General features: G+C 40.1%; 1 protein-coding gene across 1 annotated transcript; it reads right to left on the minus strand.

Annotated features, from left to right (window-relative positions):
- Positions 1 to 24983: 24983 nt before the first annotated feature.
- On the minus strand, positions 24984 to 54297 carry 140up (RPII140-upstream gene protein). Its single transcript, XM_067147709.2, has 2 exons — positions 53140 to 54297; positions 24984 to 26901 (listed from the first exon to the last, which is right to left on the minus strand). Exon 1 carries the CDS (start codon positions 54058 to 54060, stop codon positions 53242 to 53244), a length of 819 nt encoding a protein of 272 aa, XP_067003810.2. The 5' UTR covers positions 54061 to 54297; the 3' UTR covers positions 24984 to 26901; positions 53140 to 53241.
- Between the last annotated feature and the right edge of the window lie 15549 nt (positions 54298 to 69846).

Below are 69846 nucleotides of genomic sequence, written 5' to 3' on the forward strand. Positions count from 1 at the left end.
AGATAGAAGTGTATATAAAGACTGTAAACCTGTACATATTGTATAAGGACAGACTTTTCTCAAGATTCAATATTCCCTTTTGCTTCAAAATAAATTTCAGTTATTTGTGTAAATATTATAAAGTGAAGCAAATAAAAGTTGTGATTTGTAAATTTCAACCTTGGTTACAACAATCCCGGCATTCGCCTGGAGGAGAAGTGGGAAACCACGGAAAACCACTTCCAGGATGGCTGAGGTGGGAATCGAACCCACCTCTACTCAGTTGACCTCCCGAGGCTGAGTGGACCCCGTTCCAGCCCTCGTACCACTTTTCAAATTTCGTGGCAGAGCCGGGAATCGAACCCGGGCCTCCGGGGGTGGCAGCTAATCACGCTAACCACTACACCACAGAGGCGGACAGCCTTGTCAGTTCTCTTCGAAATTTCACTGGAGCCTGCTCAAACTGTAAGGAAAATGTTTAATTCGGGTGACATATTTTCGAGATATCTGACCTGATTGTCAAATTGTTGGCGTATTTTCTTAAGGGCTTAAGTGCATACAAATCAGATGGAAATTCTTCAAAATCTCCTCCAGTAATTGTTCTTTGAACAATGGTAGTTTCGACTTGAAAGCTCGAAATCTGTCCCACTTAGTACAATCAACCCCCTTTTTGACCCTACAAAGAAATATTTGAATTACTCAATTGTTTCGTAATGTCGGCTAAAATAGCAAGGTCAGCAGCCCAGCGCGTGCGTTCTTATATCACCACAGCGGTAGCGACAGAGAGTAGTGGAGCGAGCAAGTGGCAGTGCGGCTTGGGTCACGTAGCTGTCAGCTTGCATTCGGGAGATAATGGGTTCGAACCCCACTGTCGGCAGCTCTGAAGATGGTTTTCAGCAGTTTCCCTTTTTCACGCCAGTAAAATGCTGTGGCTGTGACTTAATTGAGGCCACGGTCTTTTCCTTCCCACTCCTGGCGCTTTTCTATCACATCATCGCCATAAGACCTGTCTATGTCGGTGCGACATAAAGCAGATTGTAAAATAGAAGAATCAAAATAGATTAGTTGGGGGTCAACAGAGAGCAGACACGGAGTGGCATCAGGGCTCCTTAACCCTCAAACACGGAGTTGAAATGGCCTGACTTAAGCAACCGGTACAAGCCGCACGAAGCTATGCTTCCTCTTCCGAGCGATGTCAGCTGTCTTGATCTATGGCCATGGCATATTGAGAAAGGGCAGCGTATAAAGTTGTACATTATCATGATCCAAGTAAAATCACCAGAATAAAAACATTACATTTATTTTGCTTTTAATTCCTTGGATTCCTTTCCATAGGCTTCAACAAACAGCGCAGAATTCATGGTGGCTCTGGCACTCATAGTATGTGAGGTGGGCCAACTGTTCCTCTACTGCCAGTTTGGGAGTGATCTACTACAAGAGGTGAGGTCATTTACATTTCATTAATTTGCATTTTTACAGGTCCTGATGTAACCGTTCATGACATCGTCATATGTATATAGAGACATCCTGCATAGAGAATCTGCCGTTTTCCGCGCAGTTCTACGTTAAATAGCCGCCAAACGAGGATATTCTTGACGGTTCTGGGACTCGAGCCGCCCGCCGTAGAGTCACGCGTCCCTCTTCTCGTTGCGCTCAATTGGGAAAAAGAGGGAGTACGAGCGCTTGTAAGTGGAGTTCGCTCTTTCTCTGAGCGAGAAAACTGGAACGAGAAAGATGTCACATGACTGAGAAGTGAGGTCACGAAACAGCCTGAAAGTAGTCGTCTCAACATGTGAGACAATATAACCCCATGTATTCCCCTAAATATCTAGTGGTACTAATGCTTAGCTTTCAACTGTTTCGATGATATTAACATTATTAACTCGGAAATACTTGATGGATGACTTCGTGTTATGACTTCGATGAATGAGGAGATTTTATGCGGATTTATCATGCCGAGAACCATTCTACATAATAAGAATAATAGGAAGTACGCAGATAGTTGATGGCATGAAGAGAGTGAAACCAGATGCCCGACTCTGACAGGACCGGGAAAACTAAAAAATCCCAGGAGTCAGGCTCCACCTACTGAGAACTGATACTGACGCTTTGAGTCCCGAAGGACTCGAAACGAAAATTGATCAGTGGAAAGAAGGATGTACAGGCTTTAATTTGATATCAAATTCAACGTTTAAATATACCTTCCACCGGACCGCTGTTTGACAAGAGGGCGTGGTCTGACCCCCCCTCCAAAAAATAAGGCTTCTCACTATAAAGGCGAGTGGCAAGAAGGCAGTATACGCAGTATATCCAGTGCATTCGGTCTAATCAGCAGACTCGGTTTTTAGTAAACATTCAGTTTCAATATTCAGTGTTTCACATCGTGAATGTTCTTATTGAACAGTGTTGTGTAGTGGTAAATGACAACACATAGTGAGTGACAGTGCGCTGAGTACCAAATATTCGTTACGTCTTTAATTCGGTTTTTCTATGACTCGTATGTGATAAAAAAATTGACTTCGATTATGTGTCAGAGCGGCACGGGGTTGTCAAAAAAAGAGGTGGTCGATTGAAGTGAATTATTACGTGTGCAGTTATGAAATTTATCTGAATGAGTGTGGTGGATTATGCGAAATTATACGAATTATATAAAAATGAGGTTAAATGAAGGAAGTAATTAAATACAAGAATAGTTCAATAGCAGTGTTACAGTAAGGCTTGAACCTGCAATAACAGTGAGCGGCTTATTATCTATCATTTTACTAGATCGGACGTCACTTTCCGTATTCTCTCAAACGCAGTGAGTTTTATATCGTATCAATGACTAGTGAAATGGAGTGGGTCGAATAATGACCAGTACAAAATATATATTTTAATACCTAACATTCATATGCTGTGATGGTGACCGGCTAGTGTGTGATGCTCCGAGATTAAATTACTTGTGGAGAACTGGAGTATGCAAATGAAAGTATCGATATCGGGCTAGGATACTTGAGTTTATAAGTATCCTTAGTCATAACAGAGTTATAATGCATGACACAATTAGTGCATTTATGACAAGTTAGTTCTTCCTCGTTTGCACATTTGACCTCGAAGAGCTTCGGGTTTGAAGAGGGCCTGTGAGTAGTCCGCTGTACAGTCACTCCAACGCAGCAGAGATACTCGGGAGCTTCCGGCGCCAGACGAGGATTCAACCAACATGTAGGTGAACCGACATAAGACGACTTTGGGGGCCATCGCAAGTGAAGACGTCATGATGGCAGCTTAAATCCCTGGCTGTACTCCCTGAGGAAAGCTGATTGCAGATATCTGAGCGCTAAGATATTTTTTGAACTTATTTGCAAGACAGTTAGGTCACATTCCCATAAATAAGTAGTTTGCATGTAAATACGTTGAATATTATTTGAACATGACGGCGTTTCAGAGGGATTATAATTTTTGTAAGATTTTTCTCTGAGATTTTCTTCGTGGTGTTGAACCACTAATTTCATTCATTATGGGAAAATATTGCATGATAGTCATAAGACCCTAGCATAATTTATAGGTGACGTGACGTAATGTAAAGGGATAAAATTTCGTAGTATTATCCATTCGTCTTGAAGTTACAATTAAATGCTATGGTTCATCATAAGAGTTTCCCATTATTCTTTTTTATTGCACGTCACCTACTGGTAGAAACTCCTCCTGTCTAGACTTAAGACTGCAAACTCCACGACAACAAAGGTCAACTGTGGGGGTTTAAGTGTATTATGTAGATCGCGATTAGCCGTGATTTTTTCTCCCTCTTGAAGGTTAGGATCTTCTATTTAAAAATGCATGCTCTCGGGATATGAGGAATGAGAAGACGGAACCTGATATGTAAGTTCGTACTTTTGAGAGTGTAGTGGTGTTAAATATATGAGTTCCCCTGCTGAATATGTACAATTAGGGCGATGTAGAATGTCGCCTTGAGAATAAGATAATTGGGGCCAATTGTAGGCTGGTATAATGTTAATGAGTCGAAGAAAGAGATCGTCTTTGTGATGATATGAATGTTTAAGAATAGCAGGTAAAGTATGAGGCTTTGCTTTGCGGGGAAGGAAAAAAAAAAAGGAATGAACAGGCCGACCCGTCTGACAGTTTTATGAGGGAACGGTCAAGGGAAGCTCTAGCGAAGTTTGTTCGCCACTTTGTGAGGGGAGACACATTTGGTTCGCTCTTACAAGGGCTGCACCCGGGTAGAAATAGCCACACGAAATTATTAGTGTGTTCCATAAATTTCGAAGTTGCTTGAAATCATCTAAGAAAAGACTACCTGAGCTAGGTAATCTGCCACCTGGGCGACAGTCCTAAATGCAGATTAATGATGAGTAAGGTTACATGTGTGTAAGCTATGTCCATGGGCTCCGGCAGAATTACCTGCAGAGAGGTGCACTTCCAGGCAGGCTGGCAGCAGCGGAGATGGAGGGTTCCGAAGAAATTGTTACAATTTGACCAACCAATCAATCAATCAATCAATCAATCAATCAATCAATCAATCAATCAATCAATCAATCTCCACTGATCTTCATTTAGGGCTGTATCTCAGCTGCCAGATTTCCTATCAAATTTTTCCCTAGTCTTTTTTTAATTATTTCAAAGAACTTGTAAATATATTGAAATCCCGCTTGGTAAATTATTCCAACCCCTAACTCCTCTTTCTATAAACGAATATTTGCCCCAGTTTGTAATCTTGAATTTCAACTTTATTTTCGTATTATGATCCTTCTTACATTTAAAAGCTCCATTCAAGCTTATTCGTCTACTAATGTCATTCCTAGCCATCTCTCCACTGACGGTTCGAAACATACCGCTTAGTCAAGCAGCTCGTCTCCTTACTCCTAAGTCTTCCCAACCCGAAGTCGACAACATTTTCGTAACACTACTCTTTTGTTGGAAATCGCCCAGAACGAATCGTGCTGTTTTCCTTGAAATCCTTTTCCAGTTCTGGAACCAAGTAATCCTGGTGAGTTTCCAATTCACTGGAACCTTACTCTATATGGGGTTTTTCCAGAAATGTATTCGCCCTCTTCATTGGAGCCTTACTACAACCTTTAAATAACTTCATAACCATACGAAGGGATCTGTAACCTTCATGTACAACCTCCTTAGTGTGATGATCTCAATGAAGATTTTTCCTTAGGGTGCAGATGGTCTGAAAGAATGTCCACACAACGTGCACCTCTCAGCGCTCCCTGCAGCCGGACAGTGGGGTCTAATTGCGACCATGAGAACACCGCCCAGGTCAGAACTGAGCCACCTCCCGCCTTGACACAACCTTGTTGACACGCAGGATATATACAGTAGCTTGATGGGGCATAAGCCACGCTCTCCCGCGCCTTTCAGCTCGATACAACTGGAACCGGGATTCATCGGACCATACCACACGCCTCCACTACTCCATGAACCATCGCCGATATTCGCGGGCACATGCACGTCGTTGAGCTCTGTGTCGAGGTGTCAGCAAAGGACACGAGTTAGTCGTCATCTATTGAAGCCTATGCCGTGCAGTTGCCTCCTTCGAGTCTTGCTAGAAATGGCTTTCTGACTCCCAGCATTCAACTGGACGGTGTTCTGACTCACAGTAGCCCGTCGAGCGCCGAGTATCTTTCTGCGGAGGCTACGTGATGTCCGTTCGTTGAACACCTGTAGTCTTCCCGTGCGGCGGTTTACGCGGGTGGTACTCACTGTATGTATAATTGTCGTTGCTGAACACACTAGCCATTGTCGATATATCGACAGCAACTGCAGTGCTCCTGGACCAAATATGAGGCCCTTAGAATACCAGAGGCGCATGCGCCAAAGTGTGCTTGTTTGGTTTTTTATTGAAACATGTAGTATGAAGCGTACTATTTCATGCCCGCTAAGTGGCAATGATCGATACGGTTTGGATATGAACGAACTTGCCATTTGACTACAGCCTGACCGGCCGGGCTACAGTTGAATCTCGAGAATAGCAAAGGCGTATGAGCCAGCCTGCCGACTGGGGCCCGGTACCTGTCGAGCTCAGTCTGTTGCGAGTGAAGACAGTTGTAACATGCAATCTGGTGGCTTGTAGCTCTCGGAGTAAGGTTTATTGAGTGCATGTAGTGTTGTATATTTAAAGTAGTGATACCATTCAACAAACATTCAGTGTATTTAACGTAATGATGTACGTCTACCAAATACAGTGAGTGATACAGACCGTGATTCTACGTCTCATCCTAGAAAACGCTGCGTGCAGAAAAAAACAATGGGAAATGAATGTGGCAAAGAAGGGGACAAAATACTAGTAAAGAATACGTAAGTGTGAAATCAAACAATGTTGTAAAGGCCAAAAAAGTAGGGTCTGCTTGTCGGTGTGGTTGATTTGAGAAACTGGGTCAAGATAAATTTGATGAAATATTTCAAACATTTTGGGACAAAGGAGATTACAACCTACAGAATAGTTATTTAAATAAACTAATGACAAGTATGGATGTAAAAATATCACGTGTAAAAGATAGGCCGTTTCGTAGATTGTAAACAGTACTGTACAGTAAAGTGATGCGTGGAAATAAGAATTACGTTTGCGCAATTGACTTTTCGTAATATACATGGTGTGAGTGAAAAGCGACTGCGTACTGCTCGTGACAAGGTTACAAAAACTGAAACCTTTAATGTAGATCATCGTGGGCATCAGGAAAAGACAAGAAGAATACTTGATTCAGATTGAGAAAAAGTAAAGGCTCAAATTGACAGTTTCCCTGCCTTATTCAGCCACTACAGCAGAGCTAAAAGTCCCCACAGGAAATACTTAGCCTCTGATGTAAATATATCCAAAATGTCAGAGGCTGGATTGTTGAAAACCGTCCTGAAGATCTTCCATTTTCTGCGTTATTTTACCGACAAATCTTTAAAACAGAATTTAATCTTGGATTTTCTCCTCCTATGTCTGACACCTGCAACTACTGTGACAACAAACCAAAGCGACAACTAGAGACAATACATCGATTCCGAAGAAATAACAGAATTAAAACAAGAAATCAGTTTGCATGAACACAGAGCTAAGATGCCACAAACACTATTAAAACAAACGGCTGATAACAAGGATCCAAAATTTGCTGCTGTTGCCATGACATGCAACAGGCGCTTCCGACACCCAAAATATATTCTGGAATCCAATTTTACAAGAGAAAATTATGGCCTTATAATTTTGGTATCCACAATATAAAGGACTGAACAGCTTCAATGTATCTTTGGGATGAAAGTACTGGGAAACGAGGCTCTGTTGAAATGGCAAGTTGCCTCATGCACCATATTGAATGTAGAATACCACCAGAAGTGAAGACATTTTTTTCAGCTTTAATTGTAGTGGGGAGAATACAAAAATGAACCTGGTTTTCACCTGTCTCAGATACATCCATGCAGACAGTTTCTCAAATATTGAGTACGTTTTGATGATTCCCGGCCATTATCTTCCTTGTGATCGTGATTTTGGGAATATAAAATTGTATCTTACGACAAAATAAGTGTTTACTGGGATTCAGTCCAGAAAATAAGAATTTGCAGAAAGAATAACCCTTTTGATGTCATTATAGTAACGAGCGACTAGTTTAAACATGTAGGAATTTTGCAACAGCACATAACCAAGTGGCAAGTTTCGGACGCCAAGTTTTCAGAGGGAAGAGATTTTGTTTCCTCCAGCAACTACAAAATGGAATTTGGCATTAAATCTACTTAAAGTGGAGAACCTTATCAAGTGAGTCTGCAAAAAGGACGTGTGAAGGGCTACGATCATCATTTCAATCTTTCGACAGTCAGTCTACCGAATAAGTACCGGTACACTAAACCTGTAGTTATTTCACCAGAAAAACTTGCAGATCTTCGCTCACTTCTTCCGTACATTCCCTCGCATCATCATATATACTTAACAAGTATATTTACTGATCAAGAAAACATGAATCACACACCAGAGGGAGAAGAAGAGGCAGCAGTGGTTGATGACACTTTACTGACATATGCATGGTTCCTCACAGCACAACCCAACCTGGAATTAGTTTATTCATTATGGTTTATTGTGTATTCTTTATTAGTGTATTAATGATTAATATTAGAATAATTCTTGAAAAATGTTATTATTTGCATTAATCATTAATATTAGAACAATTCTTGCCAAATGTTAACGTTACAGGAAAACAGCTTTGGCTACCACACGCATGAATGCATACCTTATTTAAATAACATTATCGATGAAGTTAGTGTTCAGAAACCTTGAATATCTTTCGAATAGCGTTTTACAATAATACTTTACACTATGAATACGTTATGTTCACATCTGAACACTTCGTAATGTCTTTATTGATTCTTTTAATAAGGCACAGTGCATTGTTCTCCAAAACTAGCTTTTGGCACATACACCCCTTAGTAAACGTTAATCGCATTTCTTTCAAAACTGCCTTTTGGCGCATGCGCCTTTGTTATTCTGTGGGCCTCATAAGCCTATTTCTTTGCGTTTGGAAACGAGGCATACTAACGCAAGGGGGCTCCTTAGACGGTTAGTGCTCAGGAACATGCAGCGAGCGGCCGTCCGGTTGTTGTCTCTTGGAATTCTGACGTAACTTACCTGCAGGCAATAATACCCCTGTAAAAATCAGTTGTTAGATACCCCATTCATCACTAATGCATGCGGGGTACTTACAAGTAGGAAGTACGGCGCTGGAAAGTCACCTGGTATAGATAATAAATAGAATAATAAAAAGTGTATGATTTGATATAATTTGATGATGTTCTTTCAAGAATGACATACGTCAATACATTTTAATTAAATTGTTTCTTTTTCACGTATATCTGTTATTCTATTATTTTCTATTTTGGCCATCTAAAGACCACCGTGCATTCATCTTAATCCTTCTTTTCTTGACTTCCAAAAGTTCTTCAACCTTTTATCTGTTGTGTGTTTTCTTTTTCAGATATTTTCTAAATCTTATTTATTCATAAATTAGTTTCGTCAGACTGAACAACCTAACAGTTATAAAATTGTCCGAGCACTTGAAAGAAGGCTGGACGTAAGTTGACAAACATTCGGGTCGACCGTCGTCATGCACAGCTCCCTAAATGATCGTAAAGGTGTGTAAAGTCAAACCTGAAGACAGAAGGAAAGATATGAGGCGCAAACATTCTGACATGTACTGCAGACCAACGGGGACTGGTTACTGATTCATGACAATGCGTCCACAACCCCCCACCCCCCACCCCTCTACTGGGACGAGCTTTCAGAGAGAAAACAATATGACCACCGTTCTGCAACCCGCGCTATTCACTTGCTCTAGCACTGCCACTTCTACTTCTTCCTTAAAATGAAATACGGTTGAAAGGTCGGCATTCTGACTCCAATAAAGATTCAAGTGGAATCGCAGGAGGTGCTGAATACACTGAAGCCAGAAAACTTAAGTCAGTGCTACTAAACAACGAAAAAAGTCCCTGGAATTGCTGTATTCAAGCCCTGGATGAGGACTTTAAGGTGATTGGGGCTATTAGGTAGTAACGTCAGTATTCATGTTTTAATTACCAAATTCTGGGTAGCATCTCATATATTTTGTCAATGACTCGCGATTTACATAGCAGCAACCGACAGTGGAATTCCACAATCGTCCGGTGTACGTAAATAGGAATGTGGATGATATTGTTTTAACTCTTAAGAAACAAAGGTTCATTGAGAACTTACGGAAGTTCTTCTACTCACAAGGGGGCATTCCCTACTCGTCACCACCGATTTTGCTGAAATTTATAGAACATGCAGGGCTTGGCTAGAAATGAAAGTACCCACAGTGAGAAATCCAGATGACCAAGCGTATAGAAAATAAAAATGTTGACGCGGCTCTCGCACCGTATAAGCCACTTACGTTAGTGCTCACGCCGAGCAGTACTTGGCGAAGCGATAACAGCTTGGACTAGTAATTCGATGGTCGTGAGTTCGACTCCTCGTGTGGAGAATATTTTCTCAATTTTTACATTATTCATTTCTTCTTTCTTCGTTTCGGCCTGCTGTGGACCACGTTATTTCAACCGTTTGCATCCTTGAGCTTTAATTCTTCCCCAGTACTCACGCATTCTCGTTCTGTGAGCCTCCTTTCTTTCATCAGTCCACTTCTTGCCTGTTTTCAACTTTGGCCTTTCTTGGAACCTCTTGTATCCCTGGAGCTTTTTCTGGAGAGGAGCACGTTTCTGGATGTCTTCGAGTGTGATTCCTATTTCCTGAAGGTCTTTTTCAACTTCGATAAACCAGGGTCCCTTGGTTTTCTTATTAAGAAAGTAGGAAAATATCCTATTGGTCTGTCTCTGTGTGCTCATGCGTGCCATATGGCCATAAAAATTAATCCTCCTTTTCCGAATCGTGTCCGTTATCCTCTCCATATGCTGGTACAGATCGCTGGTGTGTCGTCTCCTGTACTTACCATGTTCTTTGATTGGTCCAAGAATCTTTCTCAGGATTTTTCTTTCTTTAGCTTCTAGCTTCTCCATCAGACCTCTTCTGTTCATTGCAAGGCATTCTGCTGCGTACAGTGCTTCCGGGCGTACAACCGAACAATAATGCCTAAGCTTGGCGTTGATGGACACTGATCTTTTGTTGTAGACATTCCTAGTCAGCTGATATGCCATCTCCATCTTGTTGATTCTGTACATGATTGCTTCTTTCTCAGAGTTGTTAGGTACTATCCACTCACCTAAGTACTTAAACTTTTCCACCTGCTTGATTTTTCCCTGTTCCACAATGAGCTCTCTGGGAGCTGGCTTGATGTTGGTTATAAACTCTGTTTTTTGGAAAGAGATTTGAAGGCCAGCTTTTGCTGCTTGGATTCTCAGTTGGTTAATTTGTTTTTCAGCAGTATCTAGGGAATCAGAAAAGATCGCTAGGTCATCTGCAAAAGCTAGGCAGTCTATGATAAGATCATCTTTCTTATATCCTATTCTAAGGCCATTCTCAACCTCTTCCTTGCACATCTCTTTGCGCCATTCCCGAATGATTTTCTCCAGAACGCAGTTGAAGAGAAGAGGTGATAGTCCATCCCCTTGCCTAACACCAGTCTTGATTTCGAAGACGTGTGAAATTTCTCCCCTGAATTTCACCCTGGACGTAGTGCTGGTTAAGGTCTGTTGAATGATAGCTCTCGTTTTGTTGTCTAAGCCCATTTCCTTCAGAATGCGGAGGAGAGTGTGTCGATCTATGGAGTCATAGGCTTTTTGGAAGTCAACAAAAGTAACTACAAAATTCCTATTCCTGGATTTTAGGTACGACAGGACGGACTTAAGGTTCATGATCTGCTCTGCACAAGATCGTCCTTTTCTAAAGCCTCCTTGGTATTCACCCAACTGTGAATCAAGTTGCTCTTCTGCCCGAGTTTGAAGGGCTTTGGAAAGAATTTTGTATGTTACTGAGAGAAGGGAGATGCCGCGGTAGTTGTTTACATCTGTTTTCTCACCTTTCTTATGTAGGGGATGAATCAGGGCTGCTCTCCAATCATTTGGGATCCTTTCTGTTTCCCAGATCTCGCAAATGATCTCAGTTTATCGATCGCCTTTTCACTTGCAGACTTCCAGAGTTCAGCAATTATCGCATCTTCTCCAGGTGCTTTGTTGTTCTTTAATGATGTAATTATCTGTTTGATTTCCTCTTTTGTGGGGGGAGAAGAGTCTGGGTTGGGATGTCTGGATTCTTCAAAGGTGAATTCTGATTCTGGTTCTTCGCAGTTAAGAAGAGATTCAAAATATTTAGCCAAGATTTGGCAGTTATCCTTGTCGTTGTAGGCAACCTTTCCATTGTGATCTCGGAAATGTAGACTTGGTGGGGTGTACTTCGTGAGGTTGCGTTTGAAGGTTCTATAGAAATCCCTAGTATTATTCTTATTAAAGTCCTGCTCGATCTGTGTCAGTTGGATTTTGTCAAATGCGCGCTTTACTTGGCGGATCACTTTCGCTGCATGTTTCCTAGCCTTCAGAAAGTCTTCATATCTTTCTGGATTCTTCAGGGAATTCCATCTTTGCCAAGCGATTTGTCTTTGTGTTATGGCTTCATCACATTCTTGAGTCCACCACGGATGCTTCTTTGGTTTCTTTAGCAATACTGTCTCCTCAGCCGTTTCAACAATGGCATTTTTCAGTTGTTCCCAATTTTCTGTGTTCAAAGACTGAAGTTTCTGGGTGAATTCTTCGCTAGTTTTCAGCTTTTCTGTATCAAATTTGCTAGTTTTCTTTATCTTAACTCTCTTGGTGTTTCTTGGATGAAGCTTAATTTTGATCTTGGATAGATAGTGGTCTGAGTCAAGGTTAGCACTTCTCAGGACTTTAACATTTTGGATCTCTTGTGTTGCTTTTCGTGCAATGGCAACATGATCTATTTGAAATTCTCCCAAGTGAGGATTTGGTGATATCCATGTCTTTTGTTTTCTCGGTAGATGTTTGAAGGCTGTTGACTTAAGAACAAGATTGAATGCCTTACAAAGCTCTATAAGCCTTTCCCCATTTCGGTTGGTTCGTTTGTGGGCTGGATAGTTTCCAACGATGTTTTGGAATTTTCTTTCTTTGCCAATCTGGGCATTGAAGTCTCCAAGCAAAATGATTGTGTGTTTGTCAGGAATTTTTGATATAACATCTTCTAGGTCCTCCCAGAATTTGTCTGTTCCTTCTGGGTCTTTCTTGTTTGCCTGGTTGATTGGCGCATGTACGTTCACAAGCGTGTGTACGTTGTTCATACTCCGAAAGCTAAGCATCGAGACCCTGCTGTTAGGAGAGCTGAAGTCAGTGACTGAATCAATAATTTTCCTGCTGACAATAAATCCTGTACCAAGGTGTGGAACAGTTTTCATCACACGTTTGCCAGTTTTCCCTTTGAAGATTCTATAACCTTGTGATTCAAACGCATGTTCATCAGTAAACCTTGACTCTTGAATTGCTGTAATTAGGATTTCATGATGGGAGAGGACATCCGTAAGATGTTTGAGTTTACCAACTTTCAAGAGGGAGTTGGCATTGAAGGTAGCAAAAAAATTTCGGTGTTTGTGGCTGATTTTGTTCCTAGGAGTCTCCGATACCTCCTTGCATGTAGGTGCAGGCTCCCCAGAATCCGAAGGCCTGCTTACGTCACTCAAGGCGACGGTGGATTGGTTACCACCTGGGGTACAATTTCCTGTTGAATTTTCCTCCATGCTTTGCAGTTGAAAACTTGTAGTTTGGGGTCGGTGTAGTTTTACATCGACCAAGTTACTTCCAAGGTTGTAAGCCTTGGAGAGAGCCTGGTGTTCGACTCGGGATGGCATTTCCTCCATACCCCATGCTTCGGTTCTCCCGCCGGTACTCGGGTGGCTGATTGCAGTGGTTTCCCACTGGGCGATGGGGGCGCCACGTCCCTACGCCAAACATTTATTTTAATTTATTTTATTTATTTATATGCAAAAGGCATATAGGACGTCATTTTTTAATGAACGCACAATTGTAGCAAATTTGGAGTTGCGAACTCTCCCGATGTGTTCAAACAGAAATTATTCTTTCTTTCGCCTTTATTGGCTATCTCCCCTCCTTGGGGAATGTGCCATAAACGTAAATAGTCGTTTCGCTGTAGGTTTCGTTTCCACCTGACAAGTAAAGGTTGCTCCTGCCGACTGTACACAAACAATAGATTCTTGGCGCAGGTAGAAAAAAGTCTAGACAATGAAATCCCAATTTTTTACCTTTTCAATGCCTTTTGCGTATAAATAAATAAAATGAATTATTCACTTTTTTGCTTACTTGGAAAATGAATAATATAAAAGTTGACAGAAAAACCATTCTCCACACAGAGAGTCGAACCCACGACCATCGAATTACCAGTCCAAGCTCTTACCGCTACGCCAACAACTGCTCGGCGTGCGCACTAACGTAAGTGGCTTATACGGTGCGAGAGTCGCATCAACATTTTTATTTTTATTTTCTATACACTTGGCCATCTGGAGTTCCGACTTCGGGTACTTTCATTTCTAGCCAAACCCTGCATGTTCTGTAAATTTGGGCGAAATCGGTGGTGACGAGTATGGAACGCCCCCTTGTCAGTTGATGATTAAATTACCGTACGAATTGCTATTAAACACGTAGCTGGTTCTGTTAGTTGGCGTAATGTGTAAGCGTTATACCTATGCCTTTAAAATCTTAGTTAGGACAGTGGTAGAGAGAAAAAGATTTTCCATTATGCATTACCGCTGTTATGAACAGGTAGGCCTATAGTGCACAGAGGAGGAAGATTCAGAGAAAAGCAAAATGTGAACAATCCCTAACCACTGCCAGGTCTAATAGGGACCATTCCCTAACAGAAACGTGCCCGAAATATTCTGCCTCTACGACAGCGAAACAAAGTAGCACGAGCTCTTTCTTCGACCTCAGCACTCTACGTGTCTATCACTTACCTCTCCATAATCCGACGAGAGCACTTCGGTTGAAATTTCCTGACATTTCAATGTATTCGTGGTTCACTCAAAGCGCGTTTCAAATGTTTAACCAGTGCACAGTAATTTCATAGAGGTTGGACGAATCCAGGTATAGTACAAGAGTGAGCCGCTAGATCATGCGTTCATGTGTTTCTTCCTTTACCAATTTGCTAAAGAAGAATTACATTACATTACATTAAAAATACCAACTGGAAGTTTTTGGACACCGAATGATTTGTTCCGAAGTTGGCTAAATCAGTATATAATGGAGCATTAGTCACAAAAGCTAATAAATTCAAACATTCTGGAATACCTAATACCACAACAGCTGACCAAGCGAGGTTGAGGTGAAAGACTGGTATGTGTGTAATCTCACGAGCTGTGGGCTTCAGAAAGTAAGAAAATAATCTGTTCTTAGTTCTGATCATCATACTTGTATTTTTCAGAGTTTGGAGATACACCAGGCGGCCTATTTGAGTGACTGGCAAGAGAGCACTAACCTCAGTCTGAGGAAGAGTCTCCAAATAGTCATCATGCGAGCTCAGAAGCCATCAACAATCTCGGCCTTATCATTCGCAACAATTTCCCTTGACATGTTCAATAAGGTGAGACAAACATCAACCGATACTTTTATCGACCATATGTTGCCAAACTACTGTAAATACAGACATTCGTACATAAGTGATGTGCAATGCATTGCTACCTTGACTGGTTGGACACCTGCCTTTTTCAAGATGATTTAAACAGTCGTACAGGGCGTAACAATATGGTAGGTCGAACTTTCAGGACGCATTCCTCATACGTAGAAGAAAATATGTTTATTCCATATTAGAACTCATTTTCCATAACTCTACATAGTATATTAATCATGGGAAACACACAGGAACAGAACGTACCAGCATACCACACGAAACCTCTTCCTTACATGAAATGTTAAAAATGACCTCCGCTAGGATAACCCGTCGTCGAAGCGACACATCCGCGCATCCGGGATTCGATGCGACCCTCTGAACAGAAGGCCTCAACGCTGACCATTCAAGGACCGAACAATGATTTCATCTGCACATTAGCAAAAAAATATTGAGAAAATGACGGTCTTCACCTGACGTCCAGGAGTTTTAAGGGGGGTATAATGAATTTTGTGTCAAAAATCATTTTTTTTTTTGGAAACGCGTTATTTGTAATCTGCATGGTGTAATTTACATTGTGTACAAATTTTATAGTTATCGGAGGCATGTAAGTTTATTAAAACATATTTCATATTTGCATTTTTCATATTTTAATTTGGTAACCAAATGTTAAAATGCATTTTTCTCTAATATACAATTTTTGTAGAATCTGAAGCCTTTTCTCAAAAACTATAAATCGCAGAGCTATGAATTTTTAAGGAGTTGTTCATTACACATTGTGGAATATATGCAACTATAATTGTAATCATTACTTATTTAATTTTTTACTTATAGGGTTTTATGTGATGAAAAATGTCTTATTTCTGCAACATTAAGTTCAAGATTTTTTAAGTAAAAACCTAATATGCATATGTAATTTATTTTCGTTCACTATTCATATTGCAGTGATAGCTTCATACAGTAAAAATTTCAAAGTGATTGTATCATTAGAATTCCTGTTATGGCTTTCATGCAAAAAGGGCATAACTGTAAAATGTCTTATATTTATGTATATGCCTTACATCTAGGTCTCTAATTATAAGTATTCATTTATTACAGTTATCTATCTACACAGATAACTTTAACTAAAAAACTATGGTTGTAATGATTTTTTAAGGAAAAGCTTGCATTTTCGATTACATCCCCCCCTTAATATTTTGTATCATTTTCCTTCCAATTTTAGCTCCATCTTTCTCGTAGAACAAGGTCCATCCAAGCGAACACGGCAGAACATTGATCAACCATATGCATTAGCAAATATGTTTTTCTATTAGTAGCTTCTGAATTCTTTGAAAATGTATATTTTGAAGTCCTGGTGCCATTGCATGTTCTAAACATAACAGCGTATTTCAGCATGTCAGTTCCACTTGCACAGGTAGAAAATCAACTTGGTCTTCGTTCTCTGGAAACAAGGAGAAACATCCAAGACGTTTTCTCCGGCCTCGTTTACTGTGCGAAATTGCTAGAGAATGTTCACTTCCGCTGTTCATCTGGTTTAAGGTCAAGAGATTCATAATTCCAATATAACTCTTCAGTAGGAGGTATTTAAACGCCAGCTATGAAGCGAATGACACACTTGAACGTATTCCGAGACTAGGGAACAGGATGTCGCCGACATAGACACTTGTTGTGGAAAGTCCTGCGTCTTTCAAACACAAGCTACTGAGCCTCCAGAGAGACTACCTTCCTAGGAAAAGTCATCTTCCTCCTTTTATATTATGTTTAAAATAATATCTTCTTTTCATTTTATAGATATTACCGTTATTTATGTTCATTGTTAATGCAGTTCTTGTTCTGTGTATCTAAAACGTTGTCAATAATTTGGCAGTTCTTGTTCTGTGTATCTAAAACTGTCAATAATTTGAATGTCAATGTGTAAAATGGATTTTCCAGTCTGAATAAATAAAAAATAAAAGTTGATATCAGGATAATTTCAATAATCACGAACAAAATCTGTTTTACATTTGATTAGAACATACCTTCCCAGCAGAAAAAATCCGTTACGGTATTTTCAAGCAGACAACTTTGACGAAAGGGAGAGATGGAATTTTCCTGCAATCTCTTCACCACATTTGAAGCATGTCTTGTGAGGAGTCTGTTCAGTTAATGTGTTACTTTTTCTTAGTACGGTAGTCTAGATATCATTTTTAAGTGTTCCTTTTGCTGAAAATTACTAAAAGAATAGCAGCGAAATATATATTTTACAATTCTGCTTTACATCCCACCGACACAGAGAGGTTTTATGGCGACGACGGGATAGAAAAGCGCTAGGAGTGTGAAAGAAGCTGCCGTGGCCTTAATTAAGGTACAGCCCCAGCATTTGCCTGGTGTGAAAGTTGGAAACCACGGAAAACCACCTTCAGTGCTGTCGGCAGTGGGGTTCGAACTCACTACCTCCCAAATGGAAGCTCACAACTATACGATCCTAACCACACGGCCAACTCCCTCGGTAAAATATATTTATTAAAAGAGTGGGTGACTAGTAGTAGTGGCTATTCAACAGTCGGTGTGTGTCTCTTATTTATGTTCATTGTTAAATAACAGTTTTTGTTCTATGTATCTAAAACTTTGCCAATAATTTGTATGTCAATTAAATGTGCAAAATGGATTTTTCCGTGCGAATAAAGTAAAAATAAAGTTGAATTTTAACAATCACGAATACCGTCAAATTTTGTTCAAAGGAGTGAAATGTGAAAATAAATATTAACTTTATCAATATTCAAGAACGACTGTACATTTTATAGAAAAGGAAGGGAAAAGGCACTGTTCGCAACAAAAACTTACACACTTCAAGCCCAAGTCCTTCGTTACTACATCTTATCCAACATTACTAAGACTTAAGTGTACAACTACAATGCACGCAATAAAATACATAATCCACATCTACGATAATTTATGGGGAAAATTTGCTTAAATCAAAAGATCACTAGCGAATTAACTCTTGGAATAAAATTACACGATATTTCGTTCATTTATTGCTCATATTTTCCACATTTGAAGCATGCCTAGTGCATAAATATCCCGGCCATAGTTATTAGTACATATTGTCAGAATACCAATGTTTTACATGTGTAACATTTAGAATTAGTTTTCTAAAGGTTACCCTGAAATAGTCACCCTCATTGCACATAACGATCAATGTATGTTCTTCAAACAGACTTCTAGCTATTGGTCCGTGATCATGTTAAGTACATGTACTATAGAGATGTTGTGAGGACAGATGTCCAGTTGTACTGCCTCTTGAAACAATAATCCCCTACGTCGGCATTGTACGACGACATGAAAACCGAATTAACTTCTCTCCCCACTTCACAAATCTAACTAGTGGTATATACATCCGCTGGCTTCGAGCCCACGATCTTGAGATCATATTTTCAACAATTTTATTTACGTCGCACCGACACAGATTGTCTTAGGGCGACGATGGGATGGGAAGGAAGCGGCCGTGGCCTTAATAAAGGTACAGCCCCAGAAGTTGCCTGGTGTGAAAATGGGAAGCCACGGAAAATAATATTCAGAGCTGCCGATAGTGGGGTTCGAACCCACTATCTCCCAGATGCAAGTTGACAGCTGCGCACCCCTAACCGCACTACGACTATTTCACTCGGCCCAATAACTGAAAGCATGGCTGAAGTATAATGCAGTCGTGAAAGCTACGAATGTTCAATCAATGCATGTTGCCGTTGTTGTTGTTGTTATTATTATTATTGTTATTATTATTATTATTATTATTATTATTATTATTATGTTTCTTCCCACAGATTCTAAGGATGTCGTACTCTTTCTTCACTCTGCTAAGTCAACTACATGAAGAAGATCCTGGATCAGAGGCAATGAAACTAGATGTCTTATAAACAGTGGATGCTCTTGAAGTGCTGTATTACATTATGACTGATAGTTCTAGGTTTAAACTCAAAAAGTGTCGATCTGTAGGCCTACCACATTATCACATTTAGACCAAGGCTAGAATGCCAGAATTCAGAATATTATCCTGCAGTGATTCTTACCCTACTCGTTTTTCACTGCACACCATTAAAATGTTACAACTTTCAGAACACACACAATATCACAGGTTATTTACACCAATTTATCAGCATAGGCAGTCAAGGTTATGACTAAACATGGCTTTACACCAACAACATTTAGAATTTAACTGACTGGAAACAACTGGGAGATCCAGGTAGAAACATTTCCAACAAACTGATCTTATTTCTATCTATTAAAATAAAGAAAATGAATAAACAATAATAAATAAACAACATATGAATTAATGAATGAATGAATGAATGAAAGATATAATATGAAAATTAATGTATAAATTAACACTGTATCGATGAATGAATAAACAAACTATAATGAATGCCATTGCTGGCGAGACCTAGAGTTTACAGTGCACTATGTCTTCTGGTACGGGCTAGAGGAAATTTGTTACTTTCATTGATCTGCCTTGGTCTTATCCTGAGGTATCCTGACTGAGGTATGAGCGATGCCAGCAACGTCATTCCTTATGCTGCCAGTCCCTGCTATGAATGGTGTGGAAAATGCTCATAGAGTCGGTTGGTGCATGCACTTCGGTGGGTTTGGCAGACTGATTATGTAATAGCAACTTCCGGCTCAGTGAGGAAAGCAACGGGAAACTACCTCACTCCTCATTTCCCTAGTATGCCTCTTCAGTGATGCCTAGTCTGTCTATGATGGCTAATGGTGGAGCTGTTGAGGATCCAACCAGCCTTTGGGCTGAGGACTGAACATATATACAATGAATGGGTGAATGGACAAATGATACCTAATTAATGAATGAACAAACTATAAATGACTGAATGGATTAACAATATCTAATGAGTGAACAAACAATATATAAATGGATAAATTAACAAAAGACATATAAATGTTCCTTTCATATACCTACTCTAGCTAAATGCTCAGAATATCTGTATGTACTTTTTGGTAGGCATATAACAGCATATCCATCAGCAACTAGTAATCAACAGCCAACGGCTGATATGTTGTTATTCATATTAATACCAAACAGTGTTTTTCTCGGTACATTGCTCCTACTGTAAATATGTTAATATTAATTGTTAGTAATTATAATTTAATTATAAATCAGGTACCTGTATTAACCTTGAGGTGGTACAGTGACGAATGATGCCTTCTATGAAAGGCAAAACATGTCTCACATTCATATGGTAATAATGAAAAAGTCCTAATTGTTTAAAATTTTAATGTATTCAATAGGTGATATTATTAATAAACTACAGTAATTAGCATCCTACAGTACACTATCTTCAATACAGATCCATAATGATATTTATCACTTGCAAAGACTTCCACCTTTCAATGCATGCAATATTTGTGTTATTAAAAGAGAACAATTATATGACATGTTTTATCTCTTAGTTTTGAGCCATCTTAAGCTTAGAAGACAAGAACACACAAAATGGCAAAAGACACATTGTTTAAAACACAGATAATGGGTATGTTATAAAGTTTTAAAACATTATACGTCACAGTTGTCTCCTTTCTTCTTTGTGAAAAATACTGTGTCTTTATAATGTTATTCTATCTCACTGGTTGTTTGTTCTTTAAATTAATAATTATATAAAACTCTGCACTGAGCCATGTGTGTATGTAATTTTATAGTTTCCCCAGCTACAATTTCATCTTTTGCTATACTAGAGAGAGGCAGGCCATCAAGATGAATGTTGGGGTACAGATAGCACCAGTTTGCAGCAAACAAAACAAAATAGAATACCTTGAGGAAGAATAACAGAAAAGAAAGAAACTTGTCTAACTACTGTAGAATCACAAATATACGAGGGCTGTACATTAAGTAGCGGCAATATTAATAGAAATCAATATTCAATGAACTAACAAGAACAATATTGCATTGCATTCCTTCAATGTAGTCACCCGCAAAGTCTGTTACCTTCTGCCAAATGTCAGGAATCCGCTGAGGACCGTTCGCAAGGCGTTCTCTGTTGATGACAGCGATGGAGGGGCCTACTGCTCAGAGTACAGATGCCACATCAGGAAGTCAGCGGCCTCGGAGGGGTTCCTTCAACTTGGGAAACAGGTCGAAGTCACAAGGACTAGTGTCTGGTGAATACAGAAGGTGTTCAAAGATCTCCCAGTGCCATCGTTGCAATAAGAGCTTGACACTGTGTGACATGACAACGTGCGTTGTCGTGCAATATGACAGGTCGATCATCTCGCAATAAACGCGAACTTTTGCGCTACATAGCCGGACGCAGATGTTGCTCCAGAAATCGGCAATGGTAGTCACTGCTGACGGTTTGTCCCTCAGGCACAGCGTGCATAAGAATTACACCCTCTTAGTCGTATGCCACAATCAGCATAAGCTTCACCCAATCAGGTTCCTGTTGAAATTTCTGTGGAAGTGGTAATAATAATAATTCGTGTGGATATTTCTAGCCGAGTGCAGCCCTTGTAAGGCAGACCCTCCGATGAGGGCGAGCGGCATCTGCCATGTGTAGGTAAATGCGTGTTATTGTGATGGAGGATAGTGTTATGTGTGGTGTGTGAGTTGCAGGGATGTTGGGGACAGGACAAACACCCAGCCCCCGAGCCACTGGAATTAACCAATGGAGGATAAAATCCCCGACCCGGCCGGGAATCGAACCCGGGACCCTCTGAACCGAAGGTCAGTACGCTGACCATTCAGCCAACGAGTCGGACTGTGGAAGCGGTGAACCTGGGTCACGCCATTCATTTGATTGACACTTTAATTCAGGCTTGTAGGCTCGAGTCTCACCAATGGCGACAATACACTGCAGAAATGCATCTCCTTCTTTGCAATATCTGTCCGAGTAGAAGTCAGCCAGTGAATGCTGAACCCAACGGGATGCATTTTTCCTCATGTTAAGACATTTTGTCAGAACGTACCACACCGTTTAATGACTGATACCAACCTCAACAGATAATTCCCAGACAATCCATCGATGGTCTATGGAAATGTCAATTGGATCTTGAGGAATGGACGGCCGACCTGTATGGTGCGAATATGCAGTCTCATTCCGACCCACACAAAATGCCTTGACCTATCACTCAACCGTCTCATACAGTAATGCATTCTCACCACAGGCTTCACAAAATCCTCAAAAACATTACGATGCATTTTTTCCACGGGCAATGTCACTTTAGAGCGGTGAAATCCACACTCTTCATTTCAACGCCACACTGCAACAACACTCCCAACTGGATGCTAGTCAAATTCACACTATATATCAACCTGACTGCTCCCATATCCTATTTGTGCATGATGAATCTCCTGCGAGTGTCTGGACTACATTGCCACTACTTTATTTACAGCCCTCATATCTATCTCCCACTCCATTTATCCCTACGTTGGACCTCCTTATCCCATTTCTCCAAGATGTTCTTTCCAACATGATGTCAAGGATTAGGTTATCTGACTTTAGATCTTTCCCAATAGTTCACTGAGTTCGGGGGCGCCGTCATGTTCTTATGATTTGTTGTGTGGAGCATATCTTTAGGCTCCCTACCACTGCAGTAAGGTTTCATGAAGTTTTTCCTGAGATTAGCCTTCCTCAAAATATGCACGAAGTTCGTCCTTAAAAGGGCCTTTTCTACTAACATATCCATCTTAGCTCAACTTCAATTCTCCAACATGTATCTTTCTTGCTTGTTGCTTTTGCAGTGGCCCCGGCATTCCGAGCCATATGTCGATACACGTCTAACTCTAGTCCTGTGTATTTTTTTCCTTTTAATCTTGATGTGCATTTTACAATCACGTGACATTCCTGTCAGTGTTCCCTGCATTAGCACCTCATATTTACAAAATTTGTTAAGGAAATGAGACGCGAATTCAGACCACAACCGGAGAGAGCTTAACGGTCAAACCTACTGGAGACAGATAAATTCAGAATCTTGGTCCAGCACTCTCAGATAAAGCAAAAAATCGATGCTGATGCAACGAATCATAAAAAAAATCAGTGGCTAAAGAGGAATGTTATATGACTGCAAAATTTCTATAAAAATTACAGAGTAAAAAAAATTGCAGGACTACAATCAGAACCTTCAATGACACAGAATCATACATGTAAATTAAAAACATACGTTTTGCTTGATCATAAAGGAAACCATGTAACTATCTTCTAAGAAATGGGAAAATACTGTAATTCATACATTCAGTGCGGTCTTCAACCACAAGTTCTCAAGGAAGAGGTATTACTTCAAACTTATGCTTAAATGGCAATGTGCTTTACTCCTAGTTTTGGTGGAATGACAGAACAAACATTCTGCTAAAATAATAAGCATATTTTAACATGCGCAGTGGAATGTCGAAAATCATGGGCCCCAAATCATTAGAGCGATCTGTGAACGTAAAATGTAACAATCATCAAGCAAAAGAAAAATTTGAAATAACAATTATTTTTTGCTGCAAGACACTTGCAGGATACCATTCCTGACCAGCAAAACAACAGAAATTGGTTGTTTGGTTGTTTTTTTCCCCTGAAGTTTTAGATTTGCTTGCTTTCTTAATGTAAACTCCAACTGGGACGTTGCCCCATTTCTAGGTTAAATGCTTGGCCCAAATGATAGATAGGTTTTTGAAAGAAGTTAACAAGATAAATATTCCTCCAAGAAGGCATTAAAGCATACAAAATTAATTTAGACAAGAAAGTGAACAAGTAAATGATTTAACAACGTTATATTGACGTAAGTACGAAGACAAATAAGCAAGTGTATAATATTGCTGCCAAGCTAACCTATTTCCAACATGAAATGTCTTTACCAAGTAAAAAGGTTACAATCTGCTTTACGTTGCGCCGACACACGTCTTATGGCAAAGATGGGACAGGAAAGGGCTACGAGCGAGAAGGAAGCAGCCGTGGCCTTAATTAAGTACAGCCTCAGCATTTGCCTGGTGTGAAAATAGGAAACCATGGAAAACCATTTTCAGGGCTGCTGACAGTAGGGTTCGAACCCACTATTTCCCAAATACTGGATAATGGCCACACTTACGTGACTGTAGCTATCGAGCTCGTTACCAATTAACAGTTTATAACAAATTTATAAAGATTATCAACATAATAATAAAAAGAAATATAAGTTTTAGATACAATAAAAGCAATCCAAGGAATCTAACCTACAGTATGCAGATAAACACCTAACGTGTATACAAAGATAGTGAAACAATGTGGGTAAGGAAGGAATGTAGGAGTCCAAGAGACATGATTAGAAAATTTTAATTACTCGATGCACCAGACTAGTTCACACACGCGAAAGTTCCCATATAACATGATTATTATAAGTGTTCAGGGATATATAACGAAATAGAATTACTGTCCATTTACCCGTAGCAAGACAGCATTAAAAAAATGTTTGATTATGGCCACACCAGATGATCAACTCCCCCAACTCCCGTCAGTCAACCGAAGAAAAGATTGATGAAAAGTGAAAGTTACACGTAATGCTTCTCGATTATCTCTCACCTGAAAAGAAGGTAGAATTTCATGGACCAGAGAGCCAGCTCTGTCCAGCAAATGGTAGTGTGCTCGTGCATCCTGCCGAGGATGGCCAGAGCAGCTGCTTCGAGAAGCTACGGAATATTAATTAGAAGAAACTGACGAAATGGGGACAGGGGTCAGTTGATTGGCCAAGATGACAGCCAGCAGAAGTCAACCGGTAAAGGTAGGGGATGTACATAGACATAGAGGTAAGTGTATAATATGTGTACATCACAGCACAACCGGCACGCACCACACAGCAATGTATACTAATACATTAAAATGAATATTTCAATTAACTTCATCAAAGTCTGTGTATGAAACAATTTTAGTAAATTTTGCAACCAAACTACATGAAAAGGAGACTCAAGGAATGAGAAAACATTACACCTACACCAACCAATAACCTCTCTTTTTTAGTGCATTTTTATTTTCACAAACATAAAACAATCCACAAATTCATTTCATAGGAACAAATGCAACAGATCATTCACATACATTTAAAATGGGTGACACGATGACTATACTTCTACAAGGAAGTATCCCACAAGTTCTCAGTAAAATTTCTGGAAAACAATCTCCTCGCAATACATTTTTATTTACATTCAAGTAATATAATTTTTATTTTTATTTTTTTCGTTAGAGAGGGGACATACACTTGTTCATCTTGAACAGTTTCCAGCCTTTGGTGTGAAAAGCTCATAGGAGTTAAGAGTGCGGATTGCGATAAGAATAAAATCAACAGTGGATCTCATATTTGTGGCAAGACAACTGCTGCAGAAATTATATGAAAATGGAAAGAATGTGGTGATGGTATTTTTAGATATAGGGAAAGCATATGACAGTGTATACAGAGTTCTGGTTTAGAAAGCACTCAGAACAAGAGGAGTGAGAAAGGAAATAATTGGGAGGGTTAAGTGCACATGAGAGAAGTAAGAACTGTACGATGGTCAGAGGAGAGAAAACGGCATGATTCAGGATAGAATGACAGACCAATTCTTTAAATGTGTACGAGGATCTATATGGAGCAGAGAAATGCCACAGAGGTGCGAACAGATTTTACCTGTGTTCCCATACTGTTTGTCTGTCTGTCTGTCCAACCCTTGTCCCATTTCTCTATGGGGTCGAGTATGAGGTGAGATGAATCTGTTGTAGCGGGTTTTTATGACCGGATGCCCTTCCTTACGTCAACCCCATCAAAGGAGTTAATGAGATGAAGTGAATAACATGATATATGATAGTAGGAAGGTGAAACCCGGTGCCGGTACATAGCAGACAGATGAATCACCATCAACAGTGTCATATGCTCTCACTCCATATGAGCTGTGCGGAGAGGTTTGGAATTTAATCCGGCTTTTGGCACATAATATAGTGATTATAAATTGTATACCACCACCTCCCCCTACCCTGCCGGCTAACATTCTGATTGTGAACATTTTCTGACCAACGGAATTCGAACCGGGTAACCACGGTGTCAGATAGTTTAGACTTCAACGCCTTAACAATCATGGCCACCAAGCAGGCTCACTAATGTTCCCATACTAAGTTCTAATAATAATGTGAGGCCTCCAGAGAGGTCTGGTGCAGGTCTTTCAAGACGACACCTTATATAACATACGTAAAAAATATTTTATTTTACTACCACCTATTCAATACAATTCAAAATGTTTAACGTATGAATTAAAACATTGTTAAAATATAAGTTGAGACATGTTTCGCCCCTTCTAATGGAGCATCCTCAGTCAATATCAAAACCTCAATTTTACCAGGTACCTGGTTTAAAAAATTTAAGTTAAGGAGAGTGTAGTAAAGGTCAGAGGACTTGCATCGAAAGAGACACAAGAGACCACAATGTGAACAGATAGAAGAGAGCAGAAAGGCTTACGTTCCCAACAGATCCTGTAATCTGCTCAAGATGATGACAGTGATCCTCCCCTCTAACTGAAGAGATATTTTATAACAGCCAGAGTTTAAAAATAAATGAATTTAAGGTGAAATAAGCTTCGGACAAAAGTCAGAAATTACAATGAGTTTTGTCTCGCACAAGAGAGCCTTTTGAACTTATTAATGCTGAATAAATTGCTATGAATCTGTTCATTTCTGTACTACATAAACAAAATCACCTCAGAAGACGTCTGCCATGGAAACCGCAAACATGTCTTGCTAACAACCAGATAATATACAAAATTAAACCAAGGTCCATGCATCACACATCAGCACTACCATATAAAACATGATGCAAAATTCATACAGCAAATGTTAAATCTTCATTGGTAAAAAATGAACAAGCCCTGCTTCCACTGCACTCCATACAGCATGGACACATTTCTGAAACAGAAAAATATACTTGTGCCATTCTATCCATTGACCCAGAAAGATATTAAAAAATATAATTATAAATATAAATTTTAACATTGTGAAACTTGAAATGTTGGCAAAAATCATTATCAAGGGGCGAAAAACACGATGAATAAGAATCAAATAAGTTACCATTCATCATATTTGGTGAGAATATACATCTTCATTATAGACTGTTGTGCCTTTCAGCGTTGTCTGCAAGCCTCTGTGATTTTACTGAACTCCACCACAATCTTCTACTTGTAATTTGCTCAGTGGGATCATTTAGGTCTATACCTCTTATCTTTAAATCATGATAAACAGAGTTTAACCATTGTTATCTTGGTCTCCCTCTACTTCTCTTACCCTCCATGACTGAGTCCATTATTCTCCCAAGTAACCTAACTTCCTCCATTCACCTCATATGACCCTGCCACCGAAGCCGGTTTCTGCATACAGCTCCATCAATAGAGACTATTCCTACCTGAGCCTTATCTTCTCATTCCAAATAACCTCTTGCAATTGTACCCACCTTTTTGTACCTACTAGTGCTAGTTGCTTTACGTCGCACCGACACAGATAGGTCTTATGACGATGATGGGACAGGGAAGGGCTAGGAGTGGGAAGGAAGCGGCCGTGGCTTTAATTAAGGTACAGCCCCAGCATTTGCCTGGTGTGAAAATGGGAAACCACGGAAAACCATTTTCAGGGCTGCCGACAGTGGGGTTCGAACCTACTATCTCCCAAATACTGGATACTGGCTGCACTTAAGTGACTGCAGCTATCGAGCTTGGTCCTTTTTGTACCAGCAATTATTCTCACTACTTTCATGTATGTTACTAACCTATGAATAAGATGTACTGAGTCAACCCAACATTCACTTCCATAAAGCAAAGTTGGTCTGAAAACAGACCAATGAAAAGATAGTTTCATACGGGAGCTGACTTTCTTCTTACAGAATATTCTTGACTGCAACTATGAGCTCACTGCTTTAGCTTTGCAGAACCCAGATTCAATCTCACTTGCTATATTACCATCCTGGGAGAACACACATCCTAAATACTTGACAAGATTTACCTAATCCAGTTTTGTATTCCCAACCTGACATTCAATTCTTTTAGGTTTCTTAACCTACTGATATCACATTAGTCTTGGAAAGGCTAATTTTCATATCATACTCATTACACCTATTTTCAAGTTCCAAGATATTAGACTGCAGGCTTTCAGCACAGTTTGCCATTAAGACCAAATTGTCTTTTTTTTTTTTGCTAGGGGCTTTACGTCTCACCGACACAGATAGGTCTTATGGCGACGATGGGATGGGAAAGGCCTAGGAGTGGGAAGGAAGCGGCCGTGGCCTTAATTAAGGTACAGCCCCAGCATTTGCCTGGTGTGAAAATGGGAAACCACGGAAAACCATTTTCAGGGCTGCCGATAGTGGGATTCGAACCTACTATCCCCCGGATACAAGCTCACAGCCGCGCGCCTCTACGCGCACGGCCAACTCGCCCGGTAAGACCAAATTGTCAGCACAGGCCAAACTGCTTACTACATTTCCACCCAACCAAATCCCTCCTTGCCACATTATACATTTCAAGGGATGATCCCTGTAAACTATGAACAACAAAAGTGAACCATGAACCAAGAACTCATTCTATCATCATTCTCACTACAGCCCATTTGTCAACATAAATACCTTTGATTGCTTTTCCCCCCAGTACGACTAACATTCTTTTCCTCGGTACTCTGTCATATGCCTGCTCTAGATCTACGCATTAACATAAATGTCGATTCCTCTCGCAGCATTTTTTCAATTACCTGGTGCATACTGAAGATCTGACCTGACAGCCCCTCTGTGGTCTGAAATCCCCCACTGGTTTTTATCCAACTTATTCTCAACCATTGATCGCACCCTCCCTTCTAAAATGCCAGTGGACACCTTACCTGGTATACTGATCTATGAAATAACCTCGATAGTTGTTGTAATCCTCCCTGTTCCACTGCTTATAGATAGGTGCAATAACTGCTTTTGTCCGTTCAGAATCTATCTTACTCATTCCATGCTAATCTTATTATTCTATGCAGCCATTTTATCCCTGGCTTGTCACTATATTTCACCATTTCAGGTCTAATTTCATCTATTCCTGCTGCTTTATGACAATGGAGTTTATTTACCATCCTTTCCATGTCCTTAAGCATAAATTCACCTACACCATTGTCCTCCTCTCCTTGAGCCTAGTTGTTTGTGATGTCACCAGAAAGATTACCTTTATGTAAAGGAGATCTGCAAAATATTCCTTTTACCTGTCCAGTGATTCCCTGGGGTCTATTATAATTCCACCTGATTTACCCAAAACACTGTTCATTTCCTTTTTGCTTCTCTTTCTTCATTACTGTCCCGAAAGGACAGTTGACACTTGACCTAGCCTTTCCAGGTTATTACCAAAATCGCCCCACAACTTCTTCTTGAAATCAACAATTACTTGCTTCGCTTTGTTTCTTTCATCTACATACAATTCCATGTCTGCATCAGTCCTTGTTTGGAATCATTTCTGATACACCTTTTTACATACACAAACTGCCCTCACTTCACCATTCCACCATGATATTCACTTTTTCCATCTTTACGCATACTTGTTCCTAGGCATTCCCTTGCTGTTTTTACTACAGCATCCCTGTATGGCACCCATTCGCTTTCTGCATTCTGAACCTACTTACTGTCTACTGTTTGGAACTTTTCACTACTCATATCCATGTACTTCTGTCTAATTTCCCTCGTCCTTCAGATTTTCTACCTTCATTCATCTGCAGACAGATTTCACTTTCTCTATGCTAGGCCTAGAGATACATAGTTTACTACAGATCATATAGTGGTCTGGATTATAAAAAATAATACCTGGAATACCTGCACATTTCTAACAGATTTCCTGAATTCAAAGACAAATATAGTCTATTATGGTTCTGGTGCATCTACTCTCCCATTGGCAGCGGTGAATAGCCTTATTATTGAAGAATGTATTCGTAACTGCTAATCCCATACTAGTACAGAAGTCCAATAAACGCAGTCCTGTTAGCTTCCATATCTTCCCCACATTTACCCATCACCTTTTCGTATCCTTCAGTTCTATTCCTAACTCTTGCATTAAAATCGCCCATTAGTGCTATCCTATCCTTGCTGTTTACCCTGACAATGATTTCACTCAATACTTCATAAAATTTGCCCAACTTCATCTGCACCCTCACATGGAGAATACTGAGACAATTCTTTTCCTAATTCCTCCAACAGCCCAATCTACCCACATCATTCGCTCATTCACGTACCTAACTGAAACTATGTTGCCTGCAATATTATTCCTGATGAAGTGTCCTACCGTATACTCTGCCCTTCCCTTTTTCACACCCGTTAAGTATATTTTATAATCTCTTATCTCTTCCTAGTTATCTCCTCATTAAATCCTAACACATCCAGAGGCACCCTCTTTGCTGACTCAGCCAGTTCTGTTGGGTCGATGCATAAATATGTGCGGTATTCTTTTGGGTTGGCAACAATAAGGCGTCACAGGATTGCTTATCGTAAATCCGTTGTTTTACCTGAGTTTGGAGTTTGTGTGTTGTGAAACACCAGTTTTCTTGATTGTGAACATTTTATTTCTATACAAAACCTGCGCCATTTCTCACGTTGTTCGACGAGGATTCTCATGAAGCAGCTCATTCAATTTCTCATCACCGGTGACTATGTTTGAAGGGAATGCTTCGTGCCTATCACACGCCAACCAGTCCCGGGCAAGCATTGACGAACAGATGTTTACTCTATTTTTGTTTTGAATGTGATCAGTCAACTATTGTACACTATTTGCATTTGATGGTTAAGGTACAGGTATGTGGGTACCACATGTGCTAAGTGACAGTAACACAAATCTTTTTGCTAGTGGCTTTACGTCCCACCGACACAGACAGGTCTTATGGCAATGATGGGATAGGAAAGGCCTAGGAAGTGGAAGGAAGCGGCCGTGGCCTTAATTAAGGTACAGCTTGATGTGAAAATGGGAACCATGGAAAACCATCTTCAGGGCTGCCGATAGTGGGATTCAAACCCACTATTTCCCGGATGCAAGCTCACAGCTGCGCGCCCCTAACCGCATGGCTAACTTGCCCGGTGTAAAACAAATCAATGAGTAAACCTATGTTTACAAGATATTAGAATCATCCATATTGACGGTTTTCACTTTACTATCGAATAGGAGGACAAATTAAATTTTCCTTTCTAAAGTGTAAACATCTGTTCGCGATCCACGTTCTGGAAGACCTTCAGATTTTGACGAAAAATTGTGCCCGTATGTCAACATGAAGAAGAAGAAGAAGAAGAGTGGCTCAGCCAATCAAAATAAGCAACTTCCCGTACCAAGGATAGTGCCCATCCACAGAAAATCATGTTGTGTGTGTGGTGAACAAGGATGGCATTCACCATGAACTTCTTCCGAAAAATGTAACGATTACATCTGCTGTGTATAGTGACCAGCTAAGACGGCTTACCGCTGCTACTGACAACAAAAGACAAAGACAACAACCAGTCTTATTACTGCATGATAACGTCCGTCCGCATACAGCGCAATTGACCAAAGGTGTGATTGCTGAACTTCGCTGGGAACCTTTTCCTCATCCTCCGTATTGCTCTGACTTTGCCCCCTCAGATTCCCATCTTTTCCGCTCTCTTTCTAACCACTTTCCGGGGCAAGTGTTTCCTGACGAAACTTCTCTTGACCAATGACTAACAGATTTCTTCCAATCAAAACCAAAACAGTTCTACAGGCGAGGCATTCAACTGCTACCTGAACCTTGGCAGAAGGTCATAGAGAGTGGAGGTGAATACATCACTGAGTGATTGAGAGTTACAGTAAAATAAAATAAAATACAAAATATAAGAACCGCACAAACTTATGCATCGACCCAATACTTTCTTTCTTACTTACATAAGGCTCATTTATATGAAGTCCCCCATCAAATTCCATTCTGAGGCTTGTCAAATGAAAATGGGACTCCATTACTCCCATAGGTCCGAGGCTTGCTTAAAACGTGAGTACAGAAACGAAATAAAGCTACTGATTTTGTTGGCTACTTGAATGAACGGTTTATACCTTGGGCTTTGGTTCAGAGGGCCCTGGGTCCAATTTCCAGCTGGCTGAGGATTTTAGCCACGTCCAGTTAATTCCTATAGCTCAGGGATTTGTGTTAGTGAAAACTGACCTTTCCAAGACTAAAATGATGCCAGTAGGTAAAAAACCTAAGAGAACTGAATGTAGGTTGGGAATACAAAGCTGGAACAAGTAGATAATTTTAACCTTCCGTCGGCCACAACTGATCTGACAGGCACAGGCTGTAGTCATTGGACGCTACCGCTCCAATGCACAGACCTACAATTCTCATCCTCTGACTAGCCTCGCTCCTTGCCACATTTTCGTTAGTCATGTGACAGGCAGTCTGTGTTTGCTCGTTCCATAAGCCAGAAGTGTTTATTCTGTAACTGTTCCCATTGCGATTGGTGTTTCAAAGGGATGCAAACAATTACTCAATTTCCCATGTAAGCATGTAGATAGTGCAATATAAGCCTAGTGCCTCACAGGCACATTGCGACTACTTACGTCCCAATTTCTCTTTATTTTAGATTTTAGATTTACCATCCATTATGGCTAGTAGGAAGGAACATTTTAACTTAGAGCAGAAGATGTGGAGGATGTCCAACGACTGTTGCTGGATGAAGATGATGATGCATTACACAAGAATTTTGAAGACGAAAGTGACACAAACAGTGACGATCTTCTGGAATCAAGAGATGGTGACACGGAAACAGAACAAGAAGATGACAACGGTGATGCTGATGAACAAGGAGCATTAGAGGCCAGTGCTAAATATTATGAAGGGAAAGACAAGACAAAATGGTGTACGGTGCCACCATCCCAACGGGTCTGCGCCAGGAAGCATAATCTCGTACGACATCTATCTGGAGTTATAGGATGAGAAAGGCAAGCTAAATCACTGCTTGACTCCTGGCAGTGTTTATTTATGGAGGAAATAATAGACACTACTGTAACTTTCACAAATCAATACATGGACTATGTGAAACAAAATTTTACTCGCGAAAGGGATGCTTAGCTTACAGACCAGATAGAGATAAAAGCATTCTTTGGCCTGTTGTACTTGGCAGGATCTTACAGAGGGAATAGGCAGAGCCCTGAAGATCTCTGGGGCAGTGATGGAGATGGTATAGAGAAGTTTGAACTGATAACGAGTCTCAGGAGATTTAAGTTCTTGATTCGTTGTTTAAGATTTGACAACTGCCAATCCTGTGGAGAAAGAAAGGAACATGATCGACTAGCGCCTGTGCAAAATATTTTTACGCGGTTTGTGGAGGATTGCATGAAATGATATAACTTGGGTGAAAATGTAACTTTAGATGAAAAGTTGGAATGTTTCCGAGGTAAATATTCTTTCCGGAAATATATATCCAATAAGTATGGGATAACGATTTATGCATTCGTCGACGCAAAAATGTATTATATTTACAACTTAGAAATATATGCTGGTAGGCAGCCTGACGGGCCTTTCGGTGTTAGCGACAAACCTACAGATGTTGTGAAAAGGCTCACTGAACCAATTAATGGATCTGGTCACAATATCACTGCTGATAATTGGTTCACCAGTGTACCTCTGGTTGAAGATTTGAAGCAAAACAAGTTGTTTATGTGGGAACAGTAAAATGAGGTAAGAGAGAGCTGCCGCCTGAATTTACTTCCTTGAGAGGAAGAGAATATTCCAGCCTCTTTGGATTTCAAGATTCTACTACTTTGGTATCATATGTTCCAAAGACGCAGAACTGTTTTACTGATATCAATTCTACACAGTGACTCTGAAAGAGACCCAGAAACAAAGGAAAAACGCAAGCCTTGTATCAATATACTTTATAACCAGAAAAAGGGAGGTGTTGATACAGCTGACAAAATGTGTGCCTCATTCAATGTAGCCAGAAACACTCGTCACTGGCCTATGGTGATACTGTATGCCATTCTTAACATAGCAAGCATCAACTCCCAGATTGTTCCTCAGCAATCTGTTTACAGTATGCAGATTTTGTTTGCAGTGGGTGCTACTTCTGTGAGTGTTAAGACACTAAAGTGAAGTGAACTTATGCTAGAAAAGGTTGAAACATGGATTCTGGTGTATTTTACATTTAAACTGATAAATAAGTAGTGAATGTCGTAAGATAAACTCTAAAGAATGTCACACAGTTTACATCAAAACTTTTTGACAAGACAGATTTTTTAATATACGGTAATTTTTATTCATTTATTATTATGGTGCCGATGTGTATTTTCCTATGTTCAATCCAGAAAACATTTTTATTTCACGTGTTGTCACCATGTGTAGTATCACATAAATGCTAGTGCTCTCTAATTACTGCCCACTTAAACGACACGGATTTTATTGTGTGTCGAAAATATTAGCGTTCTTGTAGAATACTTACTGATGAATATATGACCTGTCTAGCCCTGTTTATGATATTTCCCATGTTTGTTGTTATTGCTGAGACCTATGAACATAGTTTCCGTCAACATAAGATTTGCTCTGCGTTAAAATTTTAAATACTGCAAAGATACCTAAAATTTTGAATAAAATAGTTGGTTATAAAATGCGGCTTATTTTGGGATCAGACTTTCGCGAAACCATTTTTAACCATTTCAAACACACCTATATAACGTAAGGAGTACTTCACAGCTGCCCACTTGAACTTCCAGAAACTTACACATGGGGGGATCTCTCAGACTTATTGCGACCTGTCTTGAAACTTTATATATTGCGACCGATGGAAGGTTAAGTATTTAGGATACTCTCTCCCAGGATGGTAGTATAGTGAGTGAATTTAAATCAAGGTGCAGCAAAGCTAATGCAGTGAGTTTACAGTTGCGATCAACAGTATTTTGTAAAAAAGATCAGCTCCCAGAAGAAACTATCTTTAGTACGGTCTGTTTTCAAAACAACTCTGCTTTATGAGAGCGAGAATGCTCTCCGGTACAAACAGATGGGAACAATGACAGGAGAGTGATCAGAATGAGGAGAAAAAGGCTAAGTTAGGAATGAACTCAGTAAATGAAGCTGTATGCATACATCAGCTTTGGCGCTGAGCTCATGTGAGGAGGATAGGTTACCTAGGAGAATAATGGATTCGGTCCTGGAGGGTAAGACAAGTAGAGGGAGGCCAGGACAATGACAGTTAGACTCAGTTTCTAATTATTGAAACATGTGGGACTAAACGAGGTCACAGAGCTACTTTCAAATAGAGATTTATGGGGAGTGTTTAATAAATTAGTAGATGCTTACAGACTGAACGCTGAAAGACATAACAGGAGAGACAGAGAGAGATTATTTCCTGTTACCATACTAATGATTGGCAGCAGTGAAACAATCCTTAAATTATTTCACCAGTTTTGTAAATTCATTTCCAACAGCAAGCCATAAGGCAATGAGATGGCCCTTTCTGCTTCAAAAGGATCCACACAGATATTGTGAAGCCATTTGCATGGTCTATGAATAGTGGAAATATATCCATAATCAGGATAAAATCATAAATTTAGGGAGGAAGCCATAGTTAATATTTATTTGTTCTTTTTTTTTTACATTCACTAGCATCCTTGTAATTTATATATTTAAAACATTATGCTGATTTTTGTCAGGGTCAGTCAGGGTAAATATGAGACTTTTTTACAACTTTGTTCATAAATTACAAACTACAACAGTGACAGTTATACAAAAAATCATAATAAGTTGTGACTGGTGTTACAAAAAACACTGGAAACAACAGATTACTATATATTCATTAACTTTTGAAAAATAAATATAAATGTGCATCTCATTTTTAACCTGCAAAAGGGGGAATTATGAGACAACCCAGGGGAAAAGTGAGACAGTATTGTAGCAGACTGTAAAATCATGTTGGAGAGTTAATACGGTAATTGTAAGACAGCTTAGGGTCACAGGAAGACAGGAAAAAATCTGGGTGTAATAGTTTGCAACACTTTCCTCCGTTTTATTATAGGAACAAAATGGCCATGTTTTGATACCACAAAATTTAGGCTTGAGATGCATTTTTATTCTCATTCCTGACAAAAATTACTTAGTATAGACTGTTGACATTATACCATCTAATTAAATGGTATCTGAGCTTTATGCCTGAATTTGTTACATTTTAATTATACTAAATAAATACATAGTGCCCATTGTAATCAGAATGGTGAAAAAATGAGACATCAGTTGGTTTAAACTGGCTTAACAGAAATTGTAGGAGTTCTAGTTTTTTTTTTTTCTTCAAAAACATCAACTGTTCCTGGGAATGCAAATGTAATGCCTCTACCTTTCCCTGTTATTATTGGAACAGGCAATTTCCCTAGTAATTTTGACTTTTCACACAACAGATACATCATTTTCATTAAGCCTTAACATATTTTTGTTATTGTCCACACAATTGAGACACATGATTTGCATGTCACCACCTTCCAGAACTTTCTGAACAGTGGCAACATATTTATATTGAAAAGAATGCCGCTTTCCAGAACTTTGAAAAAGTACAAGTACAATGTCACCTGGATTTACTTCATCTGCCATGGTCATTTCCACAGCATCTGTGTCAAGCAGATCAACTTCATCAAGACTGTCACTGCTACCTTGCCAATCTTCATCTCTGCTTGTAGCTGAGTCAGAAGAATGAACTACTTTTTTTTTTTTTTGCTAGTTGCTTCACGTCGCACCGACACAGATTGGTCTCATGGCAATGATGGGACAGGAAAGGGCTAGGAGTGGGAAGGAAGCGGCCGTGGCCTTAATTAAGGTTCAGCCCCAGCATTTGCCTGGTGTAAAAATGGGAAACCATTTTCAGGGCTGCCGACAGTGGGGTTCGAACCTACTATCTCCCAAATACTGGATACTGGCCACACTTAAGCGACTGCAGCTATCGAGTTCAGTGAATGAACTTCTGCTCTTGTCTTAGATGGAGGTTTTACTACTGGAACGGTTGCCTTTTGAATACCTGTAACCTTTCTATCCTTCTTATGAAGTGGTTTCTGCTTTTCCCTCACAAGCTGGGAATGCTCTTCAGATGTTATCACCTTTGCTGTTGGGTCTACTCTTCTTCACTTCATCATGGTTTTGTCAGTGTGTTTGATTTATTAAAGTAGGATATTCTCGAAAGAATTTTCAGGAAGTATATCAGGAAAGGAGTCTGTGGGAATGACAAACATAAGTATTTAGGTACAGAAACAAGTGTACCAACTGTCTCATATTTCCCCTAAAAGTGTCTCACTTTTACCCTAATGATGTCTCATATTTACCCCCTTTTTTTAAAAATGAATTTTCTTCTCAAATCAAAAACTTAAAATTGTGTTTTCAAGCTGAAAAAGAAGATTCTCCCTTACACTACCAAATAAAACCAGAAACACTTTCCTGGATATTTGGGTTGAGCCAGAGTAACAAAATACAAAGTTGAAAATTTTTTGGTTAGAAAAAACACCACTCAGGAAAAACTTGTGTACTGCTAGATATGTAGTTCGGACACTTTCCAATTATTTTACCATAATGAATAAAAGACTAATATATAATATCATTCATGCAAAGTGTTGAGATTATTAATCAGAGCAGAAAAAATTGAGTGTCTCGTTTTTCCCTTTTTTTTGTCTGTCTCATAATTACCCTGACTGACCCTACAGCAAATTTGGGAAAACAGCTAAACCAATTGACATTATAAAGTATTCTGGTGAAAGCTCTTGGCCTTTAGTCTTGCAGTGTGTCTTTTAAAGTATAAACATTTCTTGCCTTATATTTTTAAATTATTAAAGAAAATGTAGCATTCTGAATGGCCAAAGCACTTGCCAGTACTTCAAGGCCACCTGCTAGTCTACTGCCGGCCATGCGTGCGACGGGAATTCTAATGGGCACACACGCATGCGCCGCCTGGTATGACGTCTCTTCACAGTGGTCTATGTAAATGAGCGGTCAGTCGTGGACTCATGGTTTATCTAGAGTATTTCATGTTGACTATACAAACATTCATCATCAACCTTTTCCAGTTTCCCAGATGTGGTGTACAAGGACTGGCCATTTCTTTCTGCCAGAGTAGAGTTTCTGTTCCTCTACATCTTCCCATTTTACATTTTGGCCTTCCTGTAATGTCATTTCCCTCTCACTTTTCTGTCACAAATATTGCCCACCTAATTTACTGTCATAGAAACCCAAAGGATTGTACTTATACTATCATCATCATCATCATGTGTCCCACTCCAGTCGCCCGGGTGTGGTTAACAAGCCTCCTCCACTCCTTTCTGTCCTTCCACTTTTCCTGCTCCATTACTTCTGCCACATCCAATCCAGCTTCTCTAATGTCCTTCCAGATCTGATCCATCCACCTTTTTCTCGGTTTTCCAACTGGTCTGTTTCCCTTAACTTCTCCTTCCAATTCCCTTCTTGCTATCCATTCCTTTCCCATTCTTTTTACATTTCCGAACCATCTCAGTCTTGCTTTCTATATGTTCTGTACCAACAGTTCTATATTTAGCTCTTCTCTGATTTTAATATTTTGAATTCTCTCTCTTCCTGTCTTTTAAACCGATGTTCTTAAAAAATTTATTTCTACTGCTTGGATCTTACTATCTTGTCTCGTATTAGTTACCAGCATTTCTAGTCCATATGTTACAAGTGGTATGAAATGCTGTTTATATAATGTTAATTTCGTTCTCTTGGGTACTTTCGTCATCCCATAAAAGCTTTCTGACTTGATGATAAAATGTTGTACCTTTACTTAGTCTGTTATTAATTTCAGGACCAATTTCATTACTTCCATTAATAATGCTACCAAGATATGTAAACTGTGCTACATTCTCTAACCGTTCTACGTCTATGTTCACTTGGCTTCTCTTTTCCACAGTGTTTGACTACAATTTTCTTTTTAATAATTACCGTTCCAAATTCCTTCAGATTTTCATTCCAAATGTCCAGTCTCCTTTGCACTTCCTTTTCTCCCTTTCCCCAAATCACCGTATCATCTGCAAATACTAAAGCATTCACTTTATCACTACTGATACTCTGTTTTACACGTTTCATGATTTCAACCATCAATATAATTAAGAATAATGGCGACAGTACACTTCCTTGCTTGAGACTTTTTTGTATAAAATGTTTCAGAGTCACCACTCCTCACTTGTAAACTGCTTTTACTCTCAGGATACAATATTTTTATCTTGTTAATTAATGATTTTGGTACATTCCTTTTCAATAGGCATTCCCGAACATGTTTTCTTTTAACGGTATCATAAGCTTTTTCCAAATCCTAAAATTCGAAGATGATTTCCTTGTTCCTTTCCAGATGTTTTACCATTATAGTTCACATTGTAAATATCAAGTCTATTGTTGAACTATTGAGTCTAAAGCCATATTGTTCTTCCTCTAACTGTGTTTCTATTATATCCCTCAGTCTTTTATCTATGACTTTCTCCATTATTTTTTATGATGATGATGCTTGTTGTTTTAACGGGCCTAACATCAAAAGTCATCGGCCCCAACCATTATTTTTAGTCCATGTGATAATAGGTTACACCTCTATAATTTTCACATTTCTTCCTATTTCCTTTTTTGAACAATGGTACAGTGCTTTCTTGTTGCGAATCTTCAGTATCATTTCATCCCTCCATATGGCACTGAGGGCTCGGTATAGTCACTGTAGTCCAATGCTTCCTGCTGCCTTAATCATATCAGCATTGAATTCATTTTTTCCACTTGCTTTACCTTTGGTCATTGCTTTCACTGCTCTTTCAAGTTCCAACCATGTTATTGGGTTCTCTTCTTTTTCTCCATCTAGTATTTCCATTTTCTTATCACCTTCTTCCTCTGAGCAGTCATCCTCATTATAAAATTTTTTCAAAATATTCTGCCATTACCTTCTGAAGCCCTTTTCGTCATGTACTACGGATCCATCTTCTCTCTCTAATGCCTTGATTTTTTCTTGAAATATTCTTCTCGATTTTATTACTCTGTATAATAGTTTCTGATTTCCTCGACTATCTTGCCCAATTTTGTTGGTAAACTCAACCTAACATTTCTCCTTTTCTTCCTTGGTACGCCTCTTTACTTGTAGTTTCATTATTTTGTATTCCACATGTAACCTTTCTATCTTATTCGCATCCCTCTGATACATTTTTTGCCTTTCCTTATCCATTTCTTTCTTCACCTTGCTCCTTTCTTTTATTTCTTCTTTTATTTTGTCTGTCCACCACCATGTCTCCTTTCCTTTAACCTTTGCTTTTATTTTCCCACATACCTCAATTGCTGCTTCCACAAATGTCTGTCTTAAATTGTCCCACTCTTCTTCTCCACTTTGTATTTCCGTGTTAGGCAACTTCCTTTTTATCCAATCTTGGAATGCCATTCTTTTATCCTCCTCCTCCAATTCTCAAATCCTGATCTTTGGTTTCTTCTCCAGTACAATTTTATGGATTTTTACTTGTTTTAATTCCACAATCAATAATCTACGATCACCTTCCATACTTTCACTGGGGATTATCTTCATATTAATGACGTATCTTCCCCATTCTCGATATGTTGTTATAAAATCAATGAGCGTTCCATACTGTCCTCGCAACTATATCGGCTGATCTTATGGCTATTCCTCTTCATAAACCATGTGTTCTTTATCAGGTTATTTCTGATACAAAAGTCCAACAGTTTCTCTCCATCTTTATATTTCTATCGCCATACCCATGTGGACCCAGAACATACATCCCATTCTATTAATTCCCATATGAGCAATCAGATCTCCCATTATCATGATCCCATCTCCAACAAATGTGTTTCCAGTTCATTGAGGAAATCATCTTTTTCTTTCACGCTACATCCTGTCTGTGGAGCATTTACCTGTACTATCTTCAGTAGTTCCCTGTTTACATGTATGTGTATTATTATAATTCTTTCATTTATATACTCAACTTCAGCTATTGGTTCAACATTCTGATTCACTATAAATCCCAATCCATTTTTTTTTTCCCTGCCGGGCTGAGTGGCTCAGACGGTTAAGGCGCTGGCTTTCTAACCCCAACTTGGCAGGTTCGACCCTGGCTCAGTCCAGTGGTATTTGAAGGTGCTCAAATACGACAGCCCCGTGTTGGTAGATTTACTGGCACGTAAAAGAACTCCTGCGGGACTAAATTCCGGCACCTCGGCGTCTCCGAAAACCTTAAAAAGTAGTTAGTGGGACGTAAAACAAATAACATTATTATTATTCACATTTATTTTCTCTTTACTGTTACCCATCCAGTAAAAGGTGCACGCCCTTTCTTAGTTTCTTCATTCCTTTCCCTATCCATTTTACTTCACTTAATCCCAGGATGTCGAGTTTTCGTCTTTCCACTCAGGTCAATCAATTCATTTTCCTTCTCATTCATTGTTAAAATATTTATTGTTCCAAATCGGGTTTTGTTCTCTGATCTAACACTTGCACCAACATCAGCATTACCATTATACTGTGCAACTGTAGCCAGAGACTTGTCAATTTCATTTCCATTTTTAAACTTCAATCCAAGGCTTGTATTATAGTTGAAAGCAAGTACAAATTTATTCATCTGCTGACCTGCTAAGCCTAACGCATCTGAGGATTTTCTCTCAGGGTTTACTCCCTTAACCTTTGAAGATCCTTCTTCTAATTTTCCCCATAGGCTCCGTGCGCTGCTGGGAAAAATGCACCGCTGCGCTGCGAGTGGCGAACATTGTAAGTTAATGCGATCACCGCGCACATATCTCTGTCGTTTCACACCGTGTTGCTATGGCCTACTAAATAATAGCAGTGGGATTTCAGAGTGTTTTATGCAACAACAATCGACCAAATTATTCCAAACTTCAAGAAAGTGGTCATGTATTAAATTTACAAGAAAAACTGTTCGCAGAAAATAGCAACAGAGCGAATAACTGCAAATATGATAAGAGAAAAACGTTGGTTCACTAGAGAGACTACCGTTTCATGATAGAGGCAACATAGTAATTTATGTATTATTTGTGGTGATAAAGAGATTGATTTTTTTGTACACATTCAACAACGCTGTCTTCAGAAAATTATATTTGGCCTATCTCTAATACAATATCAAGTTAGCGTAGGTTACTGTTGCGAGTGAAGCCTTGATAAAATAATAAAAATATTTCCATGAAATGTAAGCATATTTCTGCTGTTATTTATACAGTTTAATCAGAACATTCACCTCGTGTACCGATCAACCCTGTGAATTGTCTGGATCTCGCATCTAAAAAGCGCGGAAAGAGAAATACAACAAGGATAAGAGCTTACAGAGGAACTTTTTCCGATAAAAAGGCACAGGTTTGATGTTGGACCAGTTGAAAATATCAGAATATCTTAAAGGTGCCAATAAATTATTGTGTCTGTATTTATAATATGATCGCAACCACCTCTGTAATATAATGGTTAGCGCTACTAGTTTCCTTCATCAGGGGCCCGGGCTTGGTTCCCGATATAGACAGAAATTTAAGATTGACATGAGGGTACATGCAGCTCATGTTCATTAGGGGTTGCTTGAAAAGAGTTGCACCACCTCGGGGCGAAAACAGAACGTTACGTATGTAAAATGCGGTATTTCTGTGAGCTATTGATATTGTGTAATGGAGGCCAGTTTTTATAATTACAGTATATTTGTCCACTACCTTTTTAAATCCATTTCGTGAGGTTGTGACAGAATACTCTAAAATTTCACATTGTGGTCTGTAGTACGGTATGTTATTGTTATTGTTATTATTATTATTATTATTTATTTATTTTGCACACTTTGGTGATAATGATATTAGAGCAATTGTACAGATTTTAGGAAATCAAAGCAGAATAAATCTTAATGTAAACTACAGTTTTACGTAGAATTTGAACCCATAAATTTCCGTACAATTCCAGTCGTGGCAATGACCACCGTCTTCTGCATGGTTTTGTAGATGTTGGTGTTGACATCCAACTTCTTCAATAATTTATTTATAATCGTTACCATTTGCATTATGTTAAGAGTAACTGTGTATTAAATACTGTAAATGTACAAATCCAGAATCACTTCCTGCGATTTACTGCTAAGATCCACCGTCTTTTCAAATCCATTTCGTGAGGTCGTGAATGAAAGCTCTGTATTACTGTATCTATTAATGCAGCCAAGAACAAGCACATCATTCTGTCAGAACGTTGTGACATTAAAAAATTATCATCTGAAGACAGCAATGTAAAATAATTGAATAAATGCATGTCAACGTCATACACATTTCAGCTTCTTATGACGACCTGTTACTGAAGATGACTAAGTAGTTCTCATAGTATCCACCCGCAGCAGCACAGTGCTGTACGCACAGAGCCTACAGAGGATGGGTTGCCTCATCCACCATCTTCGTCATTCCGAAGGTCTCCTCCTCTGCCTAAGATGCTGTTAAGGTCTTCACCCGTAACTCTCGGCATGAGTTCCACGTTAAACCCAGTGAGACTGGGTCCCTGCCTGAACTTAGCTCTCCTTCACACAGGCCTAATGATGTGGAGGATACCCACCGCCGCAACATGGATGTGCCAGACAAGTATTACTCAGGTGAAAGATAGGGAAGGTGACCTTATCTCCCTTGAGCCGGGTTAATGGTTGTGTGTGATGCCACAACCAATGATAGAAATTGTTTATTTATAGCAGTTTTGTACTGTTTATATCAAAATGAAGAACATCATCATGAGCTGAGCCTGCACACTGTTGCAAAAATTGTTATAAGGATTTTTTATTAATGGCAATCAGTCTTTTCGCCTTCCCCTCAAAACCCAACAGGAGTAAGAAAGTCTCATGTCTCTGGACAGTGAATATGCTGGTTATTTTGAACTTCTTTGTGTAAGTCAACTGTTTACCGTATTGACACAGGCCAGAGTAAAGTGTAGCTTCCACCGAAGTCCCAGTCAACATCCATGGCTGAGACAATATGGAAACTGCTGGGGTATGGGTAGTGCTGAGTAATGACATTCAGAGCACGACTAGTGCATCTGAGTGTTACGAAAGGTGCTGCTCATAGGGTCAGTTGTGCTGCAATAGTACTTTCTGACCCAGTGAGGAAAGCAATGGCAAACTACCTCACTCCTCATCTTTCCTAGTACGCCTCATTTTGGTGCTGTCATTGGTTTTAGGGGTTTTCTTATAACCGCATAACCTTTGGTGGTGCTATTTGAGGATCCAATCAGCCTCTGGGCTGATGACCTAACAGACACACATTGACTATTTGTTTAGAGTGCATAACCATGAAACTAACCACCCTGCTGATTATGGAAATAGAAATATTATTTGCCATTCACTGTTTAGCAGCACCCTTTATGCAGGACACAACAGTATTATCCAATAAGATGTGCAGTGCTACTGTCAATAGACCAGTTTAACGAAAAGGAACATTGACCAGTCGTGACGTTAATTTAAAGAATAATGCTAATGTACTTCTCTTGTGAGAAAACTACACTTGGTTATTTTGGCCTTTGCTTTTGTAATGGTAAAATTGATCTGCCGGAATATAAAATACTTGACCAGCTGAAACAATTCTTCTCTCAACAAATTTCAGAAAAAATATTCGGCAGTACAACAATTCTATGTGCTTCTTTTCCTTTGGTGCCCATGTTACCATGCCACTTGGATATAGTCCATAATGTTTTAAAATTTCTGGAATCGTACATCATCGCATTTCTTCCTTATATTCCAAAAATATAAGTGACAATGTTAGGTCAGTTGTACATATTAGACTCCTCAGAAGCTAATCAAATCAGATAGTAAATCGATCAAATTCTTGCATCATGGATGGCATACTTCATATTTCATACAATTTTGCAACAGCATAACCCCTACAATCAATTATATAAGACAATACATTCAAAAATATGCAAAAAAAATAAACTGGCCTTAACCCTAGAACTGCTGCAGGTTTATCTGTCAAATGCTGTAGTTATTTTCTTCAATATCCATCATGAAAATTAAACCATGCCTGTCATCACATATTAATGCTAATAAATCCATATATTATACATCAATACAAAGCTGAAAGACTGATCTACACGAAGATGATGAAATAATAAAAACATTGTTATGATTTATATCGTAAAATAAAATTATATTTTTTTAACAAAGGGAATTGTTGAAATATTTTGCTGTAAGAAAATAATTTCTGATAATTTATTCCTGAAACATAATATTCTAAAAAACAGAAGTATGTTTTTACATACTGCCCCACAGTTCTTCACTTTTCATTCATAATGCTAAGTAAAACACAAGTTTTTCTCAAAACTGATTTTGATTTTTTTTCACGAATTTTGAAACTATAGATTACCTTAGTTTTCTTAGGTCAGTATCATTTCTTTATGTGTTGTGATCAAATTCCTTATAACAGTCTAAAAAAATATCAACAGTTCACACTTATCCCTTCATTGGTTTCTTCAAATATTGACATACAGCCAATACTAACAACATAACCTGCACCGACTGGAACATCATTCCGGTTATCTGAATTTCCCATTACTTCCAAGGCACCTTGTACTTCGCTGTCACTTTCGTTACTTTCAGGAAATAATTTCGTCGGAATTAACACCATAATCACCGTCACCAAGATCCTCGAAAAGCAAGCACATGATTTCAGAATAGTCAACAAAGCGGGCTGCCATCTTGATTCTAAGAACATATCAAAGTACTGTACTTTAATTTCTACAGCTAAATAAACCTCTCCAGAACACTGCTTGTTTTTCAAAGACTTTTGAAAGTGAAGATAAAAGTATCAGTATTCAGCTGGTACCTGTATTAGTGCCATTTGGTGTCCTGTTATAAATCTACAGTGGAAGAATGACACCATCTGTCAGAAAGATGATTGCACTTGATGAAACAGTGCATCGTCTTCCGGAAAGACAGAAAGAAAAACATCAATCATTAGATTTTGTCATGCGAGTTTACTATGAATCCCAAGAAGATCCTAGACGCTACAATAACCCAACCTCTTCAGAGACTGCAGCTATTTTTTAAACAAATTTCAGTGCTCGGGCTTCACACCGCCATATAGCATAATTTCTCCTTATATTGCCTGCTATTACTGACATACACTTAAACAAGTAAACTACTAATGTGCCAGTTTTAAATTTGGCTGACATGATGCCCCAAACAAACCAGGAACAACTTTCAATTATTAATGAAATCACTGATGTGCTTCAACAAACCAACACAACTGTCACAAATGTATTTTTCATTATGGTCCCAGGGGCACTGGAAAAACACTTATTTACCGATGCTTAAAACAGAAGTGCTTAAGTTTAGGGCTTCTTGATATATCAGTAGCACGGACCGGAATAGCCGCTGTTTAGCAGCCCAATGGTTGAACAGTACACAGCACAATCAAAATTCCTCTAAATTTAAATGAGAGTTCAGTGTCTGGATTAAAGTTAAATTCCAAAGTAACTGACGATATTCGATTAGCATGGCTCATAATACGGAATGAAACTACAATGGCAAATAGTCACTCAATGTGTGTGAATCGTCTTCTAAAAGATATCATGGGTAACGACATTCCTTTTGGTGGGAAAATTATTTTTCTTGGAGGAAGACTTCAGACAGCTTTTACCTGTCATGCCGCACGCTTCTCACCAAACAATTATTCACAATTGTATTAAATAGCTCTTCTCTCTGGCCCTTTGTCAAAATACACAGTTTGCATAAAAACATGCAGGCAAAACCAGAAGAAATAGAATTCTCTGCTTTCTTGCTAGAAACTGGATGATAAGGATACAAATGTTACTGAATTACCAGACAGAATTTTAGCACTTAATGACACTGTAACTGAAATTTACAGCAAAACATTCACTTCTGCAAAAGTTGTCATCGATTTCTTGAAATTCTCCACTCTTACACTAACAAATTAACATTTTAATGAAATTAATTTGAGAAATCATTCAACTTATACCTGGTACTTCAAGAACATACACTAGCGTTAACAGATTAATTGCTGAAGGTGAAAGCCAGGTACTTCAATTTTCTGCAGAATTCTTGAATTCCTTGGAATTAAGTGGTTTACCTCCCCATATTCTTACTCAAAAAATTGGATCCACAGTTATAATACTCCTTAGAAATCTGAACATTTCCCAAGGGCTCTTAAATGGAACTAGATTATCTCTAAGAAATATACATGAAAATTGCTTGGATTTGAAAATAATAAGCTAGATAAAAGTGGGCAGAGAGGCTCACATTTCTCAAGCTGATTTAACACCATCTCATAAAACTCTTCCATTTTCTTTTAAGAGGTGCCAATTTCCAATTCGCTTGGCATTCTGTCATCATCATCATTTTCAGGCACGCGTGAGTATTTTTTTACCCACGGCAAACTGAATTGTGAATAATTCTTGGTGTAGGCCTAGTGAGTATTCTATCTTCCATCCCTTGTTACTTTACCAATGAACACTCCCATGTAGCCCTGATTGCTAGCCATTTTTCTAACGTTACTGTTGTTCAAGCTGTTGACACGATTGTATGCTGATGTTAGTGTTGCCTAATTTCTACCCAGTGCCACAGTATGCAGCTTGCGTAAATTTCAAGCAAAGTCCAATTTTCCCGTGGACTGGAAGACTGTTCACAACGGACAGACTAATCGGTAAGGATAAGGATCTTGGTGACATACCAGATGATGATGATGATGATGGAAGAGATGATTCAGATTGATATAGACTCTGTTTATGAAAGTGATCATGGCAGTGATACTGAGCAGGACAGCTGTGCATCAGAACACAAAGGTATGTACCTATTTCAATGAATATGTGCATGAAGTTGATGAGAATGATATACCATTAGCTAAGAGACTTGATGTTCATAAGGGGGGAAATGGTACTGTGTAATACACAAGTATCATTCTTCAAAGGAGCCGCAACAGAGCGCAAAATACTCTTATTCATTTGCCAGGTCCCGAAGAAGCAGCTCAAACTGAAAAGACTGATACTGACTGTTGGGACTAATTGTAGACGATAGGATAAGTGATCATGTTGTAGCATATACAAACATTTACACAGAGTGTAGGTCAAAATTTATAGGGAGAGAGATGCCACAGAAATTAACAAATCAGAAATTAAAGCTATGTTTGGAATATTAACATATACCATGCCAGTATGCTGTGATCAGCACCACCACATTACAAGAGACCTTTGGGCCTTTGCAACAGTGATGTTGATATTTTCATTGCAATGATGGCAGGAAAAGATTTCTTTTTCTCTTACAACACATTCGATTTCACAATATTATTTCTAAGAGATCCAATATCAGCCGATAAACTCCCAAGCTTGCAAGAGGCTACTGAAATGTTCAAGCAGAATATACAGAATGCTTCCACATCCAGTGAATATGCCACAATTGATGAGAAGCTACAGCCTTTTAATTTTATGTTTTTACTTATTTTTTACAAGTTGCTTTATGTTGCTCCAATATAGATATGTCTTGTGGCAATGATGGAATAGGAAGGTTTTAATTAAGGCACAGCACCAGCCAGCATTTGTCTGGTGTGAAAATGGGAAACCACAGAAAACCATCTTCAAGGCTGCCAACAGTGGAGTTTGAACAGTGCCTTTCCATGATCACTGTGGTTTTAGACAGTATATGCCAAACAAGCCAGCCAAATATGACATCAAAATATTTTTATTAGCTAAGGTTCGTACATTCCATACAGGTAATTTAGAGGTTTATGTTGGCCAACAACCGGAAGAGCCATTTTGTCAGGATAATAGTGCACGTTATAGTGAAGCGGCTATTTCTGATTGATCACACTAGGAGAAACATAACTATGGACAATTAGTTCATTTGTGCAATTGGCAAAGCATTTGCTGAAAAATCACACGATCACATGCGTAGATACTCTAAGAGCAAACAAACATGAAATACCACCTGAACTCTTATCTTCCAAAGGTCAAGAACAGTTTTCATCCTTGTTCTGCTTCACAAATTTGGTTACACTTTCATCACATGCTCCAAGAAAAGGAAAAGTGTATTAGTTATCTCTATTATGCACCATGATAATGATACAGATCCTGGCACTGGAAATAAGAAAAAGGGCAAAAGTTCAGATAATGCAGCAGTGTTTCAGTGCAGACATCTAGGCATGATTGCACTGTCATTTGTTTCTTTCTTGACGACTTCTCGCAATGGTCATGATCGTGCGGTGCAAAGGGCTGCCAACTCTTGACCTTAAGAACTAGTAGTGCATTATTAGGTGCGGCGGCGCTATTTTTTTAAACTTACGAACTAGTGGATTGCTTTGGACTGCGACCAAGCAAAGGAGGTCTGGGGGGCACAAGCCCCCAAGTTAGGGCCACGAAGCGGCTGTTCGGCCTCTAGCATTCCATACGGCGGTAGCAGCACATTCAATGTTGGATAGTGGCGAGAAGCTGACAAAGACATAGCCGTTCATTACGTGGGGCTAATGAAAAAGGAACAATCTGTTCTGGGTAGGTAGGGTCTCGAGGAGACATTGCTCTCAATCACTAAAGAGTGGGTTTTGCCAGGCACAATTATTATTTCCGATTACTGGAAGGCACACGACTGCCTGGAACATGAAGGATTTGTGCACCTTCATGTCAATAACTCCATTCAATTCATCGATACCAGCAGGAGTGCCAAGGAACAGACCACCAGTACACACACAACATATAGAGAACAGGTGGAGGCATTAAAAAGCATGGGTCCTACTTCATTCCGAGCTTTGGGAGAAAGAAAGCTCACTTTGCCACCTACTTGGTGGAATACCTGTTCAAGATCATTTTCTCTGCTAACACGAGGACGCACAAATTTTTTAAGGCTGCCAGGCGTGCTTTATCCTACCCTACATTAATGAACATTGTTTTGTTACAGATTGCATTTAGTTGTGTTTTTATTGTGCACGGATTGGTAACAGATGCATTTCACTTGATTGCTGGGAATGACATCACATCCGATTGCATCTCAGCCAATGGAAATGCTACAGCACGCCTGAACAAAGAATAATGGCATGTGATAAATTATATTACGTTATATAAGTAAATGTACTTTGGGGACTGGTAGGTGGGTCCCTGGCTGTTGCAGTGAACACATCTCTCCTCTACAAGGTGAACACACAAGATCTGTAACATTTCAAATCCCTTACAATGCTACATACTGAATTTCTACCGAAAAAAGCTGTGGTAGCCTAATGATATTTTATAATAAAACCAAGGGTGGTGTGGACACTGTTGATGAGTTATGTGGTTCATACACAGTGTCCAGAAAGTCTTTCCACTAGCCACCAACTATATTTTTTTGCCGGGCTGAGTGACTCAGATGATTGAGGCGCTGGCTTCCAACCCCAACTTTGCAGATTCGATTCTGGCTCCGTCCGGTGGTATTTGAAGGTGCTCATATACATCAGCCTCATGTCGGTAAATTTACTGGCAAGTAAAAGAACTCCTGCAAGACAAAATACGAGCACCTCAGTGTCTCTGAAAACCATTAAAGTAGTTTGTGGGATGTAAAACCAATTATTATTAAACTAAATTTTCTAGATATCTTAACATTGCTAGAATAAATGCATTTGTCATTCATAAGGATAATAACAGCATAAGAGCAGTTTTTAATACCCCTTACTTTGAAGACTCTGTTGTATTTACTGGCATCCCTCGGGCAAAAATTCAGAACAACTTACATTTTCCAGCGCTCGCATCTACGCATGATTGCACTGTCATTTGTTTCTCTCCCGCTCACGTCGGGCTTGATCGTGCGGTCGACAGAGCTGCCAACTGTTCATATAAAGAACCAGTCCCAGTGCAGCGGCACTACTTTTGAATTTACGAATCTCGTGACAAAGCCATTGGTCTGGATTGGTTAGGCCATTGGTCTGGATCAAGCAAAGGGGGTCTGGGGGCATAAGCCCCCAGGTTAGAAGCCACAAAGCGGCCCTAGACCTCTAGTATCCCGCGTGACATTTCCGTTGGTCTGGATTGGTTAGGGTAGGTTAGTGACAAAGCCATTGGTCTGGATTGGTTAGACCATTGGTCTGGATCAAGCAAAGGCGGGTCTGGGGGCATAAGCCCCCAGGTTAGAAGCTGCGAAGAGGTCATAGGCCTCTAGTATCCCCCCGTGACACCTCCATTGGTCTGGATTGGTTAAGCCATTGGTCGGCTACTTGGCAGAGTTCCTGTTTAAGTCAAAGGTGCACGAATTTTTTGAAGCTGCCCTACATTAAGGTGAATTGAACAGAGTTCTTTCTTTACAGATTGCATTCACTTGTGTATTTATTGTGCAGTAGTGTATTTCTTGTGCGCGGGTTGGTAACGGAATTCATTTTATTTCATTGCTGGGAGTGACGCCATATACCATTGTGTCTCGCCCAATGGAAATGCTGGTACATAGTTAGGCAATGGACTATGGCGCGTGAAGTATTAGGTTAAAAAAGCAAAATTACTTCTGGGGGACGGCAGGTGGGTACTTAATTGTCGCAATGAACACATCTCTCCTCTACAAGGTATTCCACTTTAGATTTCCAACATATTACATCCTTATCATGCTATAAAAGTAATGTAAGTCTTACTGAATTTCTACGCTATTGTATATCACCTGAAAGATAGGTGTGACAAGAATTTTAAAATATACACAATGTGTATCAGCTTTGAGTTATGGTTTAGGCCTATATTAGCTCGCTATACTTTACACATGGGGTTAGCTTCAGGTTCGCTTACTGGAGAATCACATAAAAAGAAATATTATAGCCTATCTAGCTAATATGCTTGTATGTACGTCCAACCTTTAACCAATTTCTCTACAGGGTCGGGTATGAAGAGAGATGAATCTTCGTAGCAAGTTTTTACGACCGGATGCCCTTCCTGATGTCAACCTCACCTGAATAGTTATCGAGATGAAATGAATGACCTGATATACGACAGTAGGAAGGGAGAAGGTGAAACTCAGTGCTGGCACATAGCCTATTATCCGCACACTTTACCTTGGTGCATTTATACCCTAGTGCTGAATCGGTCGACCTCGGCGATCTCCGAGATTCGTACTGGCAACCTTTGAAACACAAACTATGAATCGCTTAAGCATTGTTGTGCGACATCTGGCGTACACTTTACGTACCAGTACTGTTATTGTTTACACAACAAAGCCAAAGTATAGGATTTGTGCTAGGAACAAGATTCGCATCGAGAAATGTTTTATAATGTTATATAATGTGTATGTGACATAGTTGTTGGCTTAAGATGATAACGGTTTAGAAATTTCATATCGACCGATCATATTCTCGATTCAATTCAGATTTCATTTTCATTCAGTTGGCAACACCAGGCAGCACTATCGATACTGGGACAGCTCCCTCCTTACTCCTCAACCCCATACACAAATGCACCAAGATAAAGTGTGCAGATAATACTCCTGTTAAATAGCACCAAGGGGTCTGCTCAAGTCTCCACGTTCCCATCCGACAAATGAATCACCATCAACAGTGCCCTCACTCCATGTGAGCACGGTGGAGACGTTTCGAATTTAATCCAGGCATTTGGCACGCAATCCGGTGATTATAAATTGTCTACCGTCACCTCTTCTACCCTGCCACCAACATTCTGATGATGAAAGTTTTTGCGACCAACGGGACTCGAACCGGCTGACCATGATGTCAGACCATATAGACATGATGCCATAACGATCATGGCCACCATATATATATCTAGCTAGTATAAACTGAATGTTTCTAATTTGAAACAGGCCAAAATAATTTTTTCACTCTAAGCTGACACAAGTGTCAGGTATAAAGCCCCACTATGGTGTACCAATGGCTGGCCCTCCATAATTTATAACTTTCACTTCAGTCACCATATAGAATTCATACACATCCATTAAACATACTATCAAACATTGATGTAACTTTCAGAAACCAATAAACAAAATATAATATACAAAGGACTTGCAGATCTAGATAATAACTTTAATTACTGCCAACTCATTTTTCCTTCCAAAGAGAATCATTTAAACTACAAAGTAATGCAAACAGAAATTAAGTATGATTGGAGATATTCTCATTTTTTATATATTGAGTTAGATCATCAGCTACAGGTGCAGGGTCAGGCATAGTTGCATCTACTTTACAACTGGCCTCTATTATGTAACAATGTTCCTCAGCCAGGTACCAACTTACCATACTCTGCAGATCTCTGCAAGACAGCCTATGAAGTAGCAATTCTTACTGCCACCCATTCTAAATGCAGTATTCTAACATTCACTTGCATCTTCACACATTCTATTTCTGAGCAGCATCAGTTACTACTGAAGAACTGTCCAGGGATTCCAGAAGACCTTCTGACGTCTTGAATTTCTCATTGTGATGAGTCAGCAAAGGTGGGTCATCTGCAGCTTTATAATCTTTGAATAATTTATGAGTCTGTTTCAGTCGGGAATCTTTCCATCTATATTGCCAAAATCTCACTTCTTCCATTGTCATACCAGTAGCTTTAAGGAGAGCCAAGGACACGCCTCCTGCAAATGTACCAAGAAGAGACCCCAAAAGACCACCAACAAGCATTCCTCTGGCTCCCATATTCATTTTATAACAACTTCCAGTCACTGCACCAGCGACGATGTACTCTACCATACTTGACTTGCCACGGTAGACAGAAATAGAAGTTGAAATTAAAACATAAGATCCAGAGAAAAGTCCTAATCGCCAGCCCCACTGAAAGGCTCCTTTGGCAAAACCAACAGTGACTCGGTCTTGCAACTGTTTCTTAGCGTCCAAGTGACTTTTAAACGTAGTAGCTTCATTTCGTTCCATAAAATCTAAGTAAGCTATTCTAGAGCGAACAAATCCGCCGTAGCAGGCACCAATAAACAGGCCAAGAAAAGTCGCCTGGAAAGATGAATGCAATTCCGGGCTCATATTTCCAAATTCATCAATACTGAACATCGTGTGAAGTCTGTCCCATCCAGTTTCATTTTCTTGTATTTGCTCATAATACGAGCGAGGAGGTTTAGAATCTTCTGATATTTTGTCATGATCAAATAACTGAAACGGCAGAATGCTGCTTATAAGATATTTTCTGACCGGAATCTTCCCAAGCATTTTGCTATCACTGGTCTAATACGTAAGAATATTCAACTAGAAACTGTGGTTTAGATCACAGTAGTTTACTAACGATATACTTTCATATAACATCACGATATCACGAAAATCACACATAAACATAACCATAAAACACAGGTTTCAAACACACGGCCAAATATTTATAGATCAAAGAGAATGTCATAGATCTTCTTCTCCAAAGGGGAAGTGTTTTTCTTCTTCTCATTGATATTTGATGGGGGCCGTTGCCTACGAGATATAGCAAGACCAAAATAAATGGTAATTATATTATATCGCAAGGAGCCTCCGTGGCTCAGGCGGCAGCGCGTCGGCCTCTCACCGCTGGATACCGTGGTTCAAATCCCGGTCTCTCCATTTGAGATTTGTGCTGGACAAAGCGGAGGCGGGACAGGTTTTTCTCCGGGTACTCCGGTTTTCCCTGTCATCTTTCATTCCAGCAACACTCTCCATTCTCATTTCATAGCATCTATCAGTCATTACTAAATCACCTATATCTGCTTCATTCATTCCATTCCTGACCTGGTCAATGACTGGAAAACAGATTGTAGGTTTTCATTTTTTTATATTATATCGTCGCCTTCGCTATTATACAAGGCTGGGAAATGCAAGGCCTCGCTGGTCGTGTAACTGGTTCCTGCTCGGGCTCGTGAAACGCATCGTTTTGCCGCTAGGTGCGCTCTTCTGAGTCATAAAATTGCGCGGGCGAAGTACTCATTCAAACATTCACGAGCATGTCAAGACGTACTTTTGTACTTTATGAGCTTTCTTGTGCTAGTGCAGGTGATTATAATTTAGTGACTGAAATTAACGCCGTATTTACGTAATGTGAACATAGGATAAACGTAAAAAAACACGGTGTACTGTAGTGTTCCTTACTGTAAATCAAAGACCTCAAAATGATGTGGTATTTCATTTCACAAATTTCCGAAAGGCGAGGAACCTAAATGGTGATTGGCATTTGTCGTCAAGGAAATAGACTGAGAACTCTGTGGAAATCTAGCATACATTCTACCGTTTGCAGTAGGCATTTTAAGGACTCAGATTATAGTGTAGGCACAGCAACAAAAGTCCAAATTCCGTACGTCATTCCATCCGTGTTTCAAGGTTTTCCCCGACACACACAATCTCATGCAGAAAGACCAGATACGAGGAAGACCACGGAAGACGGAAACTAAGAAAATTGAAATTCAAGTGGAGCCAACTGCATATACAGCCAGTGAAGAGAATGACCCTCCACCTGTAATTATCAGTGAACCACTATATAAAACCACAGGCACACAGTGTTCTATTAAACTATACTGCACTAAAGTGGGTTTGAAACTGAAAAGAATAGTCAGAAAATGTAGGAAAGAAGGAGCACTTGTAATGAAGCAGAAAAATATTATTACCGCTTTAAAAGAAAGGATGCATCAACTCAAAAAAGAAAAATATCAACATGGGCTTGACAGTCGACTACATAAAGTTACTTGCTCGCTTGCTTGCTTGCGGATGCTTATGGGCTGTGTCTACGACATTTCACCCAGTCAATACTCGCTTACTCATGTAAACACACTGGTATAAATGAAAACTTCAGTTCAATAATTGTTACTTGAGCTTGCAAGTAGAAAAACACAAAACACTGAACTTCACTATATCACATAACAACCCGATTTGGCGAGAGGAGACTGTTGTTATACGGGAAACTTCCAATCTTGCAATCACACTGCGTCTAAAGCTTCACCCACACGAATAATCCAAAATAGCACTTACAAGTAATACACTGATGATATGAGAAATCACTCAAATAGAACCTTCTAAAGCATGAGCACTTCTCACCCTATATTGTAGATAGAATTATAACACGATATTGGCCTCATCTAGAAACAAATTTAGCACCATAATAATCTCGACTGTAGGATTACAGAGCAAACAAGAAACACTGGTAGGAAAAACCTGCTTGAGTCGCTTGAGGTTATTCAGAATTTTTTTACGGGGTTTAGTATATAAAGAACATTCAAAGAAAATGTGATTGGGGTCGCCATTACGGATATCTGTACCACACAAACAGTTTGTATCCTGCGTTAAATGGAAACGTGATCGATATTGTGGTGTAAGGGCATGATTAAACCGTAACCTAATGATGTTAATAATATGTCGTCTAGTATAAGATCCTCGTATAAACCAAGGTTTAACTAAAAGCGTTGGTTGTAAATGATAATAGTAGTTACCTTTGACTTGTGCAGTCTGTCGAAAGAAATTCTGCCAGTCCTGGTGCCCCTCCTGTCGGATAACAACTACATAATCAGAAGCCGGAACAATATTGTTAGTATTCGGAACAGGAAGACGAGAAGCTTGTTTTGCAAAACAATCTGCTTTTTCATTACCGTCTATACCCACATGACCTGGTACCCATACTAAAGTTATGGAAATACCGACGTTGTCCAGCATATAAAGGAGACTCTTGACATTGTAAATATACCAATTATAAGATAACTCATACGAAACCAAAGATTGTAAGGCACTCAGCGAATCCGTATAGATTGTAGCTCGCGTATATCCCTGTCGCTGAACAAAAAGTAAAGCTTGCTGTATGGCGAATAGCTCCGCCGTAAAAATCGAACAGTCACGAGGCAAACCATATTGTTCTTTAACATTTAGAGAAGGTATATAATAAGCGGAACCAACTCCATTAATGTTCTTTGCCCCATCTGTAAAAATGTTTATGCTTCGTGGAATATGAGAAAATTTCACTCTTTTAACAGGACATATCTCGTTCTCCTGCAGACAAGGAACATTAGTAGAGCCATTACGCATAGGCCAAATTATTTGAGGCTTAAAATAGGAAACAGGATAGGGTAAGGTATAGGGTAGTAAGGTAACACTGTGTATTAAAGTACACTGTTTCGACTTCAATGTATTAAACGCATGAAACAATACAGGCAATCTGCGTAAACCCTGGCGTCGAACTGAATAATATTCCGAGAGTAACTGTAACTTCGGAATTAGAGGATGACTTGTGAAAGAAAACTTTTTAAGTAAATATTTCGTCGCAAGTATCTTTCTACGTACTTGTAAGGGAGCTTCGCAGGCTTCAACTAAAAGGGCATTGGTAGGTGTGGACTTTAAAGCTCCAATACAGGAGCGTATTGCTTTATATTGACAAGTGTTAAGAATATTCAAGTTAGTAGAAGATGCTACGTCAAAAATATGTGATCCGTAGTCCAATATCGTCCTAATAGTGGTTTTGTACAAAGATAGCACCACAACGGGATCTGCCCCCCATTGCCTACGGGTTACGGCCTGTATGACCTGAATATACCGTTCACTCTTCGAACGCAAATATAAAAAATGATGTTTCCATGTAAGTTTTTGATCGATAAATAACCCAAGATATTTATGGTGACTAACCACTGGTATTTCATACTGATCAAAAGCAAGTGGCGATCGGTCATAGGTTCGGTGATGTGTAAATATCATTTCTCGACATTTCGCTATGGAAAGATTTAACCCATGGGCCTCTAACCATGTTCTAGCTTCATGAAGCGTGAAACTAATATGTTGTCTACAGAGCTGTAAATCTTCATGTGTACAATAAATCAAAAAATCATCAGCATACGCCTGTATTCGAGCATGACGTAAAATGACCGTTTCAAAATCTTTCATAAAAAGAGCGAAAAGAATACCACTCAGAATATCGCCCTGTGGCAACCCATTACTTACCTGCCGGGGCTGGAGTGTACAAGGTGTCGATTTAAATCGGAGTGTTCGATAAGTCAGAAGTTGTCTGAGAATGCTAATAAATCCCTCAGGAATCTTAAGAGTTGCAAGTTTTTCCCATAATATGTTCAAAGGTACGGAATCATAAGCCCGTTGAATATCAAGAAAAACCGCTATGGTACTATGTTTTCTATGACGAGCTAATAGTAAATCGATAACAAAACTATTAAATGCATCAGATGTACTGCGTCCCTTAAAAAAGGCATATTGATATCGAGGCGTCAAGTTATAGTATTCTAATACCCAGAGGATTCTTCGAAGTAAGATCTTTAGAAAGACTTTACGGATTCACGAACCGAGGACTATACCGCGATAATTACTTACCTCAGTGGGTAACTGCTTATTTTTAAGAATGGGAATTAGGAAAAATTCATTCCAACTAACCGGTGTACTGTGATTACGAAAAATATCATTATACCTATCTAGTAATACCTTCTTTGCTCTAATAGGTAGTAATTGGAGCATTTGATAGGATACATTACCTGGACCTGGGGAAGAATTTGAACATGAGTGGAGTACTGCCTCTAATTCCTGATAGTCGCAGGGTTGTAGCAATACGGAAAAACGTGCGTCTAGTGGGTCTTGGGAAGGAACATACTGTGGCACTACAAAATCTGGCGTCTCTCTAACAAGAAAATCTGATAATACTTGCCCTGGGATGGTCTTGGCAGGGGAGTGCTGCGTAACTCTTGTGATTGCCCTGATGGCATTCCACAAGTCTGCAATTGGAACCTGACGCGTGAAGGACGATATAAACTCCCTCCAAGCGACACGACGTTTTTGATGGAAAATTCGGCGGGTTTGTGCCATGTGTCTTTTGAGCCGGTAGTAATTTTCAGGTGTTGCGTGCTGCCTATATTGTCGAAACAGTACTTTACGAGTTTGAATCAGCAAATGACATTCGTCATCCCACCACTTAACATGCACAGGTTTGCTAGAAGATAAAGGAGGTGAAGCGCTGATGGGGTGGTGAAGGTTTATATAAGCTGTTAAAATCTGCAGTAAAGTTTGATATGAAAAAGTATTTTCCGGTATTTTTTGTAACGCATCCTCAATGTAAGCGGTATATATTTGTGGTTTAAATCTCCTCAAAGATCGAATTATGTTATGTTGAAATGTGTGGTGCGGTGGAGAAAAGGGTCTGCCTACACCATAAGAAATAACAATAGGGAAATGATCACTGGAATAAGTATCACTCAAAGTATGCCATGTAGCGATAGACACCATATTTCGCTTACACAATGTTAAATCTACTGCGCTAGGAGGGGCAGAAGGCGCAGTCAAACGCGTAGGAGAGCCATCATTCAAAATAGCAAAAGCATGGTTATTTACTTCATTAAGGAACTGTGTACCTTGAAGTGTATCCAAATGTCCTCCCCACAATGTGTGATGAAGATTAAAGTCCCCAAAGATAAAAACGTATGGTTCGGTAGTAAATTGTTGAAAGAATTGGTTCCATTGTCTCGCAGTAATGGAAAATTCAGGAGGACAGTAGATATTCACAAGTAAAAAATGCATATAATATAATCCTATAACATATGTATGGGGTATGGCCTGAATATTCGAATGGATGCGATATGTCACGGACGAGTGGACCAAAAAGGCAACCCCACCGTAACCGGGTCCATCATTACGTAAAACTTTGTAATTTGGATACTTAATGCGAGTCTCTAGATGAAACCAAGTTTCTTGTATAGCTAAAAAGTGAGGTACTGTTCCCTGTATTAATTTAAATAGCTCATGACGCTTGTTCATGAGACTTCTAGCATTCCATTGAGTGATTCTGATCATAGAATTGAATAAAACTACAAATCCTGTCCCTTAACTGGAATACATTATGAGCTAACGCGGGGTGATCACCCAATAATTGTACCAATTGCTGAATAGATTGATAAAGACCACTTTGAAGATGTTCTCTTTGCCTATGAAATGACGAACGCGGTTGCGCCATGGCGGCGCTACTCGTGGCAACAGGTTCGTCCAAAGGTGCCTCCATCCGACGGCTTGCGCCGCCGTAAACAGGTGTAACTCTTGAAGCTGCCATCTCCATGCGGGGAATCTCTCGAACCAAATTTTGATAACCTTCCTTATCATATCCTGGGGCTGGTGCTGGCCTCGCTGATTTTAAAATTACTTGTGTGAATTTTCTCTTACGGGGATTCGACTGTGTAGGAGTCTGCCCCTCCCCAGTTAAAGGGGGAAAATTTTGAGAAGTGTCCACTAGATTATATTCACTAGGTTGGATTTTTTGTACAGCGTCCTTGAAAGATAAGTTCTGATGGCTCATGATCTTTTTAATGTGGACTTGCTGTTGGTGAGTTGGACAGTCAACATTGCCAGTTGAATGGGAGCCGCGACAATGCACGCATTGCAAGAAAGTTTCCGTACAGTTCACCGTAGTATGGTGCAATGCACATTTCCCACACCTGGGACTTGTTGCTCTGCAATGCTTATCAACGTGACCGTACCGCTGGCATTTTTTACAGATGATGGGAGCAAAAACATATGGCTCCACCTCTAAATGCACCTGATATAATGCCACGTACTGTGGAAGTTTCTGCGCACGAAAAACCACTTTGATAGATCCAGTAGGTACATACTGTGTGCCTTCTTCGTTAACAATTCGACGGTTCAAACGCTTTACAGATTTTATAGTAGCAGGAGACTTTAAGTGCTTTAATATAGCATCCTCAGTCAAGGTCTTCTCTACTCCCCTGATAACTCCTACCCGCAATACATTAGAGCTAGGTATATATGCCCGTAACTTAAGCTCAACTAATATAGGGTGTTTCAAAAATGAATTTGCCTGTACGGCATATACAAATTCTATTTGTACCCTATTTCGTCCCTTGCGGGCCACTGATTTTATGCCTGGAATATTTTTCTCATAGAAAATCCTACCCAGTGTCAAAGGATGCATGTTACTGACATTGCCTGTTGCTGTGGACTCCACAAAAATAATGAAAGGTCCATAATGGGTACTAGGATAAAGTTCCTGCGACTCAGTCTTCGAAATCGAAGCATCAGTCTCTTTATGCACTACCTCATTGGGTGGAATCGATGTACTCACGGTACTACTATTCTCACTTAGACTATCATCCTCATCCTGGTCCATTTGAACTGTCTCTTCCCGAGCAACTGGGAGGGTTGAAGGATCTGGAGACTCCTCACCACCAGTTTGCTCCCCCATAACGTACTTATTACACTCGTAGAATCAGTACTCTATACCGTCCACGCTACCTCCTCACAGCGACTGTCAACTCAACTACACACGAGCACTGTCAAGAGGGAACTGCACATAAAGTTACAGGACTAGCTGAACAAGGTGATTTGAAGCAGATTCAAGCTTTTTGTAAACGAAAGAGTAAATTCACAGAGAATACTGTAAAGGTCCGTGGCTCATTCAAAGATTACCGGTTCCTAAAGTGTCTAGATACCTTGCACCTACTACACCAAAAACTTTAAAACCTTACATTAGCCATTCCAGAGGAGAGACAGGAATTACTCCCTTGGTATGTGCTCGTTTGATTACAGAAAAGAAATCCTTACAGCTTGATAATGAAAAAGTTTCTATAATCATAGATGAGATTGTAATAAAATCAAAGCTGATCTATGACAGGAATTTGGATAAGCTTCTTGGAATTACTTATGCAGAGGGAGATGCTGTCGGTTTTGAAGATAAACTTGCTAATAAATTGCTCTGCATTACGTTCAAAGATGTTTCCACACATTACAGGATTCCTGCGTCATATTATTTTACATACAGCCTGACAGGAGATCAACGAGCCAAATTAACACGAGAGACCTTACAGGCTGTTATAGATTGTGTACTCCAAGTCGTCCGAATTGTGACAGACAATTGTCAAGTGAATGTGGCCATGTTTCACTTCTTGTGTGGAAAGGAGGCAGACTTTGTAAATCAACTTCAGCACCCATTAGAAACCAGCAGTCCTAATTTTTCAATTTTGACCGTGGCCATATTTAAAGAAATGTAAGTTCACAACATGTGAGCAAGAAATTTTAACGTAAATGGTAACCTGGTAAATGCAGAACATGCGAACTAGTTGTATCACTTGAAAAAACGATTGCTAGCGAAATCTGTGCGGAAATTAAATAGAAAATTAGTATACCGGTACCCTACAAATTTGGAAAAGATTAAAGCTGCAAGGGCTAAAGTATTATTCTCGACAGACACTATTGCTGGCCTAAGGAGTTTGGGGAAAGTAAGCCTAGAAGAAATTGGTGACAGGAACATCTTCAATGAAACCATAAATTTTCTTGAAATGTTTCAAACATGGCATGATAGTCAAGATTATTTGCACTACTACAGCAAAAATGGATGATAAGCAACATTCAGAATACGTGGTTTCTCCGTAACTATCATAATTAGCTATACATTAGCGAATTTTCACAAGCACTTGCCACGAGGTCCATACTGAACATAAGAAGACATTCAAAACTTATGTCTAAGAAAGGCGATCCTAGCGGGAGAACTGAAAACTAAATTCGGTGACCCCACTTCTCATTGCTCATTTCCCAGCCTTGTGTAATAGCGTAAGCAACGTATTATATACAGACCTTAATACAAAAACAACATGGCCGACGCATGGGTTCCATGTAAACACGCCTGTGATACATAAACATAACCTTTTGATTATCGCATTGAGTTGCTAAGCTGTCAATAATAACGAACAGAACACTTAACTTTGGGTAAGCAGTATGTGGATAATTCAAAATATAAATATTTTCTGTGAACTAGTATGGTAAAGGAAATAGGTAATATAGGACTGCATTCTAAAATAACAGTCCTGGGGAAATATTTTATGCGTTTCAGGTCAGTCAAGTAATTAATCGATCACCAATGAACTGAATTTAAGGCTGTCGTCCAAGTGGCAATTACGTATCAATTCTCTATCTACGGTAGTCTTTTCTTAAGTGGAAAGAAGTTGGAAATTTATCTAATTGGTGTAGATATAGTAGGGGGTACCCTTGGCAAATTATTCCAGACCGTAATTCTTCTTCCTATAAATCAGTACTTGTTTAGAAATACATTAATTTGAATGACATTGGTATTACCATACGCTTTTAAATATAATAGCCTACCTCGTTCATAAAATTTGTTAGAAACGAAACCTTGTCACAAATTACAATTCTCTCATAACAACAGTACTAGGTCTTAAAGTGTACGCCAGATGTCGCACAGCGATGAATAAGCGATTCATAGTTTGTGTTTCAAAGGTTGCCGATATGGATGTCGAATATAACCGAGGTCTAGCTTTTTTGACGGGTGGATCCCGAAGCCCGTTCCCCCGTCGTGGCAATCGACTCAATCTGCATTGCCTCCGACATGCTATTAGTTCTAATTAGAAAGAGATAGCTGGGAATGGGAAGAGTGGGAAATGATACAAGGAGATCTGCCTGTTTCCATGTTAGACACGTTATCAGGCGAGTTTGTATTGGTTGGATGGTGTTAAGGTGTCGTATTGAAGGATCAGGGAAAAACCACATTGGCAGAAAAAGAGAAAGAGCCTACATGTAAAACCTGACATATTTTGATAGCACATGCAAGGATGTGGGCTGGAGAAGTCCAGAGCTTGTGTTAGTTAGGAGTATGTGTCATGCAATCCTAGTTTTTGTCAATTATTATGGGGAATCAGTCCTTCTTGTCACTGCCTGGTGCGGCTCGGGTCCGCTGGCGTCTGGGCTTTGGGCCACAGGTTAGTCCCTTGCTCCAGCAGCCAGCGGTCCCTGGTGCCAAGTCTCCTTTAAGGAGAAGGGGAGTATAGCCAAGCCTTACTTGGGGTAAGGGGCTTCTTCTTCTCGCCTGATGACGTCCCTTCTTTGCGGTGTTGGTGGCACATACTTGTCTCTGCAACTATACATACATACATAGGCTACATACATATATACATACATACATACATACATACATACATACATACATACATACATACATACATACATACATACATACATACATACATACATACATACATACATACATACATACATACATACATACATACATACATACATACATACATACATACATACATACATACGTTTCTCGGTAGAGTGCGGGCCGCTCTTTCGCTCCCATGTCCTGTAAATTTAGTAAATTAAATCATTAAGTAATAGCTGCAGGGTCGTTTTCTGTCCACTCCCTTGTCACTGGCGGGAGGCGGGGGTGGATTGTGTCGTCTCTTATTATGGCTGTGTTGCCTTCGTCGTTGTATTTCTTCTCTCAATCCTCCCTTGCTTGGTTCCCTGTAACATAAGAGACATAGATAGACATGTACACACATATATATAGGTGTTTGCAGTGTGGTGTGTGTAATATTAAGTGGAGCGGTGTAGTGAGTTGGTGCCAGCTTAGGAGGGGGGGCGTTTTTGGACTCCCGGCCTCCTTACCCTGTGGCTGAACAGAATGTGCTTCGGCGTGGAGCATTAGTACAGCCCGTAGAACGGCGTAATTTGTAATGTTACAAGTGAGTGGAATGAGTGAAATCTTACTTTGAGAGCGTCTCAGAGGAGAGATGTGTTATTAGCGATGTCCAGGAACCCACCATCCCGCCCCAAGAAGCACATTTACTTTTATAACCTAATAAAGATTATTACACGCCATGTTCATTTCTGAAGTAGGTACTTGTATTCTTATTGGCCAACGTAAAGTGGCACGTGATCACCTTCCCGTCAAGTATGTTGATGATAATCCGTTACCAACCGCAGCACAATAAAAGCGCAAGTCGTATACGAAACTAGGGGCCTAACGCCGCTTCGCGGTTTCTAACCGCCCAGACCAATGGTCTTGTCCACGGCAAGAATCCTAACCGTCCAGACCAATGGTCTTGTCCACGGCAAGAATCCTAACCGTCCAGACCAATGGTCTTGCCTAGATCCTATCCTAACCGTATACGAAACTAGGGGCCTAACGCCGCTTCGCGGCTTCTAACCGCCCGGACCAATGGTTTTGTCCACGGCAAGAATCCTAACCGTCCAGACCAATGGTCTTATCCACGGCAAGAATCCTAACCGTCCAGACCAATGGTCTTGCCAAGATCCCATCCTAACCGTATACGAAACTATGGGCCTAACGCCGCTTCGAGGTTTCTAACCGCCCAGAACAATGGTTTTGTCAACGGCAAGAATCCTAACCGTCCAGACCAATGGTGTTGTCCACGGCAAGAATCCTAACCGTCCAGACCAATGGTCTTGCCTAGATCCTATCCTAACCGTATACGAAACTATGGGCCTAACGCCGCTTCGCGGCTTCTAACTGCCCAGACCAATGGTTTTGTCCACGGCAAGAATCCTAACCGTCCAGACCAATGGTCTTGTCCACGGCAAGAATCCTAACCGTCCAGACCAATGGTCTTGCCTAGATCCTGTCCTAACTGTATAAGAAACTAGGGGCCTAAGTCGACCGCGGAACAATTCGAAGCATAGTTCCTAAGTACAGAGGTTGGCAGCACTGAGCACTGCTGCAGAACATCCTTTCCAAGAAAGCCGCGAGCGAGGAAACAAACGACAGTCGTTACGCGTCTGTATGAATAGCAGTCCACGGGCTGGACTAATGATTGGCGTGGAGTATTTTGTGTATAGATCGACGTCGTAGCGTCCTTTTCCACTGACTAGTGGGTTGATCTTATTACTCCATGACTTCGTGTACATTCGGAGTGTTTGTTTTCGTATGTGTTGCCTTATCGAGCTGACTTTCGCAATTGCGCGTAGGTAGCGTATTGGTGTGTCATACGGGAGTCTAGCCGCTGCTCGAATGCATTTGTTTTGTATTACTTCCAGCTTATCCAGGTTCGTCATAGCAGTGTAGCCCAAGGGGGTGACACTTCATAGGGAGCGTCCGAAGCAGTACCGAAATGGGCTCCTCAATCTCCGTCAACTAGTGAAAACTAAAATTCTCTTATAGAGGGTTAATTTAGTAGGCAGTGGTTGGCATTACACATTCAGTTGCGCGGTACAGCAAATTCAAAACACAACACTGTTATCGTTGCGCGTGAAGGGAACTTGGTCGTACGGTAAGTAATAGTGCTTGTTAGACGAAAATTTGTTGAGATTCTTTCGCATTGAACGAGATTTTTGATCCAGTTTTCTGAGAGTATGGAGTGAAATTACAATTATACGCGTTCTTAGTGTGAAGAAATAATATTGTGATCATGAACGTATTTCACATTGAACTACCTAGCTGTTGCGAGTAAACGTGTGTGTGATTGTGCTTCTTACCTGCTGTTTGGAATAAAATTCAAAATATAAACTGTGTGCATTATGCTGTGTTTTACTTCTTCCTTTCTTTCTCCTATTTTCCATTCCCATACATAAAAGTCGTGGGAAGGGTTTAACGAACAAGCGAAAGAATGAGGTAACGTTAGATCGTGATTTAGGCGTTTTGGGGTTTTATATGAATTGCATTAACATTTTCAGTAATCAATGTTGCATTTATTATTTAATAGATGTAAATGTACATTAAAATGAGAACGGTGAAACAACGATACAAGCTAGCATTATAGCACTATTGCCAACATACAAATAAGATAATTGCAATTTGCTTTTCAAGTAAAAGACACGAGAGAAGCTTTAGATACAACTTTCCTAAAGAAATGCAATCATTATCTCTATCACAATTAAAATTTTAACAAAGTAACAACTGTTATTATCAAGTTTATTACGAGGTATTATTGTGGTATTTATTTCCTTATGTTGGCGGAGATACAGGGGCCACTACAGCTTCCATGACCTGTTTTCTCAGTGAACTATATTATACAGGAGTGACGGATCTATTTCTCTTATATGATCCTTGGTGTAGCCCCAGGCGGGGGTTGCGTACGTTATTATTGGCCTAATTAGGGCCTTGTACATGTTGATTGCTACTCTTTTGTTAATCTGGATCTTTTATTCAGTATAGGATAGAGCTGTGACAGTCGTGCGTCTGTTTTCCTCTGGATGTCTTTAATGTGATGTAGCATGGTTAGTTTTCTATCTAGGACTACTCCTAGATATTTGACCTTGTCGTGCCATGCTATATCTTGTTAAATAATTTGAACGGTTTGATATTGGCTGGCCTATGTGTGCGTCTGTTCTTCCTAGTGAACATCACAGCTTGGCATTTTTCAACGTTGACCTTGATACGCCATTTGGTTATCCAGGGCTCGAGGGTTCGCAGTGCTACTTGTAGTCTCTTTCGGGTGCATGCTAGCTGAGGGTGTTGTACTGTAATAGAAGTGTCATCCGCGTAGAGGTGGGTGGTAGTGTGTCCCGCTGTCGGCATGTCATTCGTAAATAGGATGAACAGGATTGGGCCTATTAGTGACACCTGGGCTTCGCCCGCCGTGATAGGTCTGGTGCTTGACAGTGTGTTGTGAACATCTACTTGGAACTCTCGGCCTTCCAGGTATGATTTAATTAATCTTATGTACCCTGGGTGAAATTTGCGGTCTATTAATTTCGCTAATAGCACTTCTTACCAGACTTTATCGAATGCCTTCTGGATATCAAGTAATACCGTACCTGTGACCCTCCGCTTGTTTAGTCCGATGGTCGCTTGTTCTATGACCCGGGTAAGCAGTTGCGGGGCGGAGTGGCCATTCCAAAAACCGAATGGTTCATTTCGAATGATTCCTTTTTCCTAAATATGTGCTATTAGCCTTTTCAGCAGTATTTTCTCGAATACATTGCTGAGGGCGTCCAGGAGGCTGATGGGCCTGTAATTATTAGGGTTAGTTTTGTCCTTGTCTGGTTTGCCAAGTACAAGGATTTTCGCCTTTTTCCACTGTTCCGGGTAATACTGCAACTGAAACATTGCATTGTATATTTTGAGTATTATGTTCTGAATCTCATCTGGGCCGGGTGCCTTCTTCGGGTTGAGGTGATCTATTATCCACTTAATTTCGTGGATATTAGTCTTCTTAACCTCGGGCCTAGGTGCGTTTGCTAGGAATTCCGCTACTTTGGACTCTGTTTGTCTAATGAAGACGAGATCTGACGGTTCTTCATTGAGCGTAAAGGCCGCTTCCAGTGAGTCAGCTATCACCCCGGCTTTATCTTGGTTTTCGTATACTGGTCCGTTAGGTCCCTTAATTGTTGGGATCACGTGTGGTTCTCGCGTGAAATATCTCGCTAAGTTCCACACCGGTCTGGTATTTATGTCAAACGTACTCAGTTTGTTATTCCAGATCCATTATTTCGGTTTCGATTTCAGTTCTGAGTTCATTTTTACGTATCCGGTCTTCATCGCGGTGGTATCTGGCCCAATTGCGCTTGTGTTGGTTGCGCTTGCATATTAGATCTTTAATGTTGGCCGGTATTTCGATGTTAGTGTGTTGTTTAAGTTTGTGTACCGGGATGTTCGCTGTTGTGGCTGCCTGGATCGAATTTATGAGTGTTTTTAAGGACTCATCCGTTTGGGCTGCTTTATAGTAGAGTCGGCGCTTGGGGTTATTCTCATATTCCTCTGGGTTCGCTTACAGTGAATATATCACTGGTTGATGCCTCGACCCTAGGTCATTTATGAATTTTATGCTGTGCCTTTGAGGAATATGTCGCAGTAGGGCTATGTCTAGTATATCGGAGACCTGATCGTTCGGCGCTAAGAACGTGGGTTCACTGGGGGCTGTTACCACATAGTCCTGGGATAGCATTTGGTTGTACAGCCTTGTGCCTTCTGAGTTAGGTCTCAGGCAGCCCCAGCTGGTGTGTTTCGAATTTAGGTCTCCTCCTAGGATCGTGTTTCGATTTAGCCTTAGTACCGTTTCAATGTCTTGTGTGTTGAGGCTTTTAGGTCTGGCGTATGCCGATATGACATTGATGAGTGTTCCTCGCACTGGCATGGCAATTCAGCATGCCTCCAGCTCGACCAGTTCTGGTAAGTCTAGTTCCATATGTTTAATGTCCTTCCTTACCAGAACTGCCACCCTTCCGACTCTATTAGCCTTGTCGCTTCTGTGTAATTTGTAGCCTCTTATGGTGAACTTCTTCCCCGGTGGGAGGAAGGTTTCTGTTAGGAGAGCTACGTGTATGGTATTCGCGGTTAGGGAGGCTTCGAGTTCGTATTTTCTTGACCTGACGCCCTGGCAGCTCCATATTAGAACTCGAAGCCCTTGTGTGTTATTATTATTATTATTATTATTATTATTATTATTATTATTATTATTATCACCCTCACTGGGTTGTTCAGCCATCCAGGGTTAGGAGTTCAGAGATCACGTTCGCCAAGTCCCCTAACCATGGGAGTTTTAGGGTCGCGGCCAGCATTTTGGCTGCATAACTCCAGAAGTTATGATCGCAGTTAAGTTCAAGTTCGGAAAGACGTTTTTCAGTATTTCGTCTATCTTTTCCTTGAACACCCTTCCTGCCATGTTTCCCTCTGGCTGTTGCACTTGTGTTAGTGTTTAAGGTGTAGGTGGTGAGATGGGTGAGACTGTTGTTGTGCTGGGGGCGGGGTTTGCGGGGGAGGGGGGTTGCGCCGGATGCTGGTTTATTGGCGGCAGGTTCCCTGCGAGGGGTGGAGCTGGCCTGGGGCGGCCATGGGGCAGCTCGGGAGCAGCGTGCGTGGGCTTGACCTGCCTTGAGTTAGTTTTTGGGGATAGGGCCTTCTTCTTTCTGTTGTTTACGAAGGTCTTACCTTGGACGGTGGTGGGGGGGGGGGCTTGGGCTGAAGGCCTGGGGTTGTGTGTACCCTCCGTCCTTGGGGGTTGAAAGTTTACTTTGCCTCCATCTGATGGGTCTAGTTTGCCTGATTGGCCTTGTTTTAGGCCCTTGATGCCTGAAGGGCCTGCAGGACCTGAAGGGTCCTTTTTGCCTGAGGGGCCTGTTTTCTGCTTGCGTGAAGCGCCTGTGCCTGACGGGCCTGCTTGAGCTTTAGGGTCGCCACGCTTGTTAGCCTTTGGCCCTTTGCATTGGTAGGCGGCTTCGTAGCCCCTGCGGCTGGGACATTCTCTAAAGTTAGCCGCGTGTTTCCCCCCGAAGTTAGCGCACTTAGAGTACGCAGGGTCGCTGCCG

This window comes from Anabrus simplex, chromosome 5 (genome assembly GCF_040414725.1).
Source record: "Anabrus simplex isolate iqAnaSimp1 chromosome 5, ASM4041472v1, whole genome shotgun sequence".
In the NCBI taxonomy this organism is placed as follows: domain Eukaryota; kingdom Metazoa; phylum Arthropoda; class Insecta; order Orthoptera; family Tettigoniidae; genus Anabrus; species Anabrus simplex.

Coding starts and splice junctions, on each gene's coding strand:
- 140up (XM_067147709.2), bottom strand. CDS start 54,060: ATGCTTGGGAAGATTCCGGTCAGAAAATATCTTATAAGCAGCATTCTG.